The 72,089-nt window shown below is 36.4% G+C and overlaps 7 protein-coding genes and 2 pseudogenes across 8 annotated transcripts; all 9 read left to right on the top strand.

Annotated features, from left to right (window-relative positions):
* The first annotated feature begins 5,293 nt into the window (after positions 1-5,293).
* On the top strand, positions 5,294-6,283 carry LOC132660692 (olfactory receptor 8K3-like). The gene has a single exon (XM_060604476.2). It carries the CDS (start codon positions 5,294-5,296, stop codon positions 6,281-6,283), a length of 990 nt encoding a protein of 329 aa, XP_060460459.2.
* A 15,608-nt stretch (positions 6,284-21,891) lies between these two features.
* On the top strand, positions 21,892-22,839 carry LOC132662522 (olfactory receptor 8J2-like). The gene has a single exon (XM_060607980.3). It carries the CDS (start codon positions 21,892-21,894, stop codon positions 22,837-22,839), a length of 948 nt encoding a protein of 315 aa, XP_060463963.3.
* A 54-nt stretch (positions 22,840-22,893) lies between these two features.
* Positions 22,894-24,057, top strand: LOC132660693 (olfactory receptor 8K3-like). Its single transcript, XM_060604477.2, has 2 exons — positions 22,894-22,954; positions 23,123-24,057. Exons 1-2 carry the CDS (start codon positions 22,894-22,896, stop codon positions 24,055-24,057), a joined length of 996 nt encoding a protein of 331 aa, XP_060460460.2.
* Positions 24,058-27,614: 3,557 nt separating this feature from the next.
* On the top strand, positions 27,615-30,508 carry LOC132660694 (olfactory receptor 8K3-like; annotated as a pseudogene).
* Positions 30,509-34,246: 3,738 nt separating this feature from the next.
* Positions 34,247-38,105, top strand: LOC132662523 (olfactory receptor 8J2). Of its 2 annotated transcripts, XM_081790170.1 has the most exons (2): positions 34,247-34,256; positions 37,168-38,105. In XM_081790170.1, exons 1-2 carry the CDS (start codon positions 34,247-34,249, stop codon positions 38,103-38,105), a joined length of 948 nt encoding a protein of 315 aa, XP_081646296.1. The 2 variants fall into 2 exon arrangements, with proteins under 2 accessions (XP_081646296.1, XP_078290184.2); XM_078434058.2 differs by lacking the exon at positions 34,247-34,256 and having other exon boundaries at positions 37,158-38,105.
* Positions 38,106-46,957: 8,852 nt separating this feature from the next.
* Positions 46,958-47,942, top strand: LOC132660695 (olfactory receptor 8K3-like). Its single transcript, XM_078434059.2, has one exon. It carries the CDS (start codon positions 46,992-46,994, stop codon positions 47,940-47,942), a length of 951 nt encoding a protein of 316 aa, XP_078290185.2. The 5' UTR covers positions 46,958-46,991.
* Positions 47,943-53,969: 6,027 nt separating this feature from the next.
* Positions 53,970-54,925, top strand: LOC132660696 (olfactory receptor 8K3-like; annotated as a pseudogene).
* Positions 54,926-57,913: 2,988 nt separating this feature from the next.
* LOC132662524 (olfactory receptor 8K3-like) lies at positions 57,914-58,855 on the top strand. Its single transcript, XM_060607982.3, has one exon. It carries the CDS (start codon positions 57,914-57,916, stop codon positions 58,853-58,855), a length of 942 nt encoding a protein of 313 aa, XP_060463965.2.
* Positions 58,856-69,102: 10,247 nt separating this feature from the next.
* LOC144613116 (olfactory receptor 8K3-like) lies at positions 69,103-70,029 on the top strand. The gene has a single exon (XM_078434060.1). It carries the CDS (start codon positions 69,103-69,105, stop codon positions 70,027-70,029), a length of 927 nt encoding a protein of 308 aa, XP_078290186.1.
* The last annotated feature ends 2,060 nt before the right edge of the window (positions 70,030-72,089 follow it).

Genomic DNA, 72,089 nt, shown 5'->3' with positions numbered 1-72,089 from the left:
AGATCTTGCGGCACCTGGGTGGCTCAGTTGGTTAAGCACCCGACTGTGGCTCAGGTCATGATCTCACGGTTCATGGGTTCGAGTGCCACGTCGTGCTCTGCGAGGATGGCACAAAGCCTGCTTGGGATTCTGGTTCATCTTCTCCCTGCCCCTCCCCCACTTGTGCTCTGTCTCTATCAAAAATAAATAAATGTAAAAAAAAAAAAGGATGAGATCTTGCCATTTGTGCCAACATGGGTAGACACAGAAAGTATTATGGTAAGCGAAACAAGCCAGACAGAGAAATACAAATACCATATGATTCACTAATATACGGAATCTAAAAACAAAACACTCAAATCAACAAACAAGCAAAGTTAGATGTAGACCTATAAATACGGAGAACAAATTTATGGTTGCCAGAGAGGAGGGGGATGGGGGATAGGCAAAAAGGCTGGGGGTGGGAGGAGAGGAAGATAGAGGCTTCCAATTATGGAATGAGTTAAGTTACAGGAATAAAAGGTACAGCATAGAAAATATAGTCAATGGTATTGACAGGTGGTAGCTACACTTGTGGTTAGCATAACATAATGGATAAACACGTTGATTCACTGTGTTTTACATCTGAGACTAACATACATTGTGTGTCAATTATACTGCAATAAAAAAAAAAAAAAAGGAAAGAGAACATTGTCCAGAAAACAGACCAAATGATTGATGGAATACAATAGTGACTTCAGAAACAGATCTACAAATACACTGTTACCTAACTTATGATGGATGCATCACTATTTTCTCAAAGAGGAAGAACAATCTTTTCCATAAATACTCTTAGGCAATTTGTATATTTATTGGAAAGAAAAAAGGATATGGGCGCGTATCCAGTCCCTATACAGACTCAGTTGTACTTGATTAAAGATCTCAGTGTGAAATACAAACATCTAAAAGGAAAGAATAGTGAAACATCTTGGAGATATTGAAATATATAAAGCATTTTAAACAGACCTCATAAAACAATGGTTATCTAAGATTTAAAATGATTCATTGCACTGACTTAAGAAATTATGTTCATCACAATTAATAGTATGAGAAGGAAACTCTAACAATGGGAAAAGATGCTTTTTTTTAAATTTTTTTTTAGAGGGTGTGGAGGGGCAGAGAGAGAGAGAAGAGAAAATCCCTATCTGTCAGCACAGAGCCCAACACGAGGCTCAAACTCACAAACCATGAGATCATGACCTGAGCCAATATCAAGAGTCAGACTCTTAACCAACTAAACCATCCAGATGCCCAAGGGAGTATTTTTTTTTAACGTTTATTCACTTTTGAGAAATAGAGACAGAATGAGTGGGGGAGGGGCAGAGAGAGAGGGAGACACAAAATCCAAAGCAGTCTCCAGGCTCTGAACTGTCAGAGCCCCACCTGGGGCTTGAACCCATGGAGGGCGGGATCATGACCTGAGCTGAAGTCATATGCTCAACCAACTGAGCCACCCAGGCACCCCTAGATGCTGGAGGGAGAGGATACTTTTATCAGACCTACATAATCAGACAAATCGTGGACAAAGGCTTTGTAAGCATAATATAAAGGTAACTGTTCCAAATCCATAAAGAGTTGACAAGAAATACAATATGAAGATGACAAAAGATATTGGTGTGGACATAAAGGATGTGGGAGTAGATGTTTTTAATTACCATTTTCAAGAAATTCTTCTCTATGTCAGGGCAATATGTTTTTATAAACTATAAATTATTATCCTTAAAAAATATATGACAGAGGTGCCTGGGTGGCTCAGTCCGTTGAGCGTCGGACTTCGGCTCAGGTCACGATCTCCCACTGCGTGAGTTCGAGCCCCGCTTCAGGCTTTGCGCTGATACTCAGAGCCTGGAGCCTGCTTCAGATTCTGTGTCTTCCTCTCTCTCTCTCTCTCTTTCTCTCTCTCTGCCCCTCCCCCACACATGCTCTGTCTCTCTCTGTCTTAAAAATAAATAAAACGTTTTAAAAAAATTAAAAAAATAAAAGTAACAAAAATAGATAAAAATAATTCACATTGTTAGCAGGCAGAAAAAGAATTATTCATGTGTGTGTGCACATGTGAGTGTGTGTGTTTAAGGGGACAGTTCATCGCAGACAGCAGACTGAAGGATTCTCCTGGGGTCCTGGTAATGTTTCAATTTTTCTATCATCATAGCTGTTTGATCTGGATTCTGATTACACAGTTGTCTTGAATTTGCAAAAATGTACGATGCATGCATTTGTTAATAAGTATATTATGTTTAAATAAGTTAAAACACCACAAAAAAAAGGGGAAAACAAGTACTTGTAAATTTTTACTTTTACTTGTAAATTTTTTTAATGATGTAGTAAGCATCATTCAGTCATCTTCATTCTGCCCCCAGAGATAAACTCATAAAAAGCCATTGTAGTAGAAGAAGATCATTAAGGGTTGCAAGAAAAATGAAAACATCTTTCTTACAAATACAACGATTTGATTCCAGATCGCTGGGTTACAATAGAAAGACTTTACCAGGAGACATTGTGGAAAGGTATCTAACATAACTTTATTAGCAGGGGAATATAAAGATGTCCTGTAGAATTAGGAGATATACCACGCCTTTGTTTGATATTTTCAAATTCTTGAGGCATAATTAGCTTGTATTCTTTCTCCTCAGGGAGAGACTCAAAGGAGTAAAGTCATCCATAAATCCTTACTGGGTTGTGCCATGAACAAATGGGAGCCCAGAGATTTTCCACCTCGCAGGTGAGTACACTGTAGCTGTCTCTGTGACTAACTCTGAGTCTAGTGACTCTTCAGGACCCCACCTCCCATTTACATTATTGTCCCCAAACCCCCACCCGCTTCCATGATTTAACCATCTCTTTAACTGTTCTCTTTTGTTAACTGAAGTTTCTGGGCAAATACAAGGTTGTAAACATCTTTATTATAATTTTTGGTGAAAGCTAGACGTTTGCTAAGATGCAGCAAGGTTGTAATCATTGAATAGTGGGGGAAAAAAAAGCAATCTCTGAAAAGGGAATTGGTTAAGAAATTCACACCCAAGACCTTAAGATTTTCCTGTTTAGTTTCTTTCACTTGGACCCTTAGTAAAATGTCAAATATGATACTATTATGCGTAGTTAATTGGATATTTTCAGAATTTCTAACTCAAATCACACATTTCCATAGTGGTTTCCAGTCCCTCTAAAGTAAAAGGATTGCCTCAATGTGTTTGTAACACTTGCAATTTCTCTGTTTCAAATACATCATGTGTTTCCCAAATTTATCAATGTCCTTTTCAAACCATCCCTTTTAGTTGGAAGTGAGGTGAAAGCAAACTATTAAAGCATTGATATCAGTATGTAATGCCTCCATCACCCCATAACATCTGATTAATAACAGGATTGCCCCTCTTCCTTACCTGTAAGCTTTGGAATAGTCTCTGAAATGCCATCAGATTATCCCTTAAATAACGAAAAGCATATCTCATGTAGATTGGAATTAAGATTAAAATATGTGCACATACAAATTTCAATAAAGAAGAATTCTTGCAAAATTTTAAAGCAGTAATATGTATTTTGATTACAATTACAGTGTATTTTCCACTTATTTAATAGTTTTTTTTCTAAAACTCTATTCCCCCTTGAAAATTACTTTGATGTGTAAGTATATATATTTAAATCTATATTTTGTTGACCTTCCATGTTGAATATACTCATTGTCACCTAATTTAGTGCAAAAAGATGTATTTGGCAATAGGAGGGGGCAGGGCTGGGGAATAATTTAATTCTCTCACCTCTATCCTTAGGGTAGTTTTATAGTGAAGGTCCAACTCTAATCTCATTGTGTTTTTTACATGTTTGAAGAAAAGTTGGGAGGGAAAAAAACAGATCTAAAAGGTAAGAACCAGGTTACCTTCAATAATCGTACAAAGTAATGTAAATAGAACCATGTAAAATAAAGTTTAGTGTTTTACATAGAACTCTAAAGATAATTAGAAACACGTCATATCTTTTCTCATATATAAGGGGACTTGTATTTAGTAGCATGGATTTAAAAGAGAGCACACACTCTGATATTCTCATTTATTCCGTGAGATTTATGATGCTTTTAATATCCACCCGAAATATGTCCCTAACTGAATTGTCTCCTGAGAATGAATTTGGTGTTCCTGACCGCTAATCTGCTTTCTCTCTCTATGGATTCATCTCTTTTGGATATTTCATATAATGGAATTATATAATATAATACGCACAGATGTGCCCTTTTATACTTGGCTTCTTTTGCTTAGCACGTGTTAAAGGCTCATCCATGTTGTTGCATATAACAATACTTCTTTCCTTGTATGGCTTCCTAATTTCTTATTGTGTGGAGACAACAGAGATGTCATCCATGCATTGGTTGATGGACATTTGGGTTGTCCCCAAGTTTTGACTATCATGAACTGGTGTATCTCTTACGAATGCTGTCATGAACATTTACCTGCAAAGTTTTTGTATGAACTCTTGTGGTTGTCTGTACTTTGGGGGTACACATCTGGAAAGGAATTACTGGATCAGAATGGTAATTCTTAGCTTGATGTTTGGAGTCACCGTCAAACTCCATCCATAGTGACTGTACTGTTTTACCTTCCCATTAATACACAAGGATTCTCATCTCTACACCCTTGTCAACGTTTGTGATTTTTTTTCTTTTCTTATCTTTTCTTTTTTAAGCCACCTTACGACAAGCGAAGTGGTATCTCCTTGTGGTGTGGATTTGCATTGCCCTCATGGCTAATGATGTTGAATATCTTTTCATATGCCAATGTCCATTCGCATATATTCTGTAAGAAATGTCTCTTCAACTTTTTTGCCTGTTTTTTTTTTGTTTAAGTTGGGTAATTTTTCATTTAGATATTGGACTGTAAGAGTCCTTTGTATATTTTATATAGTAGACACCAGATAGAAGATTGACAATTTTTTTTCATTATATGAGTTAATTTTTCATTCCATAATAATGTCCATTAATGCATACAACTTGTCTGTTTTTTACATTTTGATAAATCCAATTTAGGAGATTTTAACTTTGTTGTTTGTCATTTTGTTGTCATATCTAAGAAAGCTATAAAGAGCTCAGCTAAGCTGAGAGAGGGAAAGAAAGAGAGAGGAAGGGAGAGAAAGAGAGAAATGAGCTGCCAGGTGCTGGAACAGACAATTACGGCCACAGGCCATAATGAAAGATTTAGGCCTTTAATCATTATTAAAATGGTCCTCTCAGTCATGTCATGAAAGTTAATGATTATTTTTGTATTTATTCCCAGTATAGGTTTCCCGAATGGCCTGCACAGACAAACACAATCTAACACTGTTGAAAGAATTCATTCTAATGGGAATCACAGGACTCCCTGAGCTGCAGACTCCATTATTTGGACTACTCCTCACTGTTTATCTGGTCTCAGTCGTGGGTAATCTGGGTTTGATCATCCTCACCAAGATAGACTCTAGGCTACAAACACCCATGTACTTCTTCCTCAGACACCTGGCTTTCACTGATCTTGGTTATTCAACAGCTGTGGGACCCAAAATGCTGGTAAATTTTGCTGTAGATCAACATACAATCTCCTTTAATGAGTGTGCCACCCAACTCACTTTTTTCAGTATTTTTATCATTAATGAAATTTTCATTCTGTCAGCAATGGCCTGTGACCGCTATGTGGCCATCTGTAACCCTCTGCTCTACACAGCTGTTATGTCACAAAGATTATGTCAGGTGCTAGTGGTAATGGCTTATCTCTATAGTGTCTCTTTGTCTTTGCTGACCATCATGAAAATTTTCCTTTCATCATTTAGTGATTATAATGTCATCAGGCATTTCTACTGTGACAGTCTACCATTGATAGCTTTGCTCTGTTCAGGCACCGATGAAATTAGATTGATAATTCTGATCTTTTCTGCTTTTAATTTGGTGTCATCTCTTCTCACAGTCCTTGTGTCCTACATTCTAATCTCTGTTGCCATCTTCAGGATGAACTCTGCAGAAGGCAGGCACAAGGCTTTCTCCACCTGTGGATCCCATCTGGCAGTGATTGCCTTATTCTATGGCACTCTATTCTTTATGTATGTGCAGCCGAAATCTACTCATTCCTTTGATACTGATAATATGGCCTCCTTATTTTACACGTTGGTTATACCCATGCTGAATCCAATGATCTACAGCTTGAGGAACAAAGAGGTGAAAAATGCCCTACGAAGAACTTGGAGAAAGTGTGCAAATATAGACATACCTCAGAGATATTGCGGGTTTGGTTCCAGTCCACCACAATGAAGCAAATTTCACAGTAAACCAAATTGAATGAATTTTTGGTTGTCCAATACATATAAAAGTTATGTTGACCCTGTATTATAGTCTGTTAAGTGTTTTTTAGCATTAAAGGTAATCATACAATGTGTATACTTAAAAAGAAAAACACTGTATTGCTTGAAAATGCTGTCATCTGAGCCTTCAAAGTCATAATATTTTGCCTAGAGGGTCTTGCCTCCATCTTGATGGCTGCTTACTGGTCAGGGTGGTGGTTGCCAAAGGTTAGGGTGACTGTAGTATTTTCTGTTTTTTTTTTTTTTAATTAAAAATTTTTTAAATGTTTCTTTATTTTTAAGAGAGAGAGAGAGACAGAGACAGAGCATGAGCGGGGGAGGAACAGAGAGAGAGAGGAGACACAGAATCCAAAACAGGCACAGAGCCTGATGCAGGGCTCAAACTCTGAATGGCGATATCATGACCTGAGCTGAGTCAGACACCCAACCGGCTGAGCCACCAGGCACCCCAACTGTGGTAATTTCCTAAAATAAGACAACAGTGAAGTGTGTTGCATTGATTGACTCTTCCTTTCATGAATAACTTCCCTGTAGCATGTGGTGCTGTTTGATAGCATTTAACCACAGTAGAACTTCTTTTCAAAATGGAGTCAATCTTCTCAAACCCTGCTACTGCTCTATCGACCATGTGTATGTCATATTCTAAATCCATATTCTAAATCCATATTCTAAATCCACTGTTGCCAGTTCAACAACCTTACAGCATCTTCACCAGGAGTAGATTCCACTTGAAGAAATCACTCTCTTGGTTCATGCATAAGAAGCAATTCTTCATCCATTAAAGTTTTGTCATGAGATTTCAGCCATTCATTCACATCCTCAGGCTCCACTTCTGATTCTAGTTGTCTCACTATGTCTACCACATCTGCAATGAGTTCATCCACTGATGAAACAACTAACATTGTTTCAGCCTTGGACTATTGCTTGCATGGGTAGATTTCTGTTAAATTATGATTTGTGACTATATGCATGCTGAGGAAAGCATAAATAAAAGTATTATTGTTTGTAAGATTCATAATTGTATATATTAAAAATTCAAAAATATCTTCAAGCTGATACACTGAAAATAATGACTAAATTTTGCAAGGTTAGTACATATAAAGTTTCCAAATGAAAGATCAATTATTTTGCTATCCACTAGTAATAAACAGGTAAAAATAAAATTTTATTTTTTTGCCTTAATTTTTTATATTTATTTTTTTCAATATATGAAGTTTATTGTCAAATTGGTTTCCATACAACACCCAGTGCTCATCCCAAAATGTGCCCTCCTCAATACCCATCACCCACCCTCCCCTCCCTCCCACCCCCCATCAACCCTCAGTTTGTTTAACAGTCTCTTATGCTTTGGCTCTCTCCCACTCTAACCTCTTTTTTTTTTTCCTTCCCCTCCCCCATGGGTTTCTGTTAAGTTTCTCAGGATCCACATAAGAGTGAAAACATATGGTACCTGTCTTTCTCAGTATGGCTTATTTCACTTAGCATAACACTCTCCAGTTGCATCCACGTTGCTACAAAGGGCCATATTTCATTCTTTCTCATTGCCACATAGTACTCCATTGTGTATATAAACCACCATTTCTTTATCCATTCATCAGTTGATGGACATTTAGGCTCTTTCCATAATTTGGCTATTGTTGAGAGTGCTGCTTAAAAATAAAATTTTAAACTATCAATTACACCTGAAAAAATTTGTCTCATAGTTAGGAGAAAATCTAATAAACAATTTACATGATTTTGTGGTTAGAAATTACAAAAGCCTTGCTCAGTTATTAAAGAAAACATAGATGTAGGAGTACATCATGTCCATTGTTTGGAAGAAGTAAATGCTGTGATGAGGTCAGTTCTCCTTAAGCTATCCTATAGATTTAACACAGTAACAGTACAATCCCAATAGTACTTTTAAATGTTTCAGTTGATATCAAAATTTATATGGCAAGCCAAGAGATTTAAAATAGCCAGGCAATGTCCCACAAGATGAATCTAATGACAGGTACAACTTCCTTTAATAAAGCTAGATTATTTTTTAAATGTTTATTTACTTATTTTGAGAGAAAGAGATCATATGTGTGAAGGGGAGAGAGGCAGAGAGAGAGGGAGAAAGAATCCCAAGCAGGCTCCCGGCTGTCAGTGCAGAGATGGACACAGGGCTTCTTCTCACCAGCAGAACCATGAGATTATGACCTGAGCTGAAATAAGGAGTCAGCTGTTTAACAGACTGAGCCACCCAGGTGCCCCAAAACCACATTTCTTGAACAAAAGGGAAATATCTTCACGACTCGGAATAAGCGAAGAAGGCCAGGGAGGGGAAGAATGAATGGATATAATATTAAATGAAAGACACCAGGCTCTCGCGAAATCACACTGGCTTATGAAAATATAAATGAGATTCAGCTGTACTCACTTGGCACTTTATACAAGTGACCCATTTTGGTTTAGAATGTTTGATACAGTTGAGGAGTACTGCATGTAGCCAAGAATGCAAGGCTGATTTCACACACGAAAACCCATTACATAAATCACATAATTCAACATCCTTAACAGGTTTATGGTGAAATTCAACGCTGATTTGTAATAAACTGCCTCGCTGAGCAGGATAGTAGAAACTGGTGTTATAAATAATATCTAAAAAAATCCTGCATGTGGGGGAATAAATCGATTGAACACAGAGGTATTGAAGGTAGTGAAAATACTTGTATGATATCATAATCATGGGTACATATTATTACATTTTAAAAACCTACAGAAAACTTGTAATATAATACTGAAACATTAAAGATTTTCCTCTGAACACTCCTAAGACGAGGAGATCCAGACTCACCCCTTATATTCAGTATATATTGGACATTGTAGCTGGTTCACCACGTTAGGAAATAAAAAGTATAAAGATAGATGGGAAAGCACACACTACCATTAAAAAAATTTGCTTTGATGTCTTAACTACATAGAAAAAACTATAAATAATTTATTTAAAATAATACATGTATTTATAAAATTTGCTGGATATGAAACAAATTACAAAAAATCAACTTTATTTCTATATCCCGCCCATGATAATTAGAAAAAAATTGAAAAAGGGATAATGTTTATGTATTTATTTATTTTGTATGACTTCCTTTATGTGAGGAAGCTAGAATTGTAAAATCCATAGAAGCAGAAACAGTAGTTGCAACATGATGGAAGAAAAGAGAATGGGTATAGACGTTTCGTGGGTATAGAGTTTCAGTTTGGAATGACGAGAATGTTCTGGAGGTAGATAACCATGATGTTTGCAAAACAGTAGGTATGTATCTAATGACACAAATATATACTTACAAATTAAAAGCTAAAATCATTAAAATGGTACATTTTATGCTATATGTCTTTCATGACAATAAGAAGAAAGTTCAACAAAATGCTTCAATTGAGGGTTTTACTCTTTTCAAGTTCTATGAATTGGGAAACGCAGTTACTTCCCAAGTCCCTTCCCTTCAAGACCAGCGTACTTTCGGTAAGCTCAGAAATTTTGTAAGTGCTAAGCTCCATTGGAAATACACATGTAAGTGATTTTAAAAAAGAATTTGTGCAGCGTGAGAAAAATATCTGTTATTGTTGTACGTATGGCTCAGATTAGAAGGCAAACTCTCCGTAGGAATGAATAAAGGTTTTAAAGGCTGCCCCTTGTACATCATTGCAGACAACAACAAATAACTATTGTGCAGATGCACAGACATGATACAAAGAAAAAGGGAAGCATGCTTTTAGATATTCCTGGATTTTTTTTTTCAGCAGAAAAAATGAATAGAATTATTTAGAACTACTTACAGTTGACATAAAGACCTTCTACTTGGAAGCCTGATCTTGGAACAAATGCCAAATGAGAAAAATCGCTTGGCAGACTGACAGTCACTCTAATACGAAATATGTTCTGAGTACAAAGAAATATGTCATTGTTCTGTGATTTTGCCGAATGTCTATGCGATAATTTTCACAAAGAAAATATATTTGAATTATGCAGTCCTAGAAAGTAGTGGCCGAGTGTAGACTGAAACACGTTGTCACAAAAGATGTTGAAGATGGTTGAGAAGTTTCGCATTATGGAAATATATGAAAAGTATACGTTTGGATAAGTAATTTAATGTTAAGAATAGTTCAATTCGCAATGAGGTGAAATAAGAGTGAATGGTTGACTTCCTTCTTGCTGATTTGGATGATTTTCTTTCTTTTTGCTGTCTGATTGCTGAGGTTAGGACTTCCAACACTATGTTGAATAACAGTGGTGAGACTGGAAATCCCTTCCTGTTCCTGACCTTAAGGGGGAGGCTCTCAGTTTTTCCCCATTGAGGATGATTTTAGCTGTGGGTCTTTCATATATGGCCTTTATGATCTTGAGGTATGTTTCTTCTATCCTTTACTTTCTTGAGGATTTTTATCAAGAACGAGTGCTGTATTTTGTCAAATGCTTTTTCTGCATCTATTGAGAGAATCATGTGGTTCTTATCTTTTCTTTTACTAATATAATGTATCACATTGATTAATTTGCAGATATTGGACCAGCCTTGCATCACAGGAAGAAGTCCCACTTGATCTTCGTGAATAATTCTTTTAATGTATTGTTGGATCTGGTTTGCTAGTATCTTATTGAGAAATTTTGCATTCATGTTCATCGGGGAAGTTGGTTTGTAGTTCTCCTTTTCAGTGGGATATTTGTCTGCTTTAGGGATCAAGGTAATGCTGGCCTCATGAAATGAGTTTGGAAGTTTTCCTTCCATTTCTATTTTTTGGAACAGCTTCAAAAGAATAGCTGTTAACTGTTCTCTGAATGGTTGGTAGAATTCCCCTGGAAAGCAGTTCAGCCCTGGACTCTTGATTTTTGATTACTGATTCAATTTCTTTACTGGTTATGGATCTGTTAAAATATTCTTTTTTAAAAAAATTTTAATGTTTATTTTTGAGAGAGACAGAGACAGAGCATGAGTCGGGGAGGGGCAGAGAGAGGGAGACACAGAATCCGAAGCAGGTTCCAGGCTCTGGAGCTGTCAGCACAGAGCCCGGCACGGGGCTCGAACCCACGGACCGTGGGATCATGACCTGAGCTGAAGCCGGATGCTTAACCAACTGAGCCACCCAGGCCCCCCCATTTAAATTTTCTATTTCTTCCAGTTTCAGTTTTGGTAGTGTATATGTTTCTGTGAATATGTCCATTTCTTCCCGATTGCCCAATTCGTTGGCATATAATTGCTCATAATATTCTCTTATTATTGTTTGCATTTCTGTGGCATTGGTTGTGATCTCCTTTCATTCGTGATTTGATTTATTTGGATCCTTTGCTTTTCCTTTTTGATCAGTCTGGACAGGGGTTTTATCAATTCTGTTAATTCTTTCAAAGAACCAGCTTCTGCTTTCATTGATTGATCCTACTGTTTTTTTTTTTTTTTTCAAACATTAACTCCTACTCTAAGCTTTATTAATTTCCCTCCTTCTGCTACTTTTGGGCTTTATTTGCTGTTCTTTTTTCCAGCTCTTTCAGGTGTAAGTTTAGGTTACGTATTTGAGAACATTCCTCCTTCTTTATGAAGGCTGTTTTGCTATACACTTCCTTCTTATGACCACCTTTGCTGCATCACAGAGGTTTTGGAATGCCGTGTTTTCATTTTCATTGGCTTCCATGTACTTTTCAATCTCCTCTTTAATTTCTTGGTTAATCCATTCATTCTTTAGTAAGATGTGCTTTAATCCAAGTATTCATGGTCTTTCCAATTTTTTTCTTGTGGTTGATTTGGAGTTTCATAGTGTTGTGGTCTGAATATGCAAGGCATGATCTTGATCTTTTTGTGCTTGTTGGGAGCTGAATTTTTGACCCAGTATTTGATGTATTCTGCAAATGTCCATGTGCATTTGAGAAGAATGTGTATTCTGCTGCTTTAGGCTGAAATGTTCTGAATATATCTGTTAAGTCCATCCAAACCAGTGTGTCATTCAAAGCCATTGCTTCCTTATTGATTTTCTGCTTAGATAATCTCTCCATTGCTGTGAGTGGGTGGTTGAAATCCCCAACTATTATGGTATTATTATCAATGAGTTTCTTTATGTTTGTGAATAATTGACTTGTATATTTGGATTCTACCACATTAGGGGTATAAATCTTTACAATTGTTAGATATTTTTTGTGGACAGACCTTAATTATGATATAATGTCCTTCTTCACCTCCTGTTACAGTCTTTATTTTAAATCTAATTTGTCTAATATAAGTAAGGTTAGGCCAGCTTTCTTTTGGTGACCATTAGTATGATAGATGGTTCTCCATCCCTTTACTTTCAATCTGGAGGTGTGTTTAAGTCTAAAATGAGTCTCTTGTGAGCAGTATATAGATGGGTCTTGTTTTCTTATCCATTCTGTTACCCTATGTCTTTTGATTGGAACATTTAGTCCATTTACATTTAGAGTGAGTACTGAAAGATATAAATTTAGTGCTATTGTGTTGCCTGTAGAATTGGGTTTTTTGGTGAAGTTCTCTGGTTCTTTCCAGTCTTGGTTGCTTTTGGTCTTTTTTGTTTTGTATTGTCTTTTCTCCACTCAAAGAATCCCCCTTAAAATTTCTTGCAGAGCTGGTCTAGTGGTCATGAACTCCTTTAATTTTGGTTTGTCTGGGAAACTATCTCTCCTTCTATTTGGAATGACAGACTTGCTGGATAAGGAATTCTTGGCTACATATTTTTCCAATTCAGCATGTTGAATATATCCTGCCACTCCTTTCCCACCTGCCAAGTTTCTGTGGATAAGTCTGCTGGGAGCCTAATATGTCTTGCCTGTTTGGTTAAGGACTTTTTTTTTTCCCTTGATGCTTTTAACACTCTTTCCTTGTCTGTGTCTGTTGTGATATGCCTTGGTGATGGTTGGTTTTTGTTAAATCTGATGGGAATTCTCTGGGCTTCTTGAATTTTGATGTCTGTGTCCTTCCCCATATTAGGAAAGCTATCCACTATGATTTGCTCACAAAAACCTTCTACCTCTTTTGTTCTTTCTTCATCTTCTGGGGCTTCCATATTGGGATTTTATTCCTTTATAAGTCACAGAGTTCTCTAAGTCTGATGTTGTGATCTTTTGCCTTTGTTTCCCTTTTTTTTCTGCTTCATTGGTTTCCATATTTTTATCTTCTATATTGCTGATTGACTGCTCTGTTTGGCCCATCCTTGCCATCATGGCTTCCATTTGAGACTGCATCTTGGTAATAACATTTTTAATTTCTGCCTGACTAGTTTTGTTTCTTTTATCTCCATAGAAAGGGATTCTTTGGTGTCTTATACACTTTTTTAAGTCCCAGTTAGTATTCTTATTACTGTGGCTTTAAATTCTAGTTCAGACATCTTAATTATATCTGTGTTGATTAAGTCCCTGGCTGTCATTCCTTCCTGTTCTGCCCTTTGTGGTGAATTCCTTCATTTTGTTATTCTGGAGGAAGAAAAAAACTGCCAAATCCTGTGGCTAAAGTTATACAGATTGTTGTGTTAATTCTCAGATCAACTTCCTAAGTTTTCTAAATGGACTAGTGCTGATCTAGCTGCATTTCAGAGATGAGACAAGCTCAGGGTTTCCATGCTGCTGTGCCATCTAACTCCATCAAGAGAGATATTTTAGAAAACCACTAACCTCCCCCATTTTATGAATAAATCTAATAAAAATTACCTAAAATTTCAGTATTATGTATAAAAATTTAAAAGCTATTTAATCAATGAAAATGAATACCAAATATGTCCATGGAATAGATTTACTACTGCTATAACGAGTCCAGTGTCTTTGGATTGATCTATAATTTCAGTATAATTCCAACATAAGTTTTTTTCTTCTTCCTTCTTTCACTTCCTGCTTCCTTCCTTCTATAGAATTCTGCGTCAATACCATTTTTTAAACCATTCATTCTTTTACTTCACCCTGCCATCCTCCTTCTATTCTGATATTTTTTAATTAGTAGTTTATTAGGGACAATTGTATCTATTTTGATTTCATTATACTTATGCTTGTGTGTTTTATGTTATTCTCATAGTATGTAGGAGTTCTTTGTAGCCTTACTGTGCAGAAAAAATTAAAATAACATCCCAGAATCTATAAACCTATATCTCTGTATACATCTATGTATTTATAAAGTTGTCTATGTGCTTTCACTTGCCATTATTCTGTTTCTTCTTTAAAGTAGACATAAAGTACATAAAGTAGACATAAAATACATAAAGTATACAAATTTCTTCTTTAAAGTAGAGGTTTCTTTTATCTAAAGGGAATATTTATAAAATTTTGTTATGTAAAAATCAATTCCAGTGACCCCACTTTCTCCCAATTTTCTCAATTTCCTCATATTTTCCTAGATTCCTAAAATACAGTATATGCCTAACCTGTTACAAACCACTTGGCATATGTCAGTTATAATAAAAATGCACCTGGGGTGGAGGAAATATTTTGGTTTCTGGTAAATGCTTATTACATATTTTACAAAAGGTAGAAATAGGTTATCTTATCCTCTGCGCTGTGAGCACAGAGCCTGAAGCAGGGTTTAAGCCAATGAACCATGAGATGATGACCTGAGCTGAAATAAAGGTCAGAAACTAAACCAAATGAGCTACCCAGGAGCCCCTATTTTCTGCTTTTAATTTGATTTTATTCCTTTTGATAGTTTTTGTATCTTACTTGTTGATCATGCTAGCCACAATCAGGATGAGGGCAGACACAAGGCTTTTTTTTTTTTTTTTTTTTTTTCCCAAAGGCAAGTCCAAACTGAGAATGGACACAGTGTTCTACGGGAGTCTGATATTTATGTATGTTCAACCTGAGTCCAGTCACTCCTTTGACGCTGATAAAGTGGTGTCCAAATTTTACACCACTGTTATCCCCCTGCTGAATCCCTCGATCCATAGCTTGAGGAAAAAGATGTAAAATATGCAGGACAAAGGATGTGGAAAAATCTATGCATACCTTCGCTTAATTTATTGTACTGTGGGGTTCCTATGAATTAGATTATCAACATTAAACATTGTTATGTATTCTCTCAGAAGGAAAAACAAGGATAAATGAGTCAACTTATATTTAGAGATTGACTTCTATGCACCAGCATACTTCTAAGTGAACTTGCAGAAAGAGACATTCAGTGTATAATACAAATTAATTGAAATACCTGCAAAATTCTAGTGTTTTGTTAATAAGTACCTAAATATATAGTTAACCAGTAACAATGAATGGCAAAATTAAGATAAAATTTACCTGTGGCAAAGCAGATGACATGATATGATCAGGGCCAGGATTAATAGAAAAATGGAAATAAAAGGAGATTCAATTTTATAAGAAAAGTCATTTATGTGGTAAAAGTAAATAAAAAATTGACTAATGTGACTATGTAAAGTCAATTGTATTCCTATTTAATATTTATTATGAAACAAAAATATGTTTTAATTTAGAAAACACATAGTTACCTTGTTAATATTTTCAGAGCACTTAAAATTAGTAGAATTCCGGGGCGCCTGGGTGGCGCAGTCGGTTAAGCGTCCGACTTCAGCCTGGTCACGATCTCGCGGTCCGTGAGTTCGAGCCCCGCGTCGGGCTCTGGGCTGATGGCTCGGAGCCTGGAGCCTGTTTCAGATTCTGTGTCTCCCTCTCTCTCTGCCCCTCCCCCGTTCATGCTCTGTCTCTGTCGCAAAAATAAATAAAAAACGTTGAAAAAAAAAAAATTTAAAAAAAAAAAAAAAAAATTAGTAGAATTCCCAGAGTTAATTAATTTTGTGAAAGTTAGGCAATTTGCAAATATATACTAATGTTACTGCACCAAATTTAAAATGTTATAAAACAAAAGATGTCATAAAGAAATTGAAGTTATTATTTTATTGCATATAAAAGGCAAAATTTATTATCAACAATACATATAAATTAAATTACACATGTATGTACCAATCACAGGATGAAGTAAACGTAACCAATCCACTTATATAAATTTTAAAGCCACATACTTGTGATAATATTATAATTTATGTATCTAAAAATATAATAAGTTCTAGAGATTTGTTTTAAAACATTGTACCCATGATCACCAGGACTGTGGTGTGTACTTAAATATTGGTCAAGAGTGTAGATCTTATATTAAGTTTTAAGTTTTTTGATCACAATAAAAAGTAAATAAAAATATTTGGAAAGAGAGAAAGAGGTCGTATAGAGTTAAGAGCTGTTGCCTCCACACGGGGTGGAGAGAATGGAAAGGGAGACAATGGATTAGTGCATATTCAAGGTATATGTAATTAAAGTATTATTTTAAAATAATGAATTATAGGGACGCCTGGTTGGCTCAGTCAGCTAAGCATCTGACTCTCTATTTTGGCTCAGGTCATGATCTCATGTTTGGTAGGTTTGAGCCCCTAGTTGGGCTCTACAGTGACAGCACAGAGCCTGCTTGATATTCTCTCTCTTTTTCTCTCTCTCTCTGCCCCTCCCCTGCCCATGTTCTCCTTCTCAAAATAAATAAAATAAAATAAAATAAAATAAAATAAAATAAAATAAAATAAATTAAATTAAATTAAAATAATGAATCATATAAGAAAAAAACTATCATTTAAGGTGAAGAATGGAACTATGGTGTCTATAATATAATTTCTTGCACATATATAAGTTTGTGTATGTATATGTATGTAGATGTGTGTATTTATGTTTCTTACAAATACTTTGAAAGGAAATTTTATGATTCAGAATGGTCCTGTCTTAGAATTTTATATGTTTGACCAAAGTATGTTTATATATTGTACTCACAACTTAGGAAATGGACAATACCTCATGTGTAATAAATACTAAGTGTGATTGACAGATCAAACTATAATATAATGCATTAGTAACAATGCCACATGTAAAAGTAAACAATTTTTATATTTTACAACAATGTGGGGATGCTAAATAGATGGGGAGGTTGGCAGAGCTGATGAGGGAATGAAAGCGCCGTTAACTGAGCAGGGTACAGACTCTCTGTGGTCACATGACAGACAATTGACAAATGTCATTAGAGAGAAGCACACAGCCCTCTTGTGGGTACTTGGAGTCTGGAAAGACCCTCAAAGGTTGAAATTCATTATCATGAATAACTTCAGATGTATAAAAATCTTTGTTGTTTCCTCTTTATGGTCCAGAATTTGTCTGTTACTTCAATAACTGTAGAGCCTAGAATATGCCAGGGTGAAGAAGGATCAGTGCGTCCTGCCCTAAAGTAGCGAATATTCTAGAGAATGATCTGCAATTTGCAACTGTTTCTTCACCAAAGTGAAAATCACATTAGAGTATGCCACTAAAAGAAACAAACAAACAAACAAAACAAACAAAAAACAAAAAAAAACCCATACACCCTCATATTTTATTTCAGAATTCTAAGATTGATCTTATATTCACTCATTCACCTATTCATGATTCAATCCATCAGGGAGTAAGTCAGCAACACCTACTCTTTCCTGGGTATTATTTTAGAAACTATTAATACAAAGGCAAACTATTTAGATATACCCTTTTCACTTAAAAGCTTACAGACTAGAAAATCCCACACAAACAGTAAAATAAAAATGTTATCAATATTTGACTACAATATCTTACATGCATGAGGAGAGATCACAAGATTACATGAAAAATGAAGTTTCCATCAGTTATTTTTAATCAAAAACCAGCAGTAGGATCAGGTATATGATGGGGTGCCTTATGAAGTTCAATGAAACAATTGATATTCAGTCCTTGCAATGATGCACGTTTTGAATGCATGCTGTTTATCATCTGGTTTTATGGCAAATACATCAGGGTTGTTCCTGACACCAGAATGGAGGCTTTGCACTCTGTTCTACTCTAAAATTCACAGTAAAATGCAACACTGGGGCCAGAATCCTGTGCTTTCTAACTGTTGGATTTTCTCCACCCCACAGCCAACAGCCATACTTCCAACCAATACAGGGGATATTTCAAAACAAATAAACACACCAAGGGTGGAATCATTGCATGTGATTGTTAATCAGTATGATAACCCACCTGTGTTCCTAGGCTAACCCCACATTTTCGCTCTGAGGGTGCAATTGTTGTGTGGAGCCTTGGGTACTTGGTCTTTCTTTCCCTGAGGAGTCACTTCACTTGGGAATTCCTGTGTTCAAGCGTGGGGACTGGAGCCATAAACAAGCTTATTTACTGTGCGGGCCTTCAGGGACTTCAGACCCTTGTAACACTCTTCAAAGCACCTCCTGCGGAACCTTAGAAGGGGGTCTCAGATCTCTGCACACAGGTAGGTTCAGCCTAACAATTTACGTAGTGCCCACTCTGGATGTGAAGACCAAGTATCTTGGGAGCTTTACTGATTCCAATCAGACTTGGGACTGAAGTGATACCTGCTCTACTCTCTTTTCCTGAAGACTCTAATCTCTGCCCACTGATGGCCAAGTGGAAGGGACAGGGAAATGACTCAAACAATGGTATCCAGAATCTCTGTTGATAAATTGGACCGTGTGAGCATTTGTACAGAATAAACAGTAGTCATTATGAGGACTGTATTTCACCTTAGGTTACAGAGGAGTGCTTTCTGCCTTACAACTGGTAGAATTAATGTACTAGAAGGAACTCTACACCGCTTAGGAAACTTCTTAAGTGTCTTTGAAAGATAATTTTTTTCCCCTCTGAGAAAGACCTCCTACATTGCTTAGCATCAAGAAACACAAGTTTGTCCCCTTCATGATTTTCGCATCTCCCAGGGTGACAAACCCCATGAAGGAAAGATTCCCTAATGTCAACTGGCGTTACTGATGTTGTTACTGATGTTTTTACTGAGCCCTGAGAGCTCATAAGAAGACATGGTGTGTCCCTAACATGGTCCATGTTTAAATAATTTTAAGACAAATTTCTATAGTGAGAAAACAACGGAATATATTCCGAAATCACTTCAGAAGCTATTTAAAAACTAATACGGAATAATGTTTCTCAACCCAATTGTACCATAAAGTGATGAACATCAAGTATATTTTGAAAGTTTTATTTTTTCCCTGAGAATTTATTGTTTGGATAAAACTATACAATATCTCTTTTCAGAAACATACTTGAAAAGAACTACATATAAAAATCAAAATAACTTTTATTGTGTCATGTACTTACCAAAATAAAAAGCAACCCTAGCTTTGCCGTTAGTTAATATTTCAGTAGAAAATAAAATTAATAGGTAAAGGTATATGCAAATAAATCCTTTTCAAAAGCTGATTGCACAGGTTCATAGTACCCAATCTGTAATTCCTGTTGTTGATTTTTTTTTTACTTTTGTAAAATAAGGATATATTTATTGAGTATATTATATCTGAGACTGAAACATTAACTGAAATGCTTTATTCAGAAAATGATTTTTTCTAAAGTGAGCCTTGCTACAATGATTTTTTAAATCATAAACTTACCTGTGAATTTCTTTTTGGATTCAATGGTGGGAGAAAAGAGATATGGGATATCTAGTGCAACAGAGTTGGATAAGCTCATCAGACATATATTTGATATATGATAAAATTAACACCACAGTATTAAAAGAGAACTAGTTTGTGGGAGAACGCAACCTGATTTGTTTGTTAAATATATAGCAGATAACACATGTCCCAGTTGTTTGGATATGCAAGATTATAATTCATTTGCTATTCCTAATCCTATTTCAACTATGAACTCCTCAGTGAGGCTGAATGAGTTACTGGGATGCAAACACGAATCCACATCAGAAACTTGCTCAAAACGGGGATTCCTGGGTGGCTCAGTTGGTTGGACATCTAACTCTTGATTTCGACTCAGGTCATGATCTCAAGGTTCATGATTTCGAATTCTGATTCAGGCAGTGTGCTGATGGCATACAGCCTGCTTGGCATTCTCTCTCTCCCTCTCAGTGTCCCTGTCCTGATCGTGCTCTCTAAAAAAGAAAAAAAGAAGAAAGAAAGAAAGAGAGGAAGAGAAAAAGAAAGAAAAGGAAAGGAAAGGAAAGGAAAGGAAAGGAAAGGAAAAGAGAAAAGAAAAGAAAAGAAAAGAAAAGAAAAGAAAAGAAAAGAAAAGAAAGATAATTGTTCAAAACATGCTGTTCAAAAAACAATAAATGTGGTACCAATTACTTTGCATTCTTTGTTATCAGGCTCTGTACTATCTCATGTTCGTGTATTATCCCGTAGTTTCACACAACGCAGGCATATAAACACTTGATAAAAATCACACAGCTAGCAATTGGTGGGCTAATATCCAACCAATGAAGTAACCAAAAAAGCAAACAAAACACGTAAAGCAAAACTCTAAAACCACAGCATTAATCAACATTCTACACAGACTCTTTGCATGACTTAATCTCATTGAGCTTCAAGTATCTCATCAGACATAGAATTAATTACATCCATCTGGTAGGACACTCCTGCAGAATAATGAGATCGTCATTTTGAAATGGGGACCACAGCTCTGGGCTCAGAGCATACTACATATTGAATAATGTTAACACACCTCTCCACACATTTCTCTGTACAGGTAAAACAAAGTGATAAACGTTGAGCAAATAAAATCTATAAGTAATATTTTAAGACGTCAAAACAGGTTTTAAAAAATTCAGAGGAAAGTGGTATAAGCTAGAAAAAAAGAAATGGCAGTCAGAACACAATATATTAGAGAAGTGTCTGAGCAGATAGTAGTCAGAGTGATAGAAAGGACTGGTTTATTTGGCAGAAGAAAGAAAATGTGATTAAGTTCAAAAATCAGTTTCTGAATGACACCAAGAAGGAACACTACTGAGATGCAGTGTGTTGGTGAGGTGCAGCGTGGTGTGGTAGAAACTGATAAGGAAAATCCCAGCAGACTCAAAATTTTTCCCACAGAAATATTGACATTCCTAAGAATGATGACCAGGAAGGGGCTGAAAAGAAAGCCAGTGGCAGCTAAGGAAAACATAACTGAAAGTCACTGAAAGTGATCCTGGCTCATCAACTTTTTTTGTTTGTGTATTTATGTACTTTGAGACAGAGAGAAAGGGAGGCAGGTAGAGAGAGTGAGAGAATCCCAAGCAGGGTCTGGGCTATCAGCGCAAAGCTCCATGCGGGACTGGATCTCACACACGGTAAGGTCATGACTTGAGCCAAAATCAGGAATTGGACACTTAACCGACTGAGCCACCCAGATGCCTAACTTCTTCTACGCACCTATCTTTTATCATTGAAAACATACAAAAAGGCATGTGTGTGCATGTTTAAATATTTATATGCATGCAATATGATAATTAATGTTTAAATATGCATATAAATATTCATACTTATGATATAGTAGATTAATGTATACTTAGCTAAATTAAATTATATCCAACATGGAATGGGAAAAAATGAATAGCCTGGTACAACAGTTTTAACAATCAGAAATTGGTTACTGGAGAGTTTGTATTTCTGAATTTTGTTCAAACATTGCAAGAAATACAATGAAAATTTCACACTTTTGATTACTAACAAAAATGATCTAATTTAAATGAAATAGTTTACAATCAATTTTACCATCTATTAATTTCCTTCCATTTTCTCCATTAAAAAATGAAAGCCACCGAATACATGGCCCCAGGGAATCTCACCCCGGTGACTGAGTTCATTCTCATGGGAGTCTCAGACCGCCCAGAGCTCCAGATTCCACTCTTCTTTGTTTTCCTGGTGATCTATGGGTTGACCGTGGCAGGGAACCTGGGCATCATCACCCTCACCAGTGTTGACTCTCAGCTTCAAACCCCCATGTACTTCTTCCTCAGGCACTTGGCTATCATCAATCTTGGCGATTCTACTGTCATTGCCCCAAAAATGCTGGTTAACTTCTTGGCTTCAAAGAAGACCATATCCTACTATGGATGTGCAGCCCAACTGGGTGGGTTCTTAGTCTTTATTGTGGCTGAGATTTTCATGCTAGCTCTAATGGCCTATGACCGCTACGTGGCTATTTGCAACCCCCTGCTCTACGGGGTGGTGGTATCTCCACAGATCTGTCTGCTGCTGGTATCCCTCACATACCTCTACAGTCTGACCACAGCACTGACTGTCACCTCCTGTGTGTTCTCTGTGTCATACTGCTCTTCTAACGTAATCAACCATTTTTACTGTGATAATGTCCCCTTGTTGTCATTGTCCTGTTCCAATACCCATATTCCAGAAACAGTAGTGTTTACCTCTGCAGGGATCAATTTGCTTTTCTCTATGATTATTGTTCTAATATCCTACTTCAACATCGTCCTTGCCATTTTGAGGATACGTTCCTCAGAGGGTCGACAAAAAGCCTTTTCCACCTGTGCCTCCCACATGATGGCTGTCACTGTGTTCTACGGGACCCTTCTCTTCATGTATTTGCAACCAAGGAGCAACCACTCATTGGATACTGATAAAATGGCCTCTATCTTCTACACCCTGGTGATACCCATGCTGAATCCCCTCATTTACAGCCTAAGGAACAAGGATGTGAAGGATACATTGAAGAAATTCCTAAATAAACCATACCAGTCTTTCAAATTCATGTAAATAAGAATTACAATTGTCTCTATTTGAGGGTTTTCATTTTCTCCTGAAAAGCTAATGTCTGCTAAGTGCCAAGGAAGTAATAGTTTAAAACTCCATAAATTTCGATGGGAAAATCGTAACCAATTTCTATTCCAACCTCAAATAACCAACTTTTCCTAATACAAATATGTATTAGTTACCAAAAAAGTACACATATTTAAGTTGTAAACAGTGATTTCAATATAAACACATTTTATAGTGCAACATAAGTTGGCTACTGGGTTTTTTATAATTTCTTTTCAAGACAACTCAAAACTCTATGAGCTACAGACTCCATTATTTGGACTACTCCTCACTGTTTATGTGATCTCAGTAGTGAATAACCTGGGTTTGATCATCCCCACCAAGATAGACTCTAGGCTACAAACACCCATGTACTTCTTCCTCAGACACCTGGCTTTCACTGATCTTGGTTATTCAACAGCTGTGGGACCCAAAATGCTGGTAAATTTTGCTATAGATCAACATACAATCTCCTTTAATGGGTGTGCCACCCAACTCACTTTTTTCAGTATTTTTATCATTAGTGAAATTTTCATTCTGTCGGCAATGGCCTATGACTGCTATGTGGCCATCTGTAACCCTCTGCTCTACACAGCTGTTATGTCACAAAGATTCTGTCAGGTGCTGGTGGCAATACCTTACCTCTATAGTGTCTCTTTGTCTTTGCTGACCATCATGAAAATGTTCCTTTCATCGTTTGGTGACCGTAATGTCATCAGGCATTTCCACTGTGACAGTCTGCCATTGATAGCTTTGTTCTGCTCAGGCACCCATGAAAGTAGATTGATAATTCTGATCTTTTCTGCTTTTAATCTGGTGTCATCTCTTCTCATAGTCCTTGTGTCTTACATTCTAATCTCTGTTGCCATCTTCAGGATGAACTCTGCAGAAGGCAGGCACAAGGCTTTCTCCACCTGTGGATCCCATCTGGCAGTGATTGCCTTAATCTGTGGCACTCTATTCTTTACATATGTGCAGCTGAAATCTACTCATTCCTTTGATACTGATAATATGGCCTCCTTATTTTACACATTGGTTGTACCCATGCTGAATCTGATGATCTATAGCTTGAGGAACAAAAAGGTGAAAAATGCCCTACAAAGTACTTGGAGAAAGTGTTCAAACATAGGCATACCTCAGAGATATTGCGGGTTTGGTTCCAGTCCACCACAATGAAGCAAATTTCACAATAAACTAAATTAAATGAATTTTTGGTTGTCCAATACATATAAAAGTTATGTTGACACTGTTTTATAGTCTGTTAAGTATTTTTAGCATTAGAGGTGATCATACAATGTGTATGTTTTAATTAAAAAAACACTGCATTGCTTAAAAATGCTGTCATCTGAGCAGTCAGAGTCATAATATTTAGCTCACAGAGGGTCTTGCCTCCATCTTGATGGCTGCTTAGTGGTCAGGGTGGTGGTTTCCGAAGGTTAGGGTAACTGTGGTATTTTCTGTTTTTTTTATTTAAAAAATGTTAAATTTTTATTTTTGAAAGAGATAGAGACAGAGCACAAGCAGGGAGAGGCAGATTGAGAGGGAAAGAGGGAGACACAGAACCCAAAACAGGCTCCAGGCTCTGAGCTGTCAGCACAGAGCCTGACGCAGGGCTTGAACTCTGAACAGAAAGATCATGACTTGAGCTGAGGTTGGACGCCCAACCAACTAAGCTACCTAGGTGCCCAACTGTGGTAATTTCTTAAAATGAATCAACAATGAAGTTTGTTGCATTTATTAACTCTTCCTTTCATGAATAATTTCTCTATAGCATGTGATGCTGTTTGATAGAATTTACCCACAGTAGAACTTCTTTTCAAAATGGAGTCAATCTTCTCGAACCCTGCTGCTGCTCTATCACCCATGTATATGTAATATTCTAAATCCACTGTTGCCAGTTCAACAACCTCACAACATCTTCGCCAGGAGTAGATTCCATGTGAAAAAATCATTTTTTTGGATCATGCATAAGAAGCAATTCTTCATCCATTAAAGTTTTATCATGATATTTAAGCCATTCATTCACATCTTTAGGCTACACTTCTGATTCTAGTTCTCTTGCTGTTTCTACCACATCTGAAATTACTTCTTCCACTGAAGAATTGAGCTTCTAATTTGTTTAAAACATACACAGACCCATACACACACACACATAACAAATATATGATGCTAAGTATAATCAAGTGAAGCAGAATAAAAGAAGTATGCCTGTGTTTTATTTAAAATTCACAGTAAAATATGCTAACAATAAATGATGTATTATCCAATGTATACTATAACTAACATTCTGTAACCTGTACTATCGCTTGAAGGGATGGGCAGTTTTCTGTTAAATTATGATTTGTGAACATGTGCATGCTTAACAAAGTATAAATAAAAGCACGGTTATTTTTAAGTTGCGTAATTGTGTACAATACGAATTCAAAAGAACTTCAAGGTGAAACATTAAAAATAACAACTAAATTTTGCAAAGTTGGTATATATAAGGTCTCCATATAAGAGATCAGTTTTTTTGCTAGAAACTAGCAAAAGACTTGTAAAAATGAAATTTTATACTATTAATTACACCTGAAAAGAAAATCTGTATCCAAGAAAAAATCTATAAACAATTTGCGTGATTTGTTGTCAGAAACTACAAAGACATTACTGAGTTATTAAAGAAAACATAGATGTCAGAGTATGTCATGTCCTTTGGTTGGAAGAAGTAAATGCTGTGATGAGATCAGTTCTCCCTAAATTATCCTATAGATGTAACACAGTAACAATCCAATCCCAGTCGGTATTTAAATATTTAAGTTAATATAAAAATGTATATGGAAATGCAAAAGCTTTAATAACCAGGGTAATACCCAAGAAGAAGAATTTAATGATGGGTATAAATTCCTTTAACAAAACTAGACTATTTTTTAATGTTTATTTATTTGTTTTGAAAGAGAGAGATAGGGAGAGGGGCAGAGAGAGAGAGAATCCCAAGCAGGCTCCCTGCTGTTAGTGCAGAGGTGGACACAGGGCTTCTTCTCACCAGCAGAACCATGAGATTATGACCTGAGCTGAAATAAGGAGTCAGCTGTTTAACAGACTGAGCCACCCAGGTGCCCCAAAACCACAACGTTTCTTGAACAAGAGGAAAATATCTCCATGAGTTGGAATAAGCAAAGAAAGCCAGGGAGGTGAACAATGAATGGACATAATACCAGGTGAAAGACACTAGGCTCTCCCAAAATCACACTGGCATATGCAAATATAAATGAGATTGAACTGTACTCATTTGGCACTTTATATAAGTGACCCATTTTGGTTTAGAATGTTTGATACAGTTGAGGAGTACTGCATGTAGGCAAGAATGCAAGGCTGATTTCACACGTGAAAACCCATTACTTAAATCCATAAATCAACATTCTTATAAGTTAAAAGAAAACAAATAGGTTTCTGATAAAATTCAACAGCAACTTGTAATAAACTGACAAGCTGAGTAGAATAGAAGAAATCAGTGTTATAAATGATATCTATAAAAATCTTACATATGGGGGAATAAATAGATTGAACACAGAGGTATTGAAGTTAGTGAAAATACTTGTACAGTATTATAATCATGGACACATATTACTGCATTTAAAAACATACAGAAAACTTGTAAAACGGAAACATTGAACACTTACCTTCTGAAATTGACCCTAAGACTTAGAGACCCAGACTCATCATGTATATTCAATATATATTAGACATTGTAGCTGGTTCACCATAATAGGAAATAAAAAGTATAAAGATAGGAAACCACATACTGTCATTAAAAAAATTTGGGGGTAAATGTTATGATTAACTACATAGAAAAAATCTATAAATAATTTATTAAAAATAATAAGTGAATTTAGTAAATTTGCTGGATACAAAACAAATTTAGAAAAATCAACTTTATTTCTACATCCCACCCATAACAATTAGAAAATAAAATTGAAGGGGCAATAATGTTTATAAAACAAATAAAATAAATCCCTAATTTATTAAAATCTAATACAAATATATGAGTCGTCATTAATAATATGTATAAAAATTTAACTTGGAAGAATCAATGAAAATTTAAACCAAATATGTCCATGGAATAGAAGATTTACTAGTGTAACAATGTCCAATATCTTTAGATTGATCTATAGTTTCAATATAATTCCAGCATACCTTATTTTCCTCCTCCTTCTTTCCCTTCCTGATTTCTTCCTTCTTCTGTAGAATTCTGCAATGATACAATTTTTTAAAACATTTATTCTTTTACTTTAGCCTGCCATCCTCAGTTTATTCTGATATTTTTAATTAGTAGTTTATTAGGGATATTTATATATATTTTTATTTCATTATACTTATGCTTGTGCATGTTATAGGCTATTCTAGGAGTATGTAGTTCTTTGTGGCCTTAATGTGAAGAAAAACTTAAAATATCATTCCAGAATCTATAAACCTGTATCTATATATACATCTATCTATCTATAAGCTTGTCTGCGTCATTTACCTTGACAGTAGTCTGTTGAATAATATAGTAAGCATAAGACACATTTTTTCTTTAAAAAATTTTATCCCTTTATCCAAAGGGAATTTTTATAAAATTTTATTATATAAAACCAATTCCAGTAACCTCACTTTCTCCCAGTTTGCTCAATCTCCTCATATTTTTCCTAGATTCCTACAATCAATATATGTCTGATGTGTTACAAACAACTTGGTGTATGTCAGTTGTAACGAAAATGCACGTGGGGGGAGGAAATGTTTTGGTTTTAGGTAAATTTTTATTACATATTGTATGTAAAGTAGAAACAACTTATCCAAAAGAACAGCACAGTGATGGTCCAATCTTAGTCATGGAGTTGGGATGTGACAGGGTGAGGGGACTGGGGACAATTAGCTGAATAACATACTACTTGACTTGATAACAAACTATTCATCATCATAACCCTGAAAAGAAGCTGCACAAAAAGAATTTATATGTGCATATTTAGAGATAAGCTGTTTCAGACAACATACTATCGCCTCTGAAAAAAAACACGTGAAAAACCCCACTATGTATATGATATTTGAAAGCTATTTCCAGGTACCATAAACACATTGAACCAATTCTCACTTCATTTGTCTTTCCCAGCAGTCTTGTAAAAAAAAATGATTTTGCTAATATGGAAACAGGGAGTAAGATAATTTATATCATTTGCTCAAAGTATTCCTTTGCATATACCACCATTTTAGGTATAGCAGAGACCCCATCTACTTATGTATATTTCTTGGGATAATTCTCTAAATAAAGTCAAATAATCTCTACTGTGATTTGTTAAAGTTTCCTGCTTACATACTTCTGTCATATGTCAGTCAAGTGTATTAATTGTTTCATCCTGTACCATGTGTAGGCATAAGGGGTCTAACAGAACTATGCTTTACAACAGCGGTTTTAGATGTTTCCACAGATCATTGGCACTGAGGTTTTAAATTTTTTGTACATAACTAATATATTATATCATGTGAATTTAATTTGGTAAATGTAATTATGTAATCACCATTGTACAAACAACAAACAGAAAAATTTGATAACCACCTATACATCTATGGTTTTTACCATTTTTTAAAATGTTTGATGCCTTTATCTATCTATCTATCTATCTATCTATATATCTATCTATCTTTCTATCCACTTAATCATCTATCTACCTATCATCTATCCATTTATCTATCTGTCTATGCAGTTTTTCAGCCTTGGCCCCATTGGCATTTTGAGTTGTTTAATTCTTTGTCAGGTAGGAGACAGCCCTAATATAGTAGGATTATTAGCAGCATCACTGGACGCTGCCCATAATATGCCAGTAGTATGCTTCCTCAAGTTATGACAACCAAAATACCTCAAAACAGTGTCAACTGTTCTTTGGAAAACAAATATCCCAGGGTAATACTGCTGAAACACTGATCTATCTCTATCTCTGGCCCAATCTTCCATTCTTCCTTACTTTCTTCCTCTCTCTCTCTCTCTCTCTCTGTCTCTCTCTCTCTCTGTCTCTTTATAACAATATAAATTATTATATATGTTTTGTTGTGGGTTGGGGGTTTATTTTAAAATATCGTGAATTTGAAATTTGGATTTATCTTATTTATATTAGTTTTCTATGCTACAACACTAACACACGGATGATATAACAAGGAAGCTGTTTATTATGCAGATTATTCGGAATAGGTTTTCCAATAAACCTAGATTAAAAAAACATTGGGGTGCCTGGGTGGCTCAGTCGGTTAAGCGTCTGACTCTCGATTTTGGCTCAGGTCACGATCTCCCCGTCTGCGAGTTCGAGCCCCAGGTCGGGTTCTGTGCTGACAGCTCAGAGCCTGGAACCTGCTTAGGATTCTGTCTCCCTCTCTCTCTGCATCTCCCCTACTCAAATTTTGTTTCTCTCTGTCTCTCAAAATTGATAAGTAATAAAAACATTAAAAAAAAAAAAACCACAAACAGTGCTGAACAAATTCATTCTCATGGGAATCACAAACCATCCTGAGCCGCAGCCTCCATTGTTTGGGCTCTTCCTCATCTACCCAGTCTCAGTGATGGGCAATCGGGTATGATCATCCTCACAAAGATGGACTCTAGGCTGTAAACACTCATGTACTTCTTCCTCAAACACTTGGCTCTCAGTGATCTGAGTTATTCAACAATTTTAGGACCAAAAGTGTTAATAAGTTTTATCATGGAAGCAAACACAATCTCTGATTATTTGTGCACCACACCGGTAGCTTTCTACATTATCCTCATTGTTAGTGAAATTTTCATTCTATTGGCTACGCCCTATGGTAGCTACATGGCCATGTGGCCATCTGTAACCCTCTGCCCTATCCAGTCCTCATGTCACAAAGGGTGTGTCAGGTCCTGGTGGCCATCCCCTATCTCTACAGCACATTTGTTTCTCTTCTATTTACTATAAACATTTTTAGTTTATCCTTTTGCAACTATAGTATCATCAATCATTTCTACTGTGACAGTCCTTTCTTCTTATCTTTCCTCTGCTCAAATAGGCATGATTGAGTTGATGATTTTGATTTTGTCGGGTCTTATTTATTTTTATTTTTTTAAATGTTTACTTAATTATTTTCAGAGAAAGAGCAAGCAAGGGAGGGGCGGAGAGAGGGAGAGAGAGAATCCCAAGCAGGCTCTGTGTGAACAACCTGATGCAGGGCTTGATCCCATGAACTGTGAGATCATGATGGCGAGATACCTTGGACCGGGAAATCAAGAGTTGATGCCTAAGCGACTGAGCCACCCCGGCACCTTGATTTTCTCCGTTTTTAATTTGATTTTAGTCCTTTTGATAGTTCTCGCATCTTACCTGTTGAGTCTGCTAGACATGGTCAGGACAGACTCAGCAGAGGGCAGCACAAGACTTTTTGCACCTGTGGGTCCCACCTGACAGTGGGCACAGAGTCTTATGAGACTTTAATATTTATGTATGTGGAACCTAAGCCCAGTCATTCCTTTGACACTGATAAAGTGGCTCATATATTTTACACCTTCATTATCCCCATGCTGAATCCCTTGATCTATAGCTTGAGGAACAAAGATGTAAACTATGCAGGACAAAGGATGTGGAAAAAAACTATGCATACCTTCCCTTAATTTATTGCACTGTGTGGTTCCTATGAATAAGATTATAAACATTAAACATTGTTTTGTGTTCCTTCAGAGGGAAAAGCAAGGATAAATGAGTCAACGTATATTTAGAGATTGACCTCTATGTATAAGTCATACTTCTAAGTGCATTTGCAGAAAAAGACATTCAGTATACAATATAAATTAAATACCTTCGAAATTCTAGTGTTTTGTTAATAAGTACATAAGTATATAGTTAAACAATAACAAGCTACGTATGAATGACAAAGTGCAGATAAAATTTACCTGTGGCAAAGCAGATAATGTGATATGATCAGGGCCAAGATTAATAGAAAAATGAAGGGGTATCAAAGAAGATTCAATTTTATAAGAAAAGGCATTTTTGTGATAAAAGTAAATAAAATGACTGTGACTATGTAAAGTCAATTGTATTCCTATTTAATATTTATTATGAACAGCAAATATGTTTTAATTTAGGAAAACTCATAGTTACATTGCTAATATTTTCAGAGCATTTAAAATTACTCCCCAGAATTAATTAATTTTGTTCAAGTTAGGTAATTTGCAAACACAACTAATGTGACTGCACCAAATTTAAAATGGTATAAAAGATGTCATAAAGAAATTGAAAAGGTATTATTTTATTTCATGTAATAGACAAAATTTATTATCAGTAATACATACAAATTAAATTACACATGTATGTACCAATCACAACGAGGGAAACATCTTGAATTCACTTACGTAAATTGTAAAACCACATAACTGGCGATACTATGTATAATTTATGTATTCAAAACTATAACAGAAAATACATTCTTTATTTTGCAAAAGACAATATGGATGAATCTTGAAGACATTATACTAAGTGAAATAAGCTAGTCACAGTACTGCATGAGTCCATCTATGTGAGGTATAGAAATAATTAAATACATAGAATCAGAGAGTGGAATGGTGGCCATCAGGGACTGGAGGAAGGGAGAAATAGTTGATAAGCAACAGGTATCAAGTTTCAGTTATGCAAGATGATTAAGTTCTAGAGATTTGTTATAAAACATTGCGCCTATGATCACCATGACTGTGTTGTGCACTTAAATATTGGTCAAGAGTGTAGAGCTCCTATGAAGTTTTAAGTTTTCTGATCACGATAACATATAAATAAAAAGATTTGGAAAAAAGAGAAAAAGGTTGTGTATAGTCACTAACTTTGTCTGTAGATGGGGCAGAGGGAATGTGAATGGGGATAATGGATTAGTGCATATTCAGCTTATATGTAATTAATTACATATAATTCAGCTTATATGTAATAAATTAAATATGTAAATTACCTTAAAATAATGAATCATAGAAACGCATGCGTGGCTCAGGGTTAAGCGTCTCTGACTTTTGATTTTGGCTCAGGTCACGATTTCCTGGTTTGTGGGATTAAGCCCGGTGCCAGGCTCTGCGCTGGCTGTAGGAGTCTACCTGGGATTCTCTCTCTCCCTCTTTCTCTGCCCCTCTCCTGCTTATGCTCTCTCTCTCTCAAAATAAATAAACTTAATAAAGTAAATAATGAATCATGTATGAGAAAACTATTCTTTAAGGTGAGGGATAGAAGTATGGTGTCTGTACTATAATTTCCTGAACATATATAGGTATGTGTATGTATATGTAGATGTGTGCAATGTTTCTTATAAATATGTTGAAAGGTGAAATGTTGTGATTCAGAATGGTCCTGTCTTATCCTAGAACTTTATTTGCTTGACCAAAGTAAGTTTATATATGGTACTCACAACTTAGGAAAGGGACAACACCTCCTATGCAACAAACATTTTAAATAAGAGATCAAAGTGTAATATAAAGCATCAATAACAATGAAAAATGCAAAAGTAACTATTTTTTTTTAAATTTTACAACGTTGTGGGAATGCTAATTAGATGGGGGGGGGTTGGCAGAGCTGATGAGGGAGTGAAAGTACGGTTAACTGAGCGGGGTACCGACTCTCTGTGGTCACATGACAGACAATCGGCAAATGTCATCGGAGAGGACGCAACAACACAACCCTCTTGTGGGTACTTGGACTCTGGAAAGAACCTCAAGGGTTTAAATTCATTGTCATGAGTAACTTGAGATTTGTAAAAATCTTTATTTCCTCTTTATGGTCTGCAAGTTGTCTGTTACTTCAGTGGTTCTGGAGCCTAGAATGGGCCAAGATGAAGAAGAAACAGTGTATCCTGACAGAAGTAGTGAGTATCTTAGAGAATGATATGCAAGTTGTCACTGTTTCTTCACCAAAGTGAAAATCATCTTAAAGATAGAGTATAAGCACTTAAAAATCCTTCCTATTTTATTTCAGAATTCTAAGATGGTTATTATATTCACTCATTCACTTTTTATCATTTATCAGTCAGTAGTCAGTAAAAATCTTTTGAACACCTACTCTTTCCTGGGCACTATTTTAGAAGCTATTAATACAAAGGCATTTAGATGTACTATTTTCATTTGTAAAGCATACAGACTAGAAAGCCCCATACAAACAGGAAAGTAAAAATGTTATCAATATTTACTTATAACATTTTAAATGCTTGATAAGAGATCACAAGGTTTTCTGAAAAATGCAATTTCCATCGAATAATTTTAATAAAACACCGGCAACAGGATCAGGTATATGATGGGTGCTTTCTGAATTTCAATAGAACAATTCATATTTAGTCTTCTTAGAGTGATGCGCATTTCGAACGCATGCTGTATATCGTCTGATTTTTATGGCAAATATATCAGGCTTGTTCCTCGCCCCCGAATGGAAGCTTTGCATTCAGTTTTGTCCCCAGTGTTCAGAGTACAATGGAGCATTGGGGCCAGAATCCTGGGCTTTCCAACTGTTGGATTTGCTTCACCCCAGGACCAGCAGCCACACCGCCCAACCAATACGAGGGACGAATCAAAACAAACACACACACAAAGGGTGGACTCAATGCACGTGATGGTTACTCAGTATGATCGCCTGCCTGTGTCCCTAGGCTAACCCCACATCTTCACCCTGGGGTGCAGTTGTTGTGTGGAGACTTGAGTAATTGGTCTTCCCGTCCCCGGGGAATCAGAACTTTCCCTGGGAATTCCTGGGTGCACGTGTGGGAACTGGAGCCATAAACCAGCTTAGTTCAGTGTGCGGGTCTACAGGGACTTCAGACACTTGTAACACTCTTCAAAAGACCTCCTGCGGAACCTTAGAAGTGGGTCTCAGCAGACCTCTGTGCACAGGTAGGTTCAACCCAACGATTTACGAAGTGCTCATTCTGGGTGTGACGACCGAAGTACTCGGGGAGGTTTACCAATTCAAATCAGACTCAGGACTGAAATGTCTGCTCTATTCTCTTCCCCTGAGGACTCAAATCTCTGCCCCCTGATGGCCAGGTGGAAGGGACAGGGAAACGACTCAAACAAAGGTGTCCAGGCCCCCTACTGATAAATTCAAAAGTGTGAGCACTTCTACAGAATAACCAATAGACATTGCAAGGAGTCCATTTCAACTTAGGATGAGGAGGCATTCTTTCTGCCTCAGAGCTGGCAGAAGAGATGTTTTAGAAGGCATTTACACCAGATAGGAAGCTTCCTAAGTGTCTTTGAAATGTAAGATTTCTTCTCCAAGAAAGACCTACTAGATTGCCTAACATAAAACAAAACAAAAACAAACAAACAAACAAAAAACCTAGTTTCTCCTCTCCCTGTTTTCCCACATTGCCCAGGGTGATAAACCATGTGATGGAAAGACGTGGACCCAACAGTCTGTACGTTGCTGGTGGACGCTGAGAATTCAGCAGAAGATACAGTTTGCCCTTAACATAGCCCATGTATAAGTCACTTTCAGACAAATTGGGGAAGAATGGACTGTGCTCTTGAAATCATTTCGGAAGATATTTAAAAACTAATATGCAATGTTATTTCTCAGCCACATTGTACCATCAAATGATTAACATTAAGTATATTTTCAAAGGGTTTTTTTGTTTGTTTTTTTACTGAGAATTCAATATTTTGGTAGAGCTATAAAATATTTCTTTTCAGAAACACACTTGAGAAACACGGCATGTACAAGTCAAAATATCTTTTATTTTTTCTTTTTTTTTTTCTTTTTTTTTTTTTTTTTAATTTTTTTTTCAACAGTTTTTATTTATTTTTGGGACAGAGAGAGACAGAGCATGAACGGGGGAGGGGCAGAGAGAGAGGGAGACACAGAATCGGAATCAGGCTCCAGGCTCTGAGCCATCAGCCCAGAGCCTGACGCGGGGCTCGAACTCACGGACCGTGAGATCGTGACCTGGCTGAAGTCGGACGCTTAACCGACTGCGCCACCCAGGCGCCCCAAAATATCTTTTATTTTGAGATATACTTACCAAAATAAAAAAACAACTTACCATTAGTAATACTTCATTAAAAATGAATTCAAAAGAGCTAAGAGTATATGCAAATATGTTATTTTCAAAAGATAATCGCATGAATTCATTGTAACCAGTCCACAATTACTGTTGTTGGTGCTTTTTTTTGTTAAATTAAGAATACACTTATTGAATATATGATAACCCAGAGTGAAACATGCACTGAGTTGTTTTTGTTCAGGAAATGCTTTGCCTAAAGTGAGTGTTGCCACAGTGATTTTCATCATAAACTTACCTGTGCATTTCTTTTCAGATGCAGTGGTAGGACAAGAGACATGGGATGTTTAGTGCAACACAGTTGTATAAGCTCATCAAACATATATTTGATTTATGGAATGAAGTATCTTTTTTTTGTTAAAGATCTTATTTTTATGTAATCTCTATACCCAGCATGAGGTAGAATTCACAACCCTGACATCAAGGGTCCCATGCTCTACTGACTGAGCAAGCCTGGTGTCCCTAAAGTATCTTTGACTAAACAAACACACACCACACTTTTAATAGAGAAGCAAGTTGTGAGAGAACCCAAGTTGTGAAACAACACAACTGATTTGTTTGTTAAATGTGTAGCTAGATATCACGTGCCCCAGTTGCTTGGATATGCAAAATTGCAATTCACTTGCTATTCCTATTTCTTTTAAGTTTATTTGTATTTCTTTGGAGAGAGAAATGGAGAGTCAGTGGGGGAGGGGCAGAGAGCGAGGGAGACAGAATCCCAAGCAGTCTCCCTGCTGTCAGCACCAAGCCCAAGCGGGTCTCGAACTCACTAAACATGAGATCTTGACCTGAGCCAAAACCAAGAGTTGGATGCTTAACCGACTGAGCTACTGAGGCATCCGTTGCTATTCCTATTTTAACTAAAAAACTCCTCAGTGAGGTAGAATGGATTACAGGGACACAAGCAGGAAATCACATTGGAAAATCATTCAAAATACGCTAATAACAGTAACTGCTGGTACTATTTTTTTTTTGCCTTCATTGTTATCAGGCTCTGTACTAACTTGCATACGTGTATTACCTCATGACATTCACACAACACAGGTATGAATACTTGGCAAAAACCACACAGCTAGAAATTGGTGGACTAACATCCAACCAATCAACCAAACAAACACGTAAAACAAAACCACAAAACCAAAGCGTTAATCAGTACTCAACACAGTCTCTTTGCGTGACTTAAGCTCATTGAGCCTCAACCGTCTCATCGGACATGGAAATAATTTCATCCATCTCCTAGGACACTCCTGCCGAATAACGAGATTATTATTTTGAAATGGCTAGCATAGCTCTGGGCCCATAGTACACTACATACTGAATAATGTTAGCATGCTTCTCCAATCATTTCTCTGTACAAGTAAAACAAAGTTATCAAACTTGAGCAAACCAAGCCTACAAGTGATACTTTTTCCAAACATCAAAACAGGCTTTGAACAATGTAAAGGAAAGAGGTATGAGCTAGAAAACAAGAAAGGGCTGCCAGAAGACAATAATACAGAAGTGTCATCGCAGGTAGAGGTCGGAGTGATACAAAGAACTAGTTTATTTGGCAGAAGAAAGGAAATGTGATTAAACTTAAAAAATTCAGTTTCTGAATGACACGAAGAAAGAACACTACTGAGGTGTAGTCTGTTGGGGGACAGCTGAAGCAGTGTGGTTAGATAGAAACTGATAAGGAAAAACCAACACAGTCAAAATATTTCCTGCAGAAATATTGAAATCCCAAAGATGATGACACATTACGAGCTGAAGAGAAAGCCAGTGGCAGGTAAGGAAAAAATAACTGTAAATCACTCTGGGTCATCAACTTCTTATAGGCAGTTATCTTTTATCATTGGAAACATACACATATACAGAGGCATATGCGTGTATATGTAAATATATATTTATGCAATGTTATAATTAATATTTTTAAATATGCCTATGAATATTAAGACATGTAATATAGTACATTAATGTACATTCATCTAATATAAATTATATACAACACAGAACTGAAAAATTAATAGCTTGGTACAACAGTTCTAACAACTTGAAATTGGTCTTTAGAGAGTTTAAATATCTGAATTTTGTTAAAACATTAGGAGAAATAAAATTAAACTCTGACACCTTTCACTGTAAACAAAAAAGAAATTCAACTTAAATGAAACAGTTTACAATCTAGCATATACCAGAAAACCTGATTTTACCATCTATTAATCTCCTTCCATTTTCTCCTTTAGAAGATGAAAGCCACTGAATACATGGCCCCAGAGAATCTCACCCCGGTGACTGAGTTCATTCTCATGGGAGTCTCAGACCGCCCAGAGCTCCAGATTCCACTCTTCTTTGTTTTCCTGGTGATCTATGGGCTGACCGTGGCAGGGAACCTGGGCATCATCACCCTCACCAGTGTTGACTCTCAGCTTCAAACCCCCATGTACTTCTTCCTCAGGCACTTGGCTATCATCAATCTTGGCGATTCTACTGTCATTGCCCCGAAAATGCTGGTTAACTTCTTGGCTTCAAAGAAGACCATATCCTACTATGGATGTGCAGCCCAACTGGGTGGGTTCTTAGTCTTTATTGTGGCTGAGACGTTCATGCTAGCTCTAATGGCCTATGACCGCTACGTGGCTATTTGCAACCCCCTGCTCTACGGGGTGGTGGTATCTCCACAGATCTGTCTGCTGCTGGTATCCCTCACATACCTCTACAGTCTGACCACAGCACTGACTGTCACCTCCTGTGTGTTCTCTGTATCATACTGCTCTTCTAATGTAATCAACCATTTTTACTGTGATAATGTCCCCTTGTTGTCATTGTCCTGTTCCAATACCCATATTCCAGAAACAGTAGTGTTTACCTCTGCAGGGATCAATTTGCTTTTCTCTATGATTATTGTTCTAATATCCTACTTCAACATCGTCCTTGCCATTTTGAGGATACGTTCCTCAGAGGGTCGACAAAAAGCCTTTTCCACCTGTGCCTCCCACATGATGGCTGTCACTGTGTTCTACGGGACCCTTCTCTTCATGTATTTGCAACCAAGGAGCAACCACTCATTGGATACTGATAAAATGGCCTCTGTCTTCTACACCCTGGTGATACCCATGCTGAATCCCCTCATTTACAGCCTAAGGAACAAGGATGTGAAGGATGCATTGAAGAGTTTCCTAAATAAGGCATGTCAGTCTTTCAAATTCATGTAAATTTAAAATTACAGGTGTCTTCTTTTAAGGGTTTTTATTTGCTCCTGAAAAGCTAATCTCTGCTAAGTGCAGAGGCAATAAATAGTTAAAAATCCCATGGTTATCCATGGGACAATCTTAAGCTTTTCTATTCCCAACCTCAAATACTGAGCTTTCCCTAATACAAAGATGTGTTAGTTAACACAAAAAAGTACACGTATTTAAGTAGTAAACAGTGATTTCAATATAAACACATTTTACAGTGTAACATAAGTTGGCTACTGGGTTTTTGTAATTTCTAATCAAAGAAGAGAAATTCTGGGAGCTGGAGAAGATGTGTGAGAACCATTTCTTAGAATATGGTAAAGAACCGGGTCCTCTTCGTTGCTATATGTATGCTTTGTTCAACAATTAAAGTTTTATTTTTACTTTTTGCAGTATTTTGTCTTTCCACTTCTGAAAATTTTTGAATCCATTTGTATCTTGCACTTATGTAAATTTATATCACAGGAAAAAAACCTTTAGGATAAAATAAAAACTAAACAAAAAAATGCTTAGATATATGTGGAAATAGGACATGTGGCAAAACAAAAGAAAATGTATGAAAGGCGATTCCATTTTTTTATCCCTCTCATTTGGTGCATGTACATGAAACAAAATGTTGGTATTTATCTTGGTATGATATAAAATTAATAAAATTAAGTTTCTGCATGTCATATTCTCTTAGCAAACACTTGTGTAGAATTACTCATCAGTGTTACAAAATCATAACAACATAGCATTTCTTTGAGGATTATTGTTTAGTGTTTGGGGGTAAAACGTTAGTAGACCACCAAAAAAAGAAAAAAAGAAAAAAAGAAAAAGTCACTGTCTTATTTTTTTTTAATTTTTTTTTATTTTTAAGGTTTATTTATTTTTGAGAGAGAGAGACAGAAAGACAGAGTGCGAGCTGGGGAGGGACAGAAAGAGAGAGGGGGGAAACACAAAATCTGAAGCAGCATCCAGGCTCTGAGCTGTCAGCACAGAGCCCCATGAGGGGCTCAAACTCACAAACCGTGAGATCATGACCTGAGCTGAAGTCGGACACTTAACCAACTGAGCCATCCAGGCCCTCCCAAAAAATCATTGGCCTTAAGTGACACCAAGCCTCAAGGGCACCATGGCCAATAAAGAAAAATAATAATAATAAATAAATAAATGAATAAATAAATACACGTTAATAGTCATTCTGTGCCCTATCTCTGCCTTTGCATGCAAAATCTGCTAACAATGTCCTGAGGAAGCAGGGGCGTGGGTTGTGAGGTAAGGCAATGCCTGGAAATAAAGTAGATTGATGACATTTTCAAAGAAGTCAGAAATAAGCCAAATACAGGAACTGTGACACTCCATTTCATAGGCTAATTCCTTACTTTTATTTTAAGTAAGAATAGCTAGCTGAAAACAGAAAAGTCACACCGGTTGGTAGATATTCCTAGTCTTTACAGACAAAATTGGCAAGAGCTTGATAGCATTAGGCTTTCAGACTTTAGGCTTTCTTCTTTATAAATATATAAAACTATATAATATACAGAATTGATTTTGTGTTTTTCTGTGCATGTGTGTATATGCGTGTGTGTTTTCCTATGGCCGGATTTGCTGCACCAAGCTACGTACGTACAATGGAGCAGTAACTTTCCCAGCAGAAAGCCATTCTCTTTGAGTCTAGTTAAGTGAACAGAGTTGGAACAGAAGGGCTAACCTCACACTTGCACTTCTACCAATCCTATGCATTTTATTGAGAAATCAAAGTCAAGAATGAAAACTGTAGCGTTTTCTACCCTTTGACTTGGTTTACATACATTTATTTTCTAAAAATAATTGTGCTGTCAGTGGTATTAGTTTCCCAGCGCTACAGTGACAAACCACCACTGACTCCCTGGCTTGAAACAACACATTCACGCATACACAGGCATTCACATATCACTTGGACGCATTTATCAGGAATGGTGAGTCAACATAATCAACCAACCAGGCAGGCACATCAGCCCAGCACCGGTTTTTCACGGAGTAAGATCGGGAAAATAATTTATGTCAGCTTTGATCTCTAGCCGATCAAGGCTCACTCTGTGAGATGTTAAGTCACCTGTGCTTCCAGCCTCTCCCTACCTAACTGCTCTGGAGTCTCCATGGCCCCTGTGTCCAGAGACAATAAAATCTCCCTAGCGGTGAGGGGGGAGAGAAGATGCAAGACAGTCATAAGACAAGGTCTGACCACCTGTAAAATTAAGACAGACTTCAAATGACACCACAGGGCCCCGCATTCTGCAGCTGCCGCAGAGGCAGTCGACTGACCTGACGCCATAGGTAGGGATGCTCTAGGCAGAGAGCATCTCAAGTGCATAAATCTTGGGTGGCCCACCCTGAATCTTCTCAAGACCATGAAAATAAGAAAAACCATCAAACTCTCCCAAATTCAGCAGAGCAGGTGCCATTTCAGAGATTCAAACCCAAAAACTTCCTGAAGGACGATTTTCACAGCAGCTCATTTTCTTTTGAAGTACGCGGATCACACACTTTGATGTTTTACTTATGTCCTGAGACATAGGTCTAGTGATAAATATTTTCTACTGTATCAAAAATCTAAGATGATTCTGAATTTTTTTTTTAATTCAAAAGTTAAATTGAGGAATTCTAAGTCTTCTCGTGGGGAATTCTTGTCACTTACATCCTAGATAATTTTGGTTCGAGCTGCTAATACCATCTCCCCGGAAGTGCATAAACCTTCATCAAATGTCTACATAAATGTACTTTTGTAAACAACAGCCATTATCCAGGTTGGGGAAATTCTGTTGACAAAACATCTTGGAACACAAACTTATCTCGTCTCACAAAATGTACATGATTTGGGGTTACCTAAAATGTAAATATTATCAAAAACCTACTTCTTAAAAAATCTAGCCACATAACCAATGTGAGCTATAGTTGACAGAAGAGGTAAGTAATGATTTTAGAAAACACTAAAATTAATATTTTAAAGAACTGAAAGACTACTGAATGATAATGATTAGTTTTTATTTTTTATATTTTTTAATGCTTGTTTATTTTTGTGAGAGAGAGAGAGAGAGAGAGAGCAGGGGGAGGGGCAGAGAGAGAGAAACACAGAATCTGAAGCAGGATCCAGGCTCTGAGCTGTCAGCACAGAGCCCAACGTGGGGCTCAAACTCACAAACCACAAGGTCATGACCTGAGCCAAAGCTGGACGCTTAACCAGCTGAGCTATCACCTAGGCACCCCTAATGATAATGATTATTAATGTCAACATCGTTAATTTAAGACATGGACTCAGAAGATTAATATCAATTTAAACCCTTATGAAATCTATAAGTAAAAACTTCCATATTGGGAGAATTTCCAAGGAAGTTTTTTTTTACTTATATGGACGCTTAAAATATTGCCTTTAGATCAATGAATAGTCAATATGGATGCAAACACTTCCTTAATAGCTGCGGCATCTTCTCTTATATTGTAATCCCTTTTCTCTTTGTTGGCTTCCTCTCTCACAATTTCCAGGATTTTATCCTCATTTCATGCTCCACCAGAAGGAACTACAATCTCTGAGACAGAAAGGGCTGTGGGAAGCATTCAGGACAAGTGCAATGAGGACAAGTGCACAGTGGTGGAGAGATTGGCTGCAGACGGGGAGATGCTCTGTTACCACAGGTGAGTCAGGCTACAACTCGGCCACTTCTCCACTCCTAACTGCCAGGAGGCTGAGATCCCGCCAGCCGGGTGCCCAGGAGGAAAAGCAAGATTGGGAGGTCATCCCCCAACCTCTGCTTCAAGATATGTGTCAGGGTTTTGTCACCTCAATAACTACATTATCGGCATTATCACTGTTGTAGACATTCAGATAGTAAGATTAAATTAAAATTAACTTGTCTCTCTCTTGGTGACCATTTCTGAATTTCGTTGTTGGTATGGATTATATTTAGTGCACTTTTCTGTCTCAAATCTAGACTACTATTTGGATTTCTTTAAAAAAATAAGGTGTTAAATCAAGGACAAATAGGTTTAGTTCTAGAAAGTTAAATCTGTTTTAATTGGTTGTTGCAGTCTTCATCATTCATACTTCATACACGTGGCCCATATTGATAAGACGGATGTCCACAGTCTGAAGTACAATGTATGACGGCAGAATGTATACAGTAAAAGAAATCTTGAAAAAGATCCATCCTGGTTTAAATAAATTAAACGTGTTCATGTACTCCCCAAAACAGGGCCCAGGAAGATATTTCAGAATTGTTCATTCTTGGGTCAGTGGGGACCACACACACAGCGTTGTTGATTATGGTGATCCATGTAGAAGTCAGAGGCTGGTAACTAACTAAAAGACTGTCACTATGGGAGCAAACTTCTGGTAAATGAGGGTAGAGACAGATTATAGCAATTTTATTCAACAGAAGCCAGCAAAACATCGGTGTGTATGTAGAAAATGAATGCAATTCAAAAACACACAGTTGAGTGAGAACCTTGAAGTATCAAAAGAAGTTTTATAACATTTTTGTACACTTTAAAACGTATGCTATCTTCACTTTATAGAGCTGCATTTCTTTTCCAGAACATACATCAACTTTTGTAGAGGGGGTACCTATGTAGGAAAGGAAACTGAAAGAAGGGATGTGGAATTAGGGTATCATTTATTCAATTTAGTTCCTTAGATTAAAAACATATATATAATAACTTTACACACATATTCATAATTTTTATTCCTTCTGAACTTTTAACACACTTTGGTCATGTGTAAATAGTTTCATCTTTATCTTCAGGTATCAAACATGGAAGAAGTCGTTGTGGAAAATGCTGAAAGTTTATGTAATCTGTAGATGATTAAAACATGTATCTAAAAAATAATCTACTTAAATCCAGATATTTGAGCGAATGCAATGAAAATAGCAACTGAATTAGGCGACTTCTCTATATAAAGAAAAACCCATTTCTTCAAGAGGGAAATCAAAGTAACTCTGGATAATTAGCAAAGACAGTGGCACCACTTCTCGTTTTCAGATGCTTTGGGAATAACCAAGAATGACATTCAAGCTCCCAGGGGATGTCTCAAAGGGAGGGGACACTCATAAATTCTTTTAACAGCAGTTAAATTAGTAATCACATGGGGGAGCAAGAAGTCAGTCCTCATTTAAGAGGAATAGGAGGCACTGATTATAATGATTATTCGAGTAGCTGCAGTGATGATTTTTGATGACCGTCTCCAATAAAAATTACCAGTAAGAGTCACAAATGCCAGACTCAGTACATTATATCATGTGTACTCATAATCTTTTTTCATAAATAGGTTCTCCAGAGTAATGGTGTATTTTTAGCACTATTATTATTTTCTTTGAACGTGGTAAGGAACCTCATTTATATGTGTCATTATTTCTACATTTATTTTGAGACTATAGATGATAAACATCATGAAGGGGGGGAGTCAGCATTTTTGCAAGCTCAGTTAGAACTCCCCTCTCTCCTACCTTCCTTCTCTCTTTCCCTGCCCCCTTTACATGGGAGAGCGATGCTCTCAATTTGACCAACCCATTTATTTCAATTGGGGCTATTGGAAAATGTTATAGAATACTGAGTTGAGATGGGGCACTTACATTTGCATAAGAGGACATCCTGGGACTTCATGCCCGTCCCCCTGGTGCTGGTACAGCTCTGGAGTTTCTGCTTCCATCTGATAAGAGTCAGGTGTGATGCTCAATTTCCTTGTTTCTTTCCAGGCAGTGCTCGGGTAGGGCTGGTGGGAAGGCGGGTCACCTAAATATTCAGGTGATGGGATGAGGAGGTTTGCCAAACTGTACGAACTGCTATGAAATAGTCCTGTCTCTGGGTCCAATTTTTGCAGCTTAAGGCTTTAGACTTTGTCATCTGTCTGGTTGCCGCTAATGAGTGATTGTTATTGTTTTGTTGTAAATATTTTGTTAATTTGTATAGACCTTTTAATAGAGCAGATTTTGTAAAGAAATTTTATCTGCCAAATTAAACTTGAATTTCTAGTCTATATTTTTGAAATTTCTTTTTAAGGACAAGCAGAGGTTCTAGTTTTTAAGGTCAGAAAATTTTAACATTTTCTTACCACGTTAAGTCCTTGACCAGTCTAGGGTTGATTCTTATAGGATGAACTAAACATCCAGTTTCATCATCTTCTATAAAGATAATCATTTTCCCCAGATCTACAGAATGGATCATTTATGCATGCTTGTCCTAACATCGTACTGCTATCACACACTTTAGTTCTATGCATTCTTGGGTCTTTTTCTGAGATCCCTATTCTATCCCATTGTTGTAAGCCATATTGTCTCCGTAACCCTGTTTTATAAGTTTTATTATCTGGTAGCACATGTCTTTTCAAAATGTCTTGATTATTCTTTATACTTTGCATTCTTAAAATATATTTTAAATCTGTGTCAAACGGTACAAATTCCCTTGGAGAGATTTTGGCTGTAAAGGCATTGTTCAAATAAGATTAATTTGTACAGAATTGACATTTCTATAACGCTAAGTTGCCCAATCCAGGAATATAGTACTTATCCGATTTATGTATGATTTCTATACTGTTTCCCAAAGAAGTTTTAACTTTTCACCTTTTAAGGGTAGGTTCAGTCTAGTTTTAATAAGATATTCCATCATCATGGAATTTCCCTTTTCTTCTTAATTTTTGTTGCCTTTGTCCATTCTAAATGGTACTAATTCTTCATTTCTTCAAATGCTCAATTTGTTTCTAATTCACTATGATAATGTGATGAATTCTAATTACAGTTTCCAAAATTAAACCATCCAGCCAAACATGGGATCAGTGCAGCTTGGACAACTGTCCTGTAATTCTTACACATTTTTTAAATATATATCAATGACATGTATGTGTGTATATATATATATGTGTGTATATACACATATATATATGAAATTATAATCCTGAATATAATTTTAAATGCTTATTTATTTATTTATTTATTTATTTTGAGAGAGAGAGAGAGAGACACCATGAACAGAGAGAGGCAGAGAGAGAGAGGAGTGAGAGAATCCCAGGCAGCCTCCATGCTGTCATCACCACAAGGCTTGGGACTTGATCCCACAAAACTTGAGATCATGACCTGAGCTGAGATCAAGAGTCATAAGCTAAACTGAGCCATTCAGGCATCCCATAAGCTTGAATATATTGGGGGTTCCTTTTATTATTATAACTTTCTTTATTATTTTTTAATTAAAATTTTTTATATCTTTCTTTTTTAAAATCACAATTTTGTGGGGCTCCTGGGTGGCTCAGTTGGCTAAGCGTTTGACTCCTGGGTTCGGTTCAGGTCGTGATCTCACAGTTTGTGGGTTCAAGCCCCTCAATAGGCTCTGCACTGATGGAGCAGAGCTTTCTTGGGATTCTCTCTCTTTCCCTCTCTCTCTGCCCCTCCCCTACTTGTGCTCTTTATTCACTCTCTCAAAATAAATGGATGAACTTAAAAAAAAAATAACAAAACATAATTTTGTGTCCTAGGATGAATTGCAATGGGGTTTTCATTTTTGCACCTTGGAATTGTAAGAAATATGGATGAGGTTTTTTTTTTTCAATAGTTTGGAAACACCTGCCTCGAAAACAATCTGAAGGAGAAAGGAGTTGGAGAAGTAGAGGAAGATGAAATGTATTCCTTAACTAAAAGGTGTTAACCAAAACCTCCTAGATATTCTTGATGGAAGATGACATAAACGTGTAAGAATTGTGTTCAAATTAAAATATAGTAAATGTACTCCAATTCTATCAATACCATGTCCACTTGGCTTTATGTGGATCAAAACTCCATTCGTTCTGGTCCATGTACATTGAAACAGGTCTCTAAGACATTTGAGATAGCAGCCCCTATTTTGAAGGGGCTTCTCCTTTTTGGGTGGATATTTATAGCAACTTACTGGATGATTTTAGGTCGTACATTAACAAATATGTTTTAATAATTTTTACTTGTTTTAAGATGTGCTAGGAAATACAACTACACCATGAAACCCATCATTTTAGAGATGTTAATGCTAAAGTCAAAGCAAAAGTGGAAATGTTTGCTAATACTTCTTTTTTATATTGAATAACTTATAGATGCAGGCCTTACTTGGTGTGCAACATAGCAAAAATCAGAAACTTAAAAAACCACAGGAAAGTGCTGAATATTCAGACACACTATTCTAGAGAAAATAACGTTTATTTATATGCACTACAGTGGATGTGGGGGGACTTCTGCAAGTTAAATGATTAACTATCATCATAAAAATCATTAAACAATATTTAAAACTCATGAAGTAAAGTGGAATAAGCATACAATTTAAAAAATCAAATGGGTAATGGAACAGGAATATCATTAAATACACAGAATTAAATCAAAGTCTACTAAATGAGTTAATCATGATTGTCCTTAAAAGTTGGGACTAAAGTTGCCAGGTCTGGAAGCAGAGAGCTGTTCCTTTTATTATAATTCCTTCTAAAGTATGATGTGTTTAACAAATTATAAGTATTTTAAGTAAAAAAAATAGATATTTATTGAAATAAAATTTAAATTAAAAAAAATTGGATTTCAGGGTGCCCGGGTGGCTCAGTTAGTTAAGCGTCTGACTCTTGGTTTCTGCTCCGGTCATGATCTCACAATTCGTGAGTTTGAGCCCTACATTGGGCTTCGCGCTGACAGTGTGGAGCTTGCTTGGGCTTATCTATCCCTCTTTCTTTGCCCGCCCCTGCCCGCTCTGTCTCTCTCTCTCAAAATAAATAAACATGAAAAAACATTTAAAACTTGGATTTCTCTTAATCACAATGGCTTTGCATACTAAATAAGTTAACAGATGTCATCTTCTGAATGCCAGTGACTCACGTGATGGTTCTTCCCACAGCAATTTTTCCTAATGGCCTGGATGAACCAACCAAATCAAACAGTGCTAACAGAATTCATCCTAATGGGAATCACAGACCGGCCGGGGTTGCAGGCTCCCTTCTTTGGACTCTTCCTCATCATCTATGTGATCTCAGTGGTGGGCAACCTGGGCATGATCATCCTCACCAAGGTGGACTCCAGGCTACAAACACCCATGTACTTCTTCCTCAGACACCTGGCTTTCATTGATCTTGGTTATTCAACAGCTGTGGGGCCCAAAATGTTAGTCAATTTCATAGCTAATCAAAACACAATCCCTTATAACGGGTGCGCCACACAGCTGGCTTTCTTCATCTTGTTCATCATCAGCGAGCTTTTCATTCTGTCAGCAATGGCCTATGACCGCTATGTGGCCATCTGTCGTCCTCTGCTTTATATGGTTATTATGTCACAAAAGGTGTGCTGGGTGCTGGTGGCTGTCCCCTATGTCTACAGTGCCTTTCTTTCTCTGATAACCACCATAAAGATTTTTATGTCATCCTTTTGTGACCATAACATCATTAAACACTTTTACTGTGACAGTCTTCCCTTGTTAACTTTGCTGTGCTCAAGCACACGTGACATTGAGTTGATAATACTGATCTTTTCAGCATTTAATTTGGTGTCGTCTCTTCTGATAGTGCTTGTCTCCTACATCCTGATCCTGATGGCCATCCTCAGGATGAATTCTGCACAAGGCAGGCACAAGGCCTTCTCCACCTGTGGATCCCACCTGACAGTGGTCGTTGTATTATATGCCACTCTCTTCTTCATGTACGTGCAACCCAAATCCAGTCATTCCTTTGATACTGATAAAATTGCGTCTGCATTTTACACGTTGATAATACCTATGTTGAATCCCATGATCTACAGCTTGAGGAACAAAGAGGTAAAAAGTGCCTTGTGTAGGATATGGAAAAATCTGCACAAACTGCCTGTGTAGATTATCGTGAGTACGCATTATTGTATATATAAAATAATAATAAATATATAATACATTAGGCTATAGACTAATGTCTTTATATGCCATAGGCCTTAGAAAGGAGTATTGTGTAAAAGCCATGGGAAACTAGAAATGTGTTTCCTGTTTTCAACTTGTAGGTGTTCAAGTAGTGATCATCCTTCTGTTATCAACTTTAATTTGTCCTTAAGTATTAGTGTAAAACATTGAGGTCTGATTTCTATTCTCACACTGCCAAGTACTCATGTTTCAACTTAAGAGAAGTCTGTTTTAATACATCTGCCATTAGATAATTTTTAAAAGGCTTTCTTATGTCTTTTATTAAATATTTTGTGTGTGGCCTAGAGCCCACAACATTGGCATATTGACATATAAAAGATGGCCTGTATTGGTTTTTGTTGCTAGGCATATAGATATATCAATGACTAATCAACAGTATCTGCCTTAATGACACTTTAACTCTATTTTCCTGTGGTGGGTGGCATTTTAGATTTCTGTCACATTATGATACGTGAACACATATATGCACAGAGAAGCAGAAATAAAAGTTTGACTGTTTTCGAGTGACATAATTGTGTATTTTAAAAATCTGTTAGAAATAATAAGTGAATTTTACAAGATGGTTGGATATAGGATCAGCATATTAAAGAACAATTACTTTGCTATCCACTAACAAAAAAACAGGTAAAATTGAAATTTGAAACTATTGACTACACTAGAAAAAAAAATCTGTCTAACAATTCAGAAAATCCTAATGAATAATTTGCATAATTTCATTGCTAGACGCTCTGAAAAATGTTACAAAATTATTAAAGGAGAGATAAATGTTAAGATATACCACATCCATTGGTTGGAAGATATAAATGTTTTGATGAAGGCAGTACTATCTAAATTTTCCTATAGATTTAGAGTGGGAGAGAGCCAAAGCATAAGAGACTCTTTAAAACTGAGAACAAACTGAGGGTTGATGGCGGGTGGGGGGGGGGGGTGGGAAGGAAGGAAGGGTAGGTGATGGGCATTGAAGAGGGCATCTTTTGGGATGAGCACTGGGTGTTGCATGGAAACCAATTTGACAATAAATTTCATATATTAATAAATAAATAAATAAATAAATAATTTTCCTATAGATTTAACTCAGCTACTATGAAAATTTCAGCTGTAGTTTTTAATGCTTAAGTTGATATAAAAAATTACATGGAAATATGAAGGATCTAGAATAGCCAGGGCAATATCTTAGAAGAAGGAAGAGGTCAAAAGACTTCTAATAACAGATATCAATTCCTTTACTGAAGCTAGATTAGTTTTTTAAATGTGTATTTAGTGCACTTGTTTACAGAGAGATCAATAAAATAAGGTCCAAAAATACTCACATGTAGAGTAGTGTGTTTTCAAACACTTGTTTTAAAACAAAAGCCCTGCTGCAAAGTAATGGGGAAAATAGGGCTTCTCAGTAGATTAACCTATTCAATTAGGTTCCTATGTAAAACATGAATTTTGGTCATTTATACACTGCATGTAAAAATTAATTGAGTTGTGTTATGAATGTGAATAGGAAAACTGAAACCGAAAAAGGTTCTTAAAGTAAAGTAAAATAATATCTTCATGATGGGATCAGCAAAGATTCCTTAAGCAGGGTACAAAAAAATAGTAACACTGATAAATATACTCTATTTAGAATGAAAATTTGTATTAATAAAAATATACCATGAAAAGTGGAAAAAATATCCACAGAGACCTCATTTGAAATATACACACCCTTTTGGGGTGCCTGGGTGGCTCAGTCGGTTAAGCATCTGACATGGCTCAGGTCATGATCTCACGGTTCGTGAGTTCAAGCCCCACATCGGGCTCTGTGCTGACATCTCAGAGCCTGGATAGAGCCTGCTTTGGATTCTGTGTCTCCCTCTCTCTCTGCTCCTCCCCCACTCACGTTCTGTCTCTCAAAAATAAATAAACATTAAAAACATCTTTAAAAAAATATACACACCCTTTCAAAGTAACTTGTAAAAGAAAACAAAACAAAACAACAAATTGCCTAACTCCTAGAATGAGGATGATCAACACAGTCAACCTACTGAGAGTGAATAAGACAGGTGGGTTGGCAGGTGCAAGAAACCTGAAGAAACATTTTACAAAAAAGGATATCAAAACAGCCAAAAATATATAAGTGCATTAAAAAAATTCTTCATTAGATAAATGTAAATAAGGAATATACTCTGTCACTAATTTCAGCTGTGATAGCTAAAATTCAAAAGTTTGTTTGAACAATATATGTGATATATCACTAAATTCTAATTCATGAAACCATTATTACACTAAATAATGTAATAAAATAAATAAATAATTAAATAAAATTTTTAAAAAAGGAAAAAATATTTCATTCTTTCCATTGCCAAGTAGTATTCCATTGTATATATAAACCACATCTTCTTTATCCATTCGTCAGTTGATGGACATTTAGCGTCTTTCCATAGTTTGGCTATTGTTGAAAGAGCTGCTATAAACATTGGGGTACATGTGACCCTATGCATCAGCACTCCTGTATCTTTTGTATCCTTTGGGTAGATTCCTAGCAGTGCTATTGCTGGGTCATAGGGTAGTTCTATTTTTAATTTTTTGAGGAACCTCCACACCGTTTTCCAGAGTGGCTGCACCAGTTTGCATTCCCACCAACAGTGCAAGAGGGTTCCCGTTTCTCCACATCCTCGCCAGCATCTGTAGTCTCCTGATTTGTTCATTTTAGCCACTCTGACCTGCGTGAGTGGTATCTCAGTGTGGTTTTGATTTGTATTTCCCTGATGAGGAGTGACGTTGAGCATCTTTTCATGTTTCTGTTGGACATCTGGATATCTTCTTTGGAAAAGTGTTTATTCATGTCTTCTGCCCATTTCTTCACTGGATTCTTTGTTTTGGGGTGTTGAGTTTGATAAGTTCTCTGTAGATTTTGGATACTAACCCTTTATCTGATACATTATTTGCAAATATCTTCTCCTTTTCTGTCGGTTGCTTTTTAGTTTTGCTGCTTGTTTCCTTCACTGTGCAGAAGCTTTTCATCTTGTTGAGATCTCAGTAGTTCATTTTGTATTTTGTTTTCCTTGTCTGGATCCAGAGACAAGTCAAGTCAGAAGTTGCTGCAGCCCAGGTCAAAGAGGTTGTTACCTGTTTTCTCCTCTAGGATTTTGATGGTTTTCTGACTTATGTTGAGGTCTTTAATCCATTTTATTTTGGTGAATGATGCAAGAAAGTGGCCCATGTTCATTCTTCTGCATGCTTCTCTCCAGTTTTCCCAACACCATTTGCTGAAGAGACTGATTCAAAAAGGCACATGCATCTAATGTTTACAGCTGCACTGTCAACAATAGCCAAATTACAGAAAAAACCCAAATCCCCATCGACTGATAAATGAATAAAGAAGGTGTAGTGTGTGTGTGTATATATACATATATATATATATATATATATATATATATATATATATTATATATGAATATTACTCAGCAATGAAAAGGAATGAAATCTTGCTATTTGCAACAACATGGATAGAACTAGAGTGTATTATGTTAAGTGAAATAATGGTCAGTTAGAGAAAGACAAACATCACATAATGTCACTCATATGTGGAATTTAAGAAACAAAACAGATGAATATAGGGAAAAGGAAGCAAAAATAAGATAAAGACAGAGAGGGAGACAAACCATCAGAGACTCTTAAAAACACAACAAACTGACGGTTGCTGAAGGGGTGTTGGGTAGGGGGATGGGATAAATGGATGATGGGAGTTAAGGAGGACACTTGCTGGGATGAGCACTGGGTGCTATATGGAAGTGATGAATCACTAAATTCTTTTCCTGAAATCATTATTACAGTGTAAGTTAACTAATCTGGATTTAAATAATAAGAAGGAAGGAAGGAAGGAAGGAAGGAAGGAAGGAAGGGAGGAAAAATAAGAAAGAACGAAAGAAAAAACAAAAGAAAGAAAGAAAGAAAGAATGAAAGAAAGAAAAGAAAAGGGCACTTAACTAAAAACAAAAAAATAAATAAATATAAATACATACATACATACATACATAAAAATAAAGTGAATTTGCCACTCATTTATTTAGTAGCTCTTTCTAAAACTCCCTTTGTTCCCCCTCAAAAGTTACTTCGGTTTTTAAATATATGTATTTAAATGCATATTTTATTTATCTATAATCATAGTATACCTTTATGGTCATTCTTTTTAATGTTGAATGCTCTACTTGGCAGGGGGATGGGGCAGGGATGGGGTTGGTTTAATTTTCATTTCTATTCTTAGAGCAGTTTTATAGTGAAGATTCAATGCTAAATCTCTGCCCATTGTATTGTTTTTACATGTTTGTAGGGTCTTAAGCAGGAAAAAAATAACAATTTCAATGGTCCAAAGTAGATTATTTCCAATAATATAATATAATATAATATAATATAATATAATATAAATATAAATAAACCACGGGGACAGAGAAGAGCTTAGTGCATTATATAGAAGTATAAAGACAGTGAAAAAAATATCTCATATCTGTCTTCACATGTAGGAGGACTGATATTTACTAGCACGGATTCAGAAAAAAAGAACACTTTTTTAAAACTCATTTATGGGACACCTGGGTGGCTCAGTCAGTTAAGCGTCCCACTTCGGCTCAGGACATGATCTCATGGGTCATGGGTTTGAGCCCTGCAACGGGCTCTATGCTGACAGCTCAGAGCCTGGAGCCTGCTTCTGCCCCTCCCCTGCTCACACTGTGTGTGTGTGTGTCTCTCTCTCTCAAAAATAAATAAACATTGAAAAAAATATTTGCACCTGTTTAAAAAAAATAAAAATAAAACTCTCACTTATTCCAGGAGATGTAGAATGCTTTTTAATACCCACTAAAAATATGTCCCTAAAGGTATTGTGTCTTCAGAACTAATTCAGTGTTCCTGAACAAACAACAACTAATCTGCTGTCTCCATGGATTTACCTATTCTGGATATTTCATGTAATGGAATTGTAGATGCTTATGTATCTACAATGTGTGACCTTTTATACTCTTTCACTTAGCATAATGTTTTAAAGGTTCATACATGTTCTAGCATATATTAATACTTCTTTCGTTGTATGGCTTACTAATATCCCATTGTATGGATATAGCACATCTGTTATCCATTCACCAGTTGATGGACCTGTGTATGGACATTTAATATGTTTCTACTTTTTAACTATTGTGAATAAAGCTGCTCTGAGCATTTACCTACACTTTTTGGTATGAGCACCTGTGGTTTTCAAAACCTTGGGATATATATCTAGAAATAGATTTGCTGGGTTATAATGGTAATCCTCTGTTTTACTTATTGAATAACCATCAAATTGTACCATTTCACGTTGCCAAAAACAATACACAAAGGTCCTAATGTCTCCACACCTTTGTCAGCATTTGTATTTGTCTTTTTCTTTTTCAATAACCATTCTGTGATATCTCATTGTGGTTTTTGTTTGCATTTCTTATGTGTTAAACATTTCTTCATGTGTTTATTGGCCATTTCTATATTTTCCGTGAGAAGTGTGTCTTCAAGTCTTTAGCCTGTTTTCTAATTTGGATTATTTGTGGTTTTTTTTCTTGTTGAGTTGAAAAATCGTTTATATATTTTAGATAATAGAGCCTTAGGAGATACATGAATTAAAAATTTCCTCCATCATGTAGGTCTTTTCATTCTTTGATAGTGTTCTTTGATGCACAAAAATTTGCTTTCTAACTTTTGATAAAGTCCATTTATCTGTTTTTACTTTTCTTGTTTGTGTCTTTGGTATCACATAATAAAAAGCTGTAAAGAGCTCAGCTGAACTGGGAGAGAAAGAATTGATCTGTTGGGTGTCAGAACAGCCAATTAAGGCAACAGGCCATAATGATTTAGGCCTTTAATCACTTATTACAACAGTCATCTCCATCATATCATGAAAGTTAATGATTATTTTTATATTTATTCCCAGTATAGGTTTCCCGAATGACCTGCATGGACAAACACAATCTAACACTGTTGAAAGAATTCATTCTAATGGGAATCACAGGACTCCCTGAGCTGCAGGCTCCATTATTTGGACTGTTCCTCACTGTTTACCTGGTCTTAGTCGTGGGTAATCTGGGTTTGATCATCCTCACCAAGATAGACTCTAGGCTACAAACACCCATGTACTTCTTCCTCAGACACCAGGCTTTCACTGATCTTGATTATTCTACAGCTGCGGGACCCAAAATGTTAGTAAATTCTTCTGTAGCTCAGCCTACCATCTTGTATAACTAAGGTGCTACCCAATTCACTTGCTTCAGTATGTTTATTACTGGCGAAGTTTTATTTTGTTGGCAATGGCTTATGACTGCTATGTAGCCATCTGTAACCCTCTGTTCTACATAGTCGTCATGTCACAAAGATTGTCAGTTGCTTGAGACCCTATCTGTACAGCACCATTTTGTCTTTGCTAACTATTATAAGGATTTTCCTTTCATAATTTTGCAGCTATAATGTCATCAGGCATTTCTGCTATGATAGTCTCCATTGATAACTTTCTTCTGCTCAGGGACCTATGAAATTAGATTGATAACTCTGATCTTTTCAACTTTTAAATTAGTGTCATCTCTTCTGATAGTCTTTGTGTCCTACATTCTGATCCTTGTTGCCATCCTCAGAATGAACTCTGAAGAAGACAGGCACAAGGCTTTCTCCACCTGTGGATCCCATCTGACAGTGATAGTCATATATTACAGTACTCTATCTTTTATGTATGTGTGGCTCAAATCCAGCCATTCATTTGATACTGATAAAATAACTTCTTTATTTTACAGTTTACTTATACCCATGCTGAATCCAATGATCCACGCTTGAGGAACAAAGAGGTAAAAAAAAATGCTCTTAATAGGACCTGCAGGATATTTGCAACTGTGGTATTTAAAATTCATTGTAAGATACACTAACAATAAAGTATGTATTAACCAATGTAAACTATAACTCTGCGGGAGTCTTGTACTGTTGTTTCCAGGAGATGGGCAACAATCAATATGTGATAAGCATGGAAATAAATAAAATTTTTCATTATTTTGAAATTTCAAGTGAGAACAATCCTCTAACAGATAGTTGATTTTTTAAATGTTTTTTAAAATTTTTATTTATTTATTTTTGAGACAGAGAGAGCGCAAGAAGGAGAGGGGCAGAGAGAGAGAAAGAGAGAGGCATAGAATCCGAAGCAGGTTACAGGTTCTGAACTGTCAACACAGAGCCCAATGTGGGGCTCAAACCCACGAACTGTGAGATCATGACCTAAGCTGAAGTCAGACGCTCAACTGGCTGATCTACCCAGGTGCCCCTCTGATTCTTGTTCATACTTCAGATATTAGCCTCAATTAGTTTCAATTCCAGATCAGGTGCCATTCCTACATATTCTTGCACATAGCTTATTTGCCTGTCTCTTCTACTAAACACTTATTTTTATAAACCAGAGGCTCTATATATTCCTTTCACAAAATTCAAAAAAAAATTTAAAACATGAAACAAAAAAGGTTAAGGGCACACCTTATATACACAATATATTATTACTTGTAACTCATTTAATCATTTTAAACAATACAATAGGACGGTGTTTAAAAATGAGTCCGTGTGTCATCCACCTAAGGACACCATTGTAGAACTGAAGGAATACTGGCAAGCTAGGGATGTAGATAACATATGTTAATCAATTTCCCTATATGTTTGTTTTGGTAAAGGTACTTCAGAGGAATGAAATCAAAAGAAGGTTTCATACACATACGTACATATACACACATATATGAATATGTCATATTTTATATGTGTAAAATATTTTTATATAACATACAAATACATATAACTGTATACAATATATGATAATACAGCTTTGAGAGAGAGAGAGGAGATTTTGAGAAATTAACACATATGATTGTTGGGATTGGCAAGGCAAAATCTGCGGAGTAGCCCAGCATTGTAAGAGTTGATATTGCAGTCTTGAGTACAAAGAGGGGAAACTGAGGTAGATTTTCTCTATTGCTGTCTGGAGCATAATTTCTTTGGGGGACCTCATTTTTTGTTCCTTAAGGCTTTCAACTGATTGGATGAGGTCCACCTACATTCTGGAGGGTACATGACTATATTCAAAGTCTATTAATTTAAATTTTAATCACATGTAAAAACTATCTTTACAATAACATCGAGACTAATATTTGACTAATCAACTGGGCACCATAGCTTAGCCAAGTGGACACATAAAATTAACCATCAAAGCATGGGGGGAAAAGAGCTAATCAGGAGTAAAATGTATGAATGTAATACACAAACTAACAAAAAAACTAAGTCACTGGTGAATACAAAGTATTCTACACAATTAATAAACATCCCCCCTTGTATTCGGTAAAGTTTTCAAATGCTTCAGGGATGATCAAGAAATTGCTCGGCATATCCTCTGGGAGAGTCTCAGAGGGCGAAAAAGAATCCATAAAATGATCTCACGTGTTATGAAGCACATGGGGAAGTCAAGACAGAAGTTAGATCACAGGTAAACAGAAGATTTCATGTAATGCTGTATTATACCAATATCCAAATAGTTTTGGTGACAGTTGCAAGGTAACAGTTTTATTCCATTGTCAAAGCATAGCAAAACATTAGGATTTCTGGTTCGCTTCTGTGTTCTACTATTGATAGTGCATGACAAAATAAGAATGTTCTTCTTTCTCTTCAGATTATCAAGTATCTTCACAAAGGCTAATAAGCATTTTTGAAATGTAACTGCCATATTGCTTATGTAAATGTATGTTTCATGTAAATACTTGATCATACAAATAATACAGGTCAAAACTGAGCTACCATAAAGCCCAACTAAAGTGTCAAGAATAAAGAATAGGGGCACCTGGGTGACCCAGTTGGCTAAGCGTTGGACTCTTGGTGTCCATTCCGGTCATGATCTCACAGTTTGTGAGTTCTAGCTTTGCATCTGTCTCTGTGCTGACGGTGTGCAGCCTGCTTGCGATTCCCTCTCTCTCTACACCTCCCGTTTGCTCTCTCTCTTTCTCTCTCTCAAAAATAAATAAATATTTAAAAATTGTTTAAAAAATAAAGAATAAAATATATGGCAGATATGAAACTGTAGGTGTTCAGGTGTTCACTTGATATCTAAATTATCAGTCATTAGGGACTAGATTCTTCTTATCCACTTTTCAAAAATATTGTGATAGTTATTTAAATCAATTTATAAATGTGAATTTTTTTCTACTTTTTATTGAGCAATAAGAGAAACTCCACCTCATACTGAGGTGTGAAAACTAATATTTGGAGCCTAGGAGACTTTTAGTATCCAGTGTTTTGGTGATGGTAAATGTACAGCATGTTCAGTTACCAGAGGAATCTGACAGAAAGCAAACATAGTTTTCTCAAAGAGTATAACTTCAAAAAACAAGGATCTGATCATTTAAACAGATAGTAAACTGTGAAAAAAAATTGTGCTTTGCTGAACTCAAGAGAGAAAGCCTAGATGTCAAGCTCAAGAGCAAAAGCCCTTCTCCCTTATCTCACAGGAAATCAGCACCAGCAATGTCATTTTTTTCTTTCACCGTTCACCACTGCACCCAAACAACACTATATTGTTTCTCCTTCTGTTCACATAACAGTTTTTCTTAAAGTAATTCAAATTCAGTATTTCTCACTGAAGAAGGTGTGTACTTGGTAACAAGCAGTTTATCAGAAGCTCACCATCTTATAAGCAATGTCTTATGTGCTGTAAGTGTGGATTTTCTATGAATGTGTTTATAATATAATATTACAATACTGCATATTTCTGTTGCTTTCTTAGACTCTTGACACTGTTATTTTACTTATATTCAGGATAAAACACAACCAGATGATATAACATGAAAGCTATTTACTGTGCTGATTCAGGATAGATTTTCCAGTAAACCTGGATGGAAAAACACAACCTGACAGTGGTGAATGAATTCATTCTCATGGGAATCACACACCGTTGTGAGCTGCAGGCTCCATTATTTGGGCTCTTCCTCATCATCTATGTGATCTCAGTGGTGGGCAACCTGGGCCTGATCATCCTTGCCAAGGTGGACTCCAGGCTACAAACACCTATGTACTTCTTCCTCAAACACCTGGCTCTCACTGATCTGGGTTATTCAACAACTGTGGGACCCAAAATGTTAGCAAGTTTTGTTGTGGAAGAAAACACAATTTCCTATCATTTGTGTGCCACGCAGGGAGCATTCTACATTATGTTCATCATTAGCGAGCTTTTCATTCTGTCGGCTATGTCCTATGACCGCTACGTGGCCATCTGTAATCCTCTGCTCTATCCAGTCATCATGTCACAAAGGGTGTATCAGGTGCTGGTGACAATCCCCTATCTCTACAGTACATTTGTGTCTCTTCTGGTCACCATAAAGATTTTTAGTTCATCCTTCTGTGGTTACAATGTCATCAGCCATTTCTACTGTGACTGTCTTTCCTTGGTATCCTTGCTCTGCTCAAATACACATGAAATTGAATTGATAATTTTGATTTTCTCAGTTTTTAATTTGATGTCATCCCTTCTTGTAGTCGTTATGTCTTACCTGCTGATCCTGGCAGCCATCATCAGGATGAACTCAGCTGAGGGTAGGCACAGGGCCTTTTCCACCTGTGGGTCCCACCTGACAGTAGTCACAGTGTTCTATGGGACTCTGATATTTATGTATGTGCAACCCGAGTCCAGTCATTCCTTTGATGCCGATAAAGTGGCATCCATATTTTACACCCTCATTATCCCCATGTTGAATCCCTTGATTTATAGCTTGAGGAATGTAGATGTTAAATATGCTTTCCATAGGAGATGGAAAAAGTTATGTAGTACCTTTTCTTAAGTTCGTTGTATACTATGTGGTTCCTGTGAATTAGATTGTCAACATTAAACATTTCTATTTGTTCTTTTGGAGGAAAGGTCAAGGATAAGTGAGTTCAACATATATCTAGAGATTGACTTCTACGCATCAGTCATAGGTTGAAGTGCTCTAAACACACTGTGAATAAATAACGAATATATTTCCATTCTTGAGGGAAAGACAAGAGTTATGAGCATCATAATTAGGCAATGTGTTAGTACAGTAGAATGGTTACTAGTCTGTAGACTCAACACCAAGCAAGGAGTGTGGGAATGCTTTGGGCGAGTGAAGAAGAATACCTGGGACAGAAAGGTACCTGTAGGTATGTTTTTCTGTAAGTACATTCTTTCTGTTTAACCTACATAGGTTTCCATGGGGTGTCTAAAACACGGTTGATTGTAGTTTTAAGCAGGTTCAGTGTATTGCCTTAACTTAAGTCATCAGTCATCTGAATGTGCTCCAATCTCTCCATTCCATGAGGGGTCTTTGTGTCCTGGTCTTTCTTCACGAGTGCCATTATTTTCATTATTTTCATGACTGAAGCCCCAGAGAGTCTATCGACTACACACACTTGGCATTTCAACAATCCAGAAGATCACCACAGCATCTAATTTTGTCTAAATGTGTCCATTTGTCTATAATAGTGGACATAGCAATTGAATTAAATTTCATGGGGTCTGCCATACACATTTTCGGATTTTTAAATTTCTCTTGCCAGCTTGATCTTGATTCCTTTTTTAAAGTCTATATTTAGAGAGAGAGAGCATGGGGGAGGGGCAGACAGAGAAAGGGAGAGAAGGAATCCCAAGCAGGCTCCATACTGTCAGCGCAGAGCCCAGTGGGGGGCTTGATCCCAGGACTTCTGAGATCTGAAATCAAGAATTGGACGCTTTACCCACGAAGCCATCTATGCGTCCTAATTTTGAATCTTAAATGCTTATTTTTGCCTAATGAAGTTACGCTTTATCTCTCTAAAGAACAAGGATAATTTTTGTGTAAAGTCATTTTCTAGGTTTTTTTTTTTGTATGGTTGCATATGAGATCTATTCTATCATAAATAACAGTGTTGACTCGTTCCACAAATTTGTTTCAAATGAGTGTGTACTATATTTTGAACAGGGTAAATTGTTCGACTACATTGATTGGATGACCTTGCCCCTGCCTGGAGAAAACAAAAGAAGAAAATTCTATGGTTTGGACTGTGAATAAATGTGATATCAAACATATATACTTGGTGTGCTTTTTGGACATACTTCCTACATAACACTTGCCAAATACCCTATTTTTTGTTTACTTTTATTTTTTTTTTAACATTCAAAAACTTATTTGCATCATGGAGAGACTGAACTCTTTTCTGAGTCCACCATCATGGAATAAAATTAACTGTGAAGCCAATAAAATTTGAATAAAAATAATTAATAAGAATACACACACACACACAGAGGGAGAGAGAGTCATGTGCAAATAATTAATAGGGCCTTTATGGCTTATTTTTTAATTATTAAAAAAATTATACGCCTAAGTATGAGCTATGCCTGTACAAATATAAAGAAATACATGTTTCTTAGATGACGTAGTTTGGACAGCATTATGGTGAAATGTTAATAATACAGGGATTTGAAAAAAACAAATGGTAAGTAAATATAACACAATATCCCACTCCTAAAATAAATATTGGAGTGCTTTGATTAGCCCTCAGAGTACAATCCAAAAAGAGAAAAATAAAGTATTAAGACTTAAAAATTTCAGTAATATGTTTCATTCGCTTAAAAAGTTAGTCTCTATTTGGTGCCTGGGTGGCTCGGTTGGTTAAGAATCTGACTTTGGCTCAGGTCATGATATCACGGTTAGTGAGTCTGGGTCCCACATCAGGTGAGCTCGAGCCCCTCTGGGTGAACAGGAGCCCCGCTTCGAGTAAAAACGTGAGTTCCACTTTGAGTGAGCCCCGTTTCTCCCTTTTTCTCCTTCTCTCTCTACCCACCATGGAATTCTCTCTCTCCTCTCTCTGCCCCCTCACACACTTGCGCACTCTTTCTCCCCCCCAAAAAACCTTTATTTCATTACTAGGTACATATATTACACATATCAGAAAGTATTATATTCTTGGGGTGCTTGGGTGGCTCAGTTGGTTAAGTGTCCAACTTTGGGTCAGGTCATTATTTCACCTTCCTGAGTTCAAGCCATGCATCAGACTCCTAATTTTACATCGGGTACTGCTACCAACAGAAAAGGTTGCTCAGCATTACTTTCATTTATGCATTTCAATTTAAACTTCAATGAGACAACAACATAAATCAAGGATAATATCTAGTTGTTGGTGAGTATATGGAGGAATGAAAACTCATACGTTGTTGGTGGAAAATTAAAATGGTATAAATATTTAAAAAGCATCTGGTTTAAGATTCACCATCTTAGAAAGTAAAAAAGCAGCTAATAGATTTAAGATTTCCACTGCCATGTGAGAGAGAAAAGACATCACATTCCATTGCAAATATTCTATGTGAATGTCCACAGAAAGCTTATTTATAATAGTTAGACTGGAAATAATTCAAATGTTCTTCCACTTGAGAATGGATAAACAAATTATGGAATATCCAAGCAAATGAATACCTTTCAGCTATAAAAAGCAATAAATTATTGGTATGCACAAAAATATGGATGACTCTCAAAATTATTATGCAGAGTAAAGGAGATCAGACTTAAAAGTGTAAACAATATAACATTAAATTTTTAAAAAATTTTAAAAATCTCAAATGCAGATTCATCTAAAGTTGCACAAAACAGATAATATGACAAATTCCAAACAGTGCAAGGAAATGGCATAAGAGGCATAGAGCTTGGAAAGGAAGAAACGAGACCCTCTGTAGTACAAATGGCATGTGGTCCAATAGAAAACCTCAAGGAATCCCCCCACCAAAATATGAGTTCAGCAAGATCACAGGATTCCATGAAAGCACAAAGATAAAAGATCAACATACAAATATATTGTAGAAACCAAAATTTTAAAATACCATTTATAATCACACAAGTATAATGAAATATACTCACAGTGAAACTCAGAAAACATGTGCAGGATCTGTATGCTGAAAAGCATGCTGATTAAGGAAACCACAGAATATCTGAATAAATGGCAGGACGTACTGAGTTCATAGATTAGAAGACTCAACCAAAGATATCAATACTTCCCAGACAGATTTATAGGCAATACAATGCAAACAAAATCCCAGCAAGATATTTTATAGATATGGTTGAGTTTAACTAAACTGTAACGAACGGTCAGGGACTTGGCATAGCTAAAATACCTGAAAACATGTAGAATAACATGGAGGAAACTCTCTGCTCCATGTTAAGGCTTACCATATAATATTCAAAACTGTATACCATTGGTGTAAAGAAAGACATATAAAGCAATGGAACAGAATAGAGAACCCAGAATAAATAGACTTTTATAAAAGATGCAACAAATTTTTTATGGAAGTACAAAGTTAATTCCGTAGAAGATGGGTACCACTTTTAAAAAAATCATTCTGGAATCATTGAATATCTGCAGACAAAAACAAACAATGTTGACCTAAATCTTATACAAAGTATACTCCCAAATGGATAACAACTTTATTGTAAAACAATGATATGCTTAGACAAAAGCGTAGGGATAAATCTCTACAGGACCTAAGAGCAGGCAAAGAATTTAGAGACAGGACATCAAGAGCATAATATGCACAGGTATACATTGATAAAGTGGAAAATCGGTGATCTTGCTGAACTCATATTTTGGTGGGGGGATTCCTTGAGGTTTTCTATTGGACCACATGCCATTTGTACTACAGAGGGTCTCGTTTCTTCCTTTCCAAGCTCTATGCCTCTTATGCCATTTCCTTGCACTGTTTGCAATTTGTCATATTATCTGTTTTGTGCAACTTTAGATGAACCTGCATTTGAGATTTTTCTCGATAAAGTCAAAATCAAACTTGAAACAACCTACTCATCACGTTCTTAGAAATGATTCCTAAAGAATCAAAATGTATGTTCACACAATCAGCTTAAGAAAATGTTTACAGAATCTATATTCATAAGTGTTGAAAACTGGGAAGATCCCAAATGTCTTTCAATGACGAAAGAGTCGAACAAGTTGTACCAGAAATACCATGGAATGCCATTCAGCCACCTTAAAGAAAAGGATATCCACACACAAAAACGAGGATGGACCTCGAGAGAGTGAAGCTATCCCAAAAGATTACAAATTGTGGACTATTTATAAAACCTTGTTCAAGTGACAAAATTATGCTGATGCAAAAAATATTAGTGGTCACCAATGGTTAGGAACAGTTGCCCAAGAGGTGGGAAGACAGTGTAGCTTTAAAGGGATAGCAAAAGAAAAATTTGGGGGGACAGAATAGTTCTACAATTCGACTATGGTGGTGGTTGAAACAATGCAAAAATGGGATAAAACGCAGAGCAGTAAAGTATACCAATACATGAAAGAATAACCCCAAACTGGTGAAATCTGAACAATGTGTGTTGTACCAATGTCAATTTCCTAGTCATGAAATCATACTACAGTGTAGCAAGAGGAACTCTTCCGGGGGGGAACTGGGTGTAGATTACACAAGACGTCTCTGCATGCTTTTTTTTTTTACAACTTCCTGTTAATTTATAATTATTTCAACATAAAAAGTTTTTGAAAATGGCAAATTGAAGTTGACTTGGTGGATTAAGAGGCAGGAAGAGTAGAACGGGTTTAACATGTGCGAACACTAAGACTTCTGAAGTGATGGACATGTTTGTTGTCTTGAAAGTTTTTACAGCTCCATCGGTATATACATATCAAATTTTGTGCTGTATATATGTGCACATATATGTGTATATGTATATATACACACATATACACATGTATATGTATGTGTATGTGTATATAAGCTTATTCTATATCCAAAAACAAAGGAAAATTGACAATAGAAAATTGACAGTTGACAATAGAAAGTAGTAGACCAGTACTACTTAAATGAAATGTCTGCTATTGGGTAACTTGAAAATAAAAGGCAAGACACAGTCTAACAAATTACATTAAAGATACTTAAAATACTATAAATGCACATTTAACAAGAAGGATATAATTAGGTAACATGAAAGGGAAGAGGATATGTCTTGCATTTACTGAAGAGTATATAGAGATAATATATCTGAAATACTTAAGAAAATTAATGAGTATATTCAACTCCCTCTTATCAAGAACACATTATATATATATAAATATTTTCAGGGGACAAATTCAGGGCTGTTCACTGAGGCTGGATACCGTAATGATGTAATGGTGATAGCTGAGGGTTGGACACACGACAGCTGTCAATAAAACAATAAATGAAAATTGGGAAATTTGTATCATGGACTCTAATACAGAAAGAAGCACAAAGTGTCATATCATCTGTGCACAACAAGCAATTAAAGTGACAAATGCATCAATGAAATTTATAGAAATATAACACATATAGATAGTTACGCATATGTAACATATGAGAGTTTTGCAAGGATAACTTGATAATCTAGGTATATATTAAGTACAACAGAGCATGGTTCAAGGTAGGAAAGAAAAATTGAGATGATCTGGGCACAAAAGAATAAAATACCGCACTGTGAAATTAAAGAGAAAAACAAAATCAAAGCAGAAGTGGTAACCAGTCAGTGACGGCAACTCGCTATGCAATGAGAAGGACGCATAGCAAACTTCTGCCTTGGAAAGGGTAACAATAAAAACAAAACTAACTTCAAGGAAACAACACGCCCCATTTGCTTAACGTATTAATTTTATTCCATGCACAATCTTTTTATTAAGTTTTTAATGTTTGTTTATTTTTGAGAGACTGAGAGAGGCAGAGTATGCAGCAGAGGGGCAGAGGGGGAGAGAGAGAGACACAGAATCCGAAGCAGGTTCCAGGCTCTGAGCTGTCAGCACAGACGCCCATGTGGGACTCAGATGCAGAAGCTGTGAGATCATGACTTGAGCCGAAGTCGGACGCTTAACCGACTGAGCTATCAGGCGCCCTATTCCATATATAATTTTAAAATAATTTAATAGAACAGAATTTATCAACTCTCCACTGTGTCACCAATTTGAGGAGACCTCTATGGAAATGGAAGCCCTGATGAACCTGCCCTAAATATACGGCATTTTTATCAAGAGTCCTATGTAGTGCTGGGGCGCCTGGGTGGCTCAGTCCGTTAAGCGTCCAACTTCGGCTCAGGTTGTGATCTTGTGGCTTGTGACTTCCAGCCCCTGTTGGCCTCTGTGCTGACAGCCCAGAGCCTGGAGACTGCTTCCGGTTCTGTGTCTCCCTGTCTCTCTGCCTCTCTCTCGCTTGCACTCTGTCTCTCGAAAATAAATGAACGTTTAAAAAATTTTTAAAAAGGGTCCTATGTGGTGTAAATGAAAAGTAAGGGCGAAAATAGGAGAGAAAGAAAGAAAGAAAGAAAGAAAGAAAGAAAGAAAGAAAGAAGAAAGAAAGAAGAAAGAAAGGGAGGAAGCTAAATAGATGGTAGATGGATTTATAAATAGGTGATTGAATATAGATGATGATGATGATAGATAATAGATAATGATAGAGATAATAGATGTTTGAATATAGATGTTGATAGAGAGATGGGTGATTGAATGTAAATGATGATGATGATGATAGATGATTGATAGATAGATAGATAGATAGATAGATAATAGGTGATAGATCAACTGATAGATAATTTATTCTCTGGTGAATACAAATTGCCCTTGCCTGTTAATGGACAACTTCCAGACATTTTTTAATGCCCTCATATGCTTGAGCCATCATTAAACAAATTGCTCAGCATCTCCTGAGGGAGAGTCTCAAAAGGTGAAGAGAACCCATAAATTGTTCTCCATATGCCATGTTAAGAAACACATATGGGAGTCAAGACACAGGGTCCATTACAGGTAAAAATGACAGAAAATTTGTGTGGTATCTCATATTACCAAATATCCTTGATGTTTCAGTGATGTTTGGTAAGTTCCACTTTAACTTCGTGGCAAAGCTCTAGCAAAATGTGACCATTTCTGATTTTGTTTGCTTTGCTTTCCCATAACCATAATGCCTGAGCAGGAGTAGGAATTACCTCGTTTTTTCCTTCTTATTAATTTTTTTGAATGATTTCACATGGTGGAGAGGCTAATGCTTCTGTGACTCTTTGAAACTTCATTTTTATATAGTTATGCAATACTTACCTTTAATATGAATAGTTTTACCTCAAACGGAGACCAAAATAAAAGCAAATGGTACACAGCCGAAGAGACATGAAATTTTTTGAGTTAGCAAAATTAAGAAACTGCAGGTAGTATCTGTCATTTTGATGTCTTTCCAAATGTTTATTTAGTGACTCTGGACACTTTTTGTGATTCTCTCAAAAGTAATTTAGTATTTAATGATTGTTTAAATAAACATATCAATACAATTATCCTCTGAGGTCTTGATAAGGAAAAAAAGGGGTTGTCACCTCACAATGAGGTGTGCAAAGCCTTATTTGGACATTTGGAGACCTTTAAGTAACAAGTTTTATGGAAATGGAATGATGTAGAGTATTCTTCATTTTCCAGTAGGATCTGACAGAAAGTGGGAAGAATTATCTCAAAGGATATAGCTTTAAACAATTACATATCAAACATCCAACAGAGACAGTAAACTATGAAAAAGCAATGTGATTCTTTTTATAGAACTCCAAAGCTAGTGAGAGGAAATGCTTTTATCTTTCTTCACCTCACAGAAAACTTGGTACTCAAAAAGTACTATTTATTTGTTTAACTTTCCATGATTGCAAAGGAAAACAAAACAAAGTGGAAAGAAACAAGCAAAACAAGCAAAACTCAAAATTTATACTGTTTGTGTTGCATTTACGGAATATTTCTCTAATATTGTCTCCTACTGATACACATTATCATATTTCTGTTATAAGAAAGGTGTGTGCATCAGAGCAGAGGAGCATATCAAGAGGTAACAAACCTAAGACTCAGGTAAGTTAAGGGGAAGTTACACATAATTAACTTTATATGGAATGTTGTGGAGTTGTATGTTTTTGTCTGCTTAGAGCTCACTCAGCGACTTCTGACTTGACCTGTAATTTCATTGCAGACAGTATTATTTCCCTTTTCCTTTGTTAAATAGAAGCATTGATGCCCACGACTTTTTAAACCAAAAATACTTCTCTTACCTTAACCTGCCATCCACCTCCCACTCTGGAATAATTTTTTATCTGTGAGTGTTTAGGATATTTAGATGCACGTCATGTGATTATATACATGTTTGTCTGCATTATGTGCTACATCATAGTTTGAAGGTGTTTTTGTGGACTTAGTGTAGAGAAAGATTTCAAATCCCATCCAGGGACCCACATATATCTCGTCTTCAGTGTATTGTATTTTGTCTTTAAGCTATTGTGTGTCACAGTGACTTTCAACTTTTATTTTTCCTTAAAGTGTGATTTCCACTAATCCAAAGGGAATTCTTGTGAAACTTCATTATGTCAAACCTCTGCCAGTAACCTATTCTTCCTCCAAATTTACCATGTTCCCTTAGTTTCTTGCTCGAGAAAGTGCATCTGATTTGCTACATTTGAGTTAGTATATCTCTATTTTAGTAAAAATGCCACAAGGGGAAGAATAACGTTTTAAGCAAGTTTATATCAGAATAACTTATCTAAAATGATACTAAAACTGATAAGAAAATTAGAAGATAAGTAACCCAAGGAGTCACAACACAATTATTCAAATGTTGCCATGGAAGAGTGGTGAGGTATGTCTTGCTTAAACAGTTCCTCACCTCTTCCTATGATAGCCTTGACAAATAACTTCAGTCCCAGGCCAGAGAATGCACAGGTATATAAGTCAGGAAAGTAGAAACATTTCAGGTAAGTTCATATCACTCTTTCAAAAACACACAAACAAGCAAACAAACAAGCAAATAAAAATCCATAATGTACTTAATATTTGAGAACTATTTCCAGGTAACATAGACACATTAAAGTATCGAAACTTCATTTATCCTATCTAAAACTCATCAAGGAAACATCAGCTTTATATATGAGAATAAAGACTTTTAGATAACTCACATTTTTTTGCCCAAATCAAATCTTTGGATATACTATAAACTGAAATACAGCTGAAAGTATATCTCCATACATGTATCTCCTGGTATGTTTCACCATGTCCCCAAAAATAATTCCCATTCTGATGTGTTACACTTTTCTTATTCATACACCTGTCAAATATCTGTCAAGTATGCTAAGTTTCCAGTCAGTTTCACATGTAGGCATACCTTTCATAGGACCATGCTTGAGTAGTGGGCTTTATGCAATTGGGGAACTTCTGGCTTAACATTTTTATTATAGGGGCACCTATGCTTCAGTTGGCTAAGTGTCCAACTCCTGATTTCGACTCAGGTCACGATCTCATGGTTTGTGGCATCGAGCCCTGCAGTGAGCTCTGCACTGACAGGGCGGAGCCTGCTTGACGTTCTCTCTCTCCCGCTCTCTCTGACCCTCTCTCTGTCTCAAAATAAATAAGTAAACATTAAAAAACTTATAATATATAATAGACATATGTATTAGGTCATATGATTTATGTATCTTATAAATGTCATTTTGTGATTGTATCATATATGGTAGAAAGAATACTTTAAAGAATGGTAAAATAAACACCCATATATCTAATCCCTGAAGTTTTCTTTTTTTTGTTTCTGCTTTAGCATCCATATCTACTTACCTTTATGTATTTATTTTCTATCTATCAATAAATTAGTCTATTATCTATCCACCTAATTATATCACCAGGGTTTTTTAACATTGTTACTGCTGTTATTCCTGACTGAATATTGTCATGGCCTAGATATTAGATACATTAAGATATTTAGCAGCTTAACTTGTGTCTAACAATTGGAAATCAGTAGCATCCCGACTCTTGGATATGACATTCTAAATGTCTCTAGACATTGAAATATATTCTTTATGGAGTAAAATGCCTCCAGTTGAGAACCACCTATTTCGATTTCTTTATGCATATATAGTGGTCTACGTGGGATTTGGGTTTGTTTTCAAATATCCTAAATTGGACAGTTTGGATGTATCTTATTTATACTAGTTGGCCATTCCAAGCCCTCTCTCAGGAGACAGTACATAATATATATTGACTATGATGATGTATCTATCCATAATAGATTTTCTAGTAAACTTGGATGGAAAAACACAATCTGACAGTGTTTAATGAATTTATTCTCATGGGAATCACACAACGTCCTGAGCTGCAGGCTCCATTATTTGGGCTCTTCCTCATCATCTATGTGATCTCAGTGGTGGGCAACTCAGGCCTGATCATCCTCACCAAGACGGACTCCAGACTGCAAACACCCATGTATTTCTTCCTCAAACACCTGGCTCTCACTGATCTGGGTTATTCAACAACTGTAGGACCCAAAATGTTAGCCAGTTTTGTTGTGGAAGAAAACACAATTTCCTATCATTTGTGTGCCACGCAGGGAGCATTCTACATTATGTTCATCGTTAGCGAGCTTTTCATTCTGTCGGCTATGTCCTATGACCGCTACGTGGCCATCTGTAATCCTCTGCTCTATCCAGTCATCATGTCACAAAGGGTGTGTCAGGTGCTGGTGGCAATCCTCTATCTCTACAGCACATTTATGGCTCTACTAGTCACCATCAAGATTTTTAGTTCATCCTTCTGTGGTTACAATGTCATCAGCCATTTCTACTGTGACTGTCTTCCCTTGGTATCCTTGCTCTGCTCAAACACACATGAAATTGAATTGATGATTTTGGCTTTCTCAGTTTTTAATTTGATGTCCTCCCTTCTGATGGTTGTTGTGTCTTACCTGCTGATCCTACTAGCCATAGTCGGGATGAAATCAGCTGAGGGTAGGCACAAAGCCTTTTCTACATGTGGGTCCCACCTGACAGTGGCCACAGTGTTTTATGGGACTATGATATTTATGTATGCACAACCTGAGTCCAGTCATTCCTTTGACACAGATAAAATGGCATCCATATTTTACACCCTTGTTATCCCCATGTTGAATCCCATGATCTATAGTCTGAGGAACAAAGACGTAAAATGTGCTTTCCATAGGATATGGAAAAAGTTATGAGGTACTTTTTCTTAAGTTTATTACATACTGCGTGGTTCCTATGAATTAGATTATCAACATTAAACATTTCTTTTCCTTCCTTCAGAGGGAAAATCAAGGATAAATGAGTGCAAGATACGTATCTAGACATTGACTTCTATGTACCAGTCATACTCTGAAGTGTTCTAAATACACTGTGAAGAAATAATACATATACATTCCATTCTTGAGGTAAAGACAAGAGTTATAAGCATCGTAATTAGGTAATATGTTAGTACAATAGAGTGGTTATGGGCCTATAATTCTAACGCCAAGCAAGGAGTGTGGGAATGCTGTGTGGGAATGAAGAAGAATACCTGGAACAGGAAGAGTTAAAATAACTCCTGTGTCATTCTCAACTATCAGAATAAACTTTCCCGTGTCTATGTATTGTGTATATAGGTGAGTTTCTCTGTAAGTATGTTCTTTCTATGTAGCCTACACAGGTTTCTATGGGGTGTCTAAAACACAGTTGATTATAGTTTGAGGCAGGTTCAGTGTATTGCCTTACCTTGAAGTCATCAGTCATCTGAATGGGCTCCAATCTCTCCATTCCGTGAGGGGGGGGGGTCTATGTCCTGGTCTCTCCTCATGAGTGCCATTACGTTCACTTAGGAGCCTCAAAAAGTCTCTTGACTACACACACTTGGCATTTCAACCATCCAGAAGATCAGCACAGCACCTAATTGTAATTATCATTTGCAATCACACAAGTATAAGGAAATATACCTAGAACAAAACCCAGGAAATATGTGTAGGATCTGAATGCTGAAAAAAAAATGCTGATTAAGGAAATCAAATAATATCTGAATAAGTTTCAGGACACACTGAGTTCATAGATTAGAAAACTCAACCTACTAAATGTATCAATCCTTCCCAAACAGATCTATAGGTAACACAATCCAAACAAAATCCCACCAAGGTATTTTATAGATATAGTTGTCTTTACACTAAAACGTGTATAAAAGATGAAGGACTTAACCTAGCTAAAGTACATGTAAACATGTAGAATAACATAGAAGAAAACATTCCATTTCGTGTTAAGTTTTGTCATATAACTTTAACAATCAAAACTGTGTAGCTTTGGGGGAAGAAAAGACATGTAAAGAAAAGGAACAGAATACAGAACTCAAAAATAGACTTACAAAAAGTGCAACTAATTTTTCATGAAGGTACAAAATGTAATTCAGTAGAAAAAGGATAACATTTTAAAAATATTCATTTTGGAAGATGGTGGAGTAGTAGGAAGACCTTAGACTTTTTTTTGTCCCTTAAACACAACTAGATGACTATCAAATCTTTCTGAATATCCAACGGATTGGCCTGAGGACTGACAGAACAAATTGCACAGCTAGAGGAAAAAGGAGGCCACGTCATGGGAGGTATGCGGTGCTGAGGCATGGTTTGGGGAAGAAACAGATCATAGGTGCTGCAGAAGGGAGGGATCCCTGGTCCCAGCGAGGTGAGTGAGAGCTGAGAACACTATGTATACACACAAGGGGAATATTTTCCCAAAGTCATAGGCTGGGAAAAATGAGAGAGGCTGATTTCCATGAGTTTTTGTAACCAGAAGGGTTCAAAGACTGGAGATGTAGAGGTCCAATGGGGAAAAACTGAGATTTCCCTCTAAGGTCAGGAAAAAGACAGGGATGTCCACTCTCACCACTAATATTTAACATAGTACTGAGAGTCTTAGCCTCAGCAATCAGACATCAAAAAAGAAATAAAAGACGTCCAAATCAGTGAGGATGAAGTCAAACTTGTAAAGAAAAGGGAAGAAGCAGTATAATAAATTATATAAAAGATGCTTATAATGCTATGTATGTACAATTAAGAAGAAGGTATAATTTATGCATCTGACATGAGAGGGAAAATCCAAGATATATCTTACATTTATTAATAAAATAATATGTTGGGATAATATATCTGAAATATTTGGGAAAAGCAATGAGTCTATTCTATATAGACATGTATGTATACACATATATGTATGTATACACACACACACACACACACACACACACCCACACACACACACAAAC

Source organism: Panthera onca, chromosome D1, assembly GCF_046562875.1.
Source record: "Panthera onca isolate mPanOnc1 chromosome D1, mPanOnc1 haplotype 2, whole genome shotgun sequence".
NCBI lineage: Eukaryota > Metazoa > Chordata > Mammalia > Carnivora > Felidae > Panthera > Panthera onca.
The sequence above is the reverse complement of the archived record's forward strand: the minus strand, read 5'-3'. Positions and strand labels throughout refer to the sequence as shown.

Bases quoted from the DNA above. Each gene is read 5' to 3' on its own strand.
- LOC132662524 (XM_060607982.3), top strand. From the start codon at position 57,914: ATGGAAAAACACAACCTGACAGTGGTGAATGAATTCATTCTCATGGGA.
- LOC132662522 (XM_060607980.3), top strand. From the start codon at position 21,892: ATGGCCCCAGGGAATCTCACCCCGGTGACTGAGTTCATTCTCATGGGA.
- LOC132660693 (XM_060604477.2), top strand. From the start codon at position 22,894: ATGTCTGCTAAGTGCCAAGGAAGTAATAGTTTAAAACTCCATAAATTT. The intron at 22,955-23,122 runs GTAACCAATTTC...TTTCTTTTCAAG, and splicing joins TAAATTTCGATGGGAAAATC to ACAACTCAAAACTCTATGAG.
- LOC132660692 (XM_060604476.2), top strand. From the start codon at position 5,294: ATGGCCTGCACAGACAAACACAATCTAACACTGTTGAAAGAATTCATT.
- LOC132660695 (XM_078434059.2), top strand. From the start codon at position 46,992: ATGGCCTGGATGAACCAACCAAATCAAACAGTGCTAACAGAATTCATC.
- LOC144613116 (XM_078434060.1), top strand. From the start codon at position 69,103: ATGGAAAAACACAATCTGACAGTGTTTAATGAATTTATTCTCATGGGA.